This window comes from Chrysemys picta, chromosome 10, assembly GCF_011386835.1.
Source record: "Chrysemys picta bellii isolate R12L10 chromosome 10, ASM1138683v2, whole genome shotgun sequence".
NCBI classification, from domain to species: domain Eukaryota; kingdom Metazoa; phylum Chordata; order Testudines; family Emydidae; genus Chrysemys; species Chrysemys picta.
In genome coordinates, this window is record NC_088800.1 from 38729391 (window position 1) to 38790338 (window position 60948).

Here is a 60948-nt window from a genome sequence, read left to right on the forward strand (position 1 = left end):
GAGGCTGCAGGGTGAGGAGGAGCAGGGCAGGCAAGGGCATAGGGGCTGCGGGGCGAGTGGGGAGCAGGGAAGCACTTAGCAACCCCCAACCAAGATCAGAGCGGGAGGGAGGAGGGGGAATGCAGGGTGCTCAGAGGAGGGGGCAGAGTTGGGGCAGGGACTTTGGGGAAGGGGGTGGGATTGGGGCGGGGCCGGGGGTGGGGAAGGGCGGAGTTGGGCCGGGACCGGGGCGGGGCCGGGGCCCCGTGGAGTATCCTCTTTTTTAAATCTTTGAATATGGTAACCCTATACTCCCCTCCCCACATGCCTCCAGGGAGGGACATGCTATCCCCATGTGGGGGGTGGGGAATGGAGGCCCAGGATCAGGGAAATGACTTGCCCAAGGTCCCACAGGAAGCCTGGAGCCAAGAGGGGAATTGAGCACAGCCTCCTGAGTCCCGTCCCCATGCCCTGCCCCCAGGGCCATTCTTACAGTCCTGGCACCCGAGTCCCCATCCTGTCCCTTGCCCCCGGAGCCATTCTTACAGCACGGACACCTGCATCCCCACACCATGCCCTGCCCCCGGGGTCATTCTTACAGTCCTGGAACCTGAGTTCCCATCCAGTACCCTGGCACCCAAGTCCCCACCCTGTGCCCTGCCCCCAGGGCCATTCTTACAACCCTGGCACCCAAGTCCCCACCCTGTGCCCTGCCCCCGGGGCCATTCTTACAACCCTGGCACCCAAGTCCCCATCCCATGCCCTGCGCCCTGGGCCATTCTTACAGCCCTGGCACCCGAGTCCCCACCCCGTGCCCTGCCCCCGGGGTCATTCTTACAGCCCTGGCACCCACCTCAGTTCTGAGCCTTGAAAGTTTGGCCGCACCTGTTCACTATTGTAATTAGCCAATGGCCACTGGGCACAGAGCAGCACTGGAAGGATGGTTGAAGGGAGGAGCCTGTTCTTCTCTCCCTGCACCCTGTGCTAGAGGAACAAGCCCTGGAGCTGAGCCTGGGGGTCCAGGAACGCCCGGGACAAAGGACACCCAGCTGCACCAAAATCCAGCCCAAACTCTCACCGGGGGAGGCTGGAGTTGGCCTTTTGACCACAGACGACACCAGCTGGACACCACCTGTTCCGAGCAGGTGGGCTCAGCCATGCCACACCCAAGCCCCCCAAGCAGCAGAGCCATGCACAGGACCTTGCCATGCCAGCCCGAGAGCATTAACTCGTGCCTGGCTCCTGGAAATGGCTGAGCATGGAATGTCGGTTACTAGAATCAGGGTGGGAAAGGAGGGACCCTCCCCTGCTAACTCCTCTTCCAAATCCACTTAGCCAGGACCAGGGGCCTGGGGAGGGGACTGAGCCTGGGGCCTGGGGAGTCCCTGCTCCCACCCCCTGAGCCTCCCACCCCAAGTGGTGGGGCTCTGATGGGCAATGGGGCAGGAACAGAGCTGGACAGTTATCCCAGCTGAGCAGGGGCTGTGGTCTCCATGGTATTCGTGAGCACACTATGTGGGGAGAGGCGCTGGAGTGGCTCCTAGCTGGAGGCTCTCAGGGTAATTTCAATGGAGAGCTAGAGGCAGATTTAAGCTGACACCTTCAGATTGCAAATCCATGAAGGCCAGTGGGTTTGGGGGACTCCTACCTTCCCCCAGCAACAAGGGACAGACAGCAGCAGGGCTGAGTCAGGGGGCGAAGGCACAGCACCTAGCCACAGCTCCAGGGCCGAACAGGAACACATGGGGTGCTGCTGACCTCACCTTTATCATAAGGCAGCTAGCTCTGTGGCAGCGCCACACAAGGTTTTCTCCCCCCTCCCCTCCCCTCCCCTCCCCTCCCCAACAGTAGCAACATGGGGCTCCTGGGAAACAAAGCCCCACTCTGAAATGCAGCTCCCTGCTGCGCACCCTGCCTCTCCCAGGGAGGCTCCTGAAGGGGAATAAAGGTGTTATCCCAAGAGCCATGGGTCTGACCTCCTGCCCCCCTTGCACATTAACAGCATTCACAGCAGCATTCCAGGCAATACAGGGGTCACCCCCACTCCAGCCAGCCCCAGGGAGGAGCTTCTCGTGGGAGAGTCTGAGACACAGCTAAAGGGGTCACCTCAGGGTTGGATTACCCAATAGGCAGACTAAGCATGTGCTTAGGGCACCAGCAAAGCAGGGGGCACCAAAAAAAAAATCTCATTTTTTTGAGGGAAAAAATTGATATTTGATATTTCAAAAAAAGCATCGAAGTAGTCGTCATGGGAAAAATCAGAACTTTGTTAGATTTCCTTACACTCCACTATACACTCTTCCCCCGTTTTTCTGTTCTCTTTTTATTACTTATCCCCACCTAAACCAGGGGGGCATCCTATTAACGTAGATCGAAATAATGTGAGGAAATCAGATCCTGTCATGTACTGCAATAAATTTATGTTTTATGATTGATATATTCTTCTGAGTTATACGTACTTGATTCATTTTTTTTCTTATATATATATATATTATATATACACATACAAAAATAGTGTACGTTGTGTAATTTGGTTTTTTTTTTTTAAGTTCAGATAACTGAGATAAGGGGCAGGATGAAACGTAACCAACTGAGTGAAGCACAGAAACGTAAACTGGCGGAAGAAAAAAAACAAAAAACTAGTGAAATTTTCCAAAATTTTCCAAAGCTGATATCATTTTTCAAAGAGAATCCATCAGAAGCAACATCATCCTTATCCAAGACAATATTTGATGAACTCATTGGTCTAATGAGTGACAAAGTTCATTCAGCTATTGTGGATGAAATAAGTACTGCTGGGTACTTCAGTTTATCTGTCGACTCTACACCTGATCTTTCACATATTGATCAATTGAGATACGTGTAATTAAGATATGTGTCTCCCACAGATGGAAAACCAGTTGAATGATTTTTAACATTCCTCAGTTTGAAAAGCCACACTGGTGAAGAAATGGCAAATCAAGTACTGCATTATCTGTGCCAAGTTTGCAAAACACATTTCTCAAAGTGCAGAGGTCAATCTTATGACAATGCTGCCAACGTCAGGGCTTTATCAAGGAATGCAGAAGAATTTTTAGAACAGAACAAATATGCCATATTCATACCATGTGCCGCACACTCTCTCAATCTTGTTGGCTGCAGTGCTGTTGATTGTTGTCCGGTGGCAGTAAGATTTTTCTCAACAGTCCAGTTACTTTATATATTTTTCTCTGCCTCAACTCACCGCTGGGCAGTTCTTAAAACATATTTGGACAATGATCGTGTGTTGAAATCTCTTTCTAATACTCGCTGGGAGGCACATGCAGTGTCAACAAGTGCAATTCTGGAGTCCTATTCAAAGATTGTGGATGCATTAGAAAGTATAGCTGAAGACTAATCACAAAAGGGAGAAACTATATGAGAGTCAGAAAATATTGCAAACAAGAGGCAAGAACTGGAGTTTGTATTCATGTTGACCATGTGGAATGAAATTTTACAACAGTTTTACCACACAAGTCAAGCTCTCCAAGAAAAAGAATTGGATTTGAAAACATGTGCAGACCTCTGTCAATCATTAGCAGACCACTTACACACTTTGAGGAATGATTTCGAAAGATCTGAAGACATATCAAAAGATATCTTGCCTGATACTAACTACAAAGAAACCCAGTCCCACAAGCGCATCAGGAAAAAACAAGCAAATGATAGCAGTGCAACAGAAACAGCATTGAATCCTAGAGACAAATTTTGCGTATCTACTTACTATGCTATAATTGATACACTTGAAGCTCATATGAAGAGGAGAGGTGAAGTGTACAAAGAAGTATCAAGTAGATTTTCTTTTCTAAACGATATGGACTTATCTGATGAACAATATTCACAAGGTTCCCAAAAGCTAGTTGACTCATACTCTGTTGACTTGAACATGAATCTCTGTGGAGAAGTACAGCAGTTCCACTGTTATATGCGTGCAAAGTTTAATGAAACAGGAAAAATGAAATTCAGTCACATTGATCTTCATGACACAATATTGAAAGATGGACTACAATGTGTATTTCCAAATGTAGAGATCGCATTACATATTTTTCTAACATTGATGATTACTAACTGCTCCGCAGAACGCTCTTTTTCTCAGCTGAAAGGAATAAAAAACTCTCAGAGAACAACAATGTGTCAGGACAGACTTGATTCGCTTTCCCTATTGTGTATGGAAGCGGACATGCTTCGTCGAGTCAGCTTCAATGAACTTATCCAGAATTTTGCAATCAGAAAATCTAGAAAGAAACTATTTTAATTTCAGCATACATGTAAGTTTTGTGTCATTTCGAAAAATAAAATTTTATTTTACGGTATAGTATTGTTTTTATTTTGAATTACATATGGGGGGCACCATAATCTTTTCAGTGCTTAGGCCTCAAAAGGTCTTAATCCAGCCCTGGATCACCTCCTTCCTCGCCCATTCACTAGCGGGAACATCCCCCTCAGGAAGACAGCAGCCGCCTCAGACTGCTCAGTGCTCTTCATTTACTCTGCACCGATGGCAGAGTCACTTGGCAGCTCGTGCAGGGACTGGCTGCAGTTTGTGCCTACAAGAAAAGGTCCCAGAGTAAGACAGGCCAAAGCTGGGGTAGCAGCTGCTGCACTTAACCCCACCAGCGCCGCAGGCTCTACGGCTGCTGGGTTAGAACTTGTTGCCTGATTGTAGAGGTTAGTAGATTATAGACTCCCCCATCGATCTGACCAGAAGATAAGGTTCTTGTCCCAGAATCAGACTACACAGATGTAGTGAGTTCAGTGTCTTGTACAGACCCTCAGGGCGTTTGGCAAGGACACTCACACTGGAGAACAAAACAGCCTTAGAGACTTTTATTAAAGTTAATGAAAAGGCTACAAAAGCTCCAGACACAGAGTGAAAAGGGAATAGTACAGCACCGGGGGTACCTGTGGTATCATTCCTTACCACGCTCCAAGATTAGCACACTCACACCCTTCCTGGGGTACCCGGTGAGAAGAGACAAAGGACCAGCCTCGCTTCTGGCATGCCAAGTGAGCCCGACGGTCCAGCTTCCTCAATGATGGAGAATAATAGAGCTGAAGAGTCAAATGCTGAGTAGCTAAGTTAATAGACAGCTACGAAACTTAAAAGCGAAAGGAAGAGGAAGAAATAACAGAATAAGAAAGACTAATTCCACAGGGTGGTTTTCCCTTTGTATAGGGCCTGAGAAATATCATGAATGTTCATGCTAATACCCAACCTTCCATGCCCAAATCTAACTTCCTCGCCCACATAATATTGGGGTGCACTTGTTCTATAGGCTAAAATAGCCATACATCTTAATGCCAATTAGCTCTTTCTCAAACCTGCCACTTTGTGCCTGAACTGGTTTATGGTGAGTACATCCACTTTCCTGCGGCATTCCCTGTGGTCATCGTCTACCATTAAGTTCCGTCTCCTACTCTTAGGTAAACATGTCTAGTTCCCCAAAATCTAAAAGGGTGACCGTTAGGTCATTTATCTATTCCTACGTAATCACACTTATGCTAACTTGCTTAAATTAATCATACAGGATACAGGCCTGTAGGTTCCTTGTGTTACAGCCAAACATAACAGAATAACTCAATACAAGCGAAATATAACAACAAACAAGCAAACCATTAGATAAAGGCAGGATATAGTAAAGCAAGCCGGCAGGCTAGCCCTATGGGCTACAAACTGGAACTAAGTGCTTCCACTGCACCGCCTCTCCCTCCCCTCTTCCCCAATTTACATATCCCACAATAGGGAGGTCACTTTGCTTCATGCATTAGCAGGTGCTGCAGCTGGAGCCAGGGCCGCCCAGAGGATTCAGGGGGCCTGGGGTCTTCGGCGGCGGGGGGCCCCCACCGCTGAATTGCTGCCGAAGACCCAGAGCAGAAGAAGCTCCGGGGGCCCGGGCCCCATGAGAGTTTTCCATGAGAGTGAAGGATCCTGCTCCAGGGGCCCCGAAAAACTCTCGGGGGGCCCCTGCAGGGCCCGGGGCCTGGGGCAAATTGCTGTCCCCCCACCCCCCCAGGCAGCCCTGGCTGGAGCAGTGGGAGTTGTGTTTGTTCAGCATGGCTTTTGGAGGGCCCTGGAGCGATGCTGCCTAGTATGATGGGCAGCAATTGCTTTATAATTCCAGCTGTTGATCATAGACCACAGTTTGGTGCATCAACCTAGCTCTCAAGGCTCTTCACAGCCTAGCTGTGATGATCTGGAGGAGGTATTCAGCGGAGAACTCCCCCATTGATTCTGGTTTTGCTTCTTCTCTCTTCAACCCCCACTGTTATGAATAATTCCCCCCATCCTGTCCCAGGATGAGACTTCAGGATTTTTCCCAGGTGGGTGGAAACTCCCAGGCCTGCATTGCTTCCTGTTGGTCTTCTACGAGATCCTTGGACCCTTGCTAGGCATCAAGGATGAATAGGGGTCCTACCACAACACGAACCTCTGCTACTCTCACTGAGGAGTCACATGTGTTGGGATACAAGAGCGTTACCAAGAGCCCATTAATATTTCATTAGATACACCCTCCCCCACTCACTTTGGGGTGAGAACCCCTTAGATTGGAGGGGGTCAGTTTGACCTGAAGAAGAGAGGCTGGATTGGTCAAAGGTGTACACCCTGCCCCCCTACATAAGTTGGGTGGGGATCACAGAACCTACCATGCCTGGGGGACACATCTCTCTGGAAACACCTCCCTGACCCTCTGTCCAGAGATCTGACTCTCCCGGACTGTCCTTAAGCAACCCACAGTTCCCCAGTCTCACAGCAGCTGCAGATGTCTCTGGTACCATCTGTGATGCCAACAGGCCAGATGCCAGTTCTTGCCCAGGCTGCAGACATTAGCTAAGAACTGACAACCTTGTAGCTGGAGACCAGACCAGGTCAGCTGTAGGTTAGTTTTGCTCAGAATAGGTATTTGACTCTGAAATGCCTGTAAGTGGCTGCATGCATAGTGTCACTTGCAATGTCTGCATTCGGTGCTGTAAGAAAACATGCAAGTTTTGCTTTGGCCTTGGCTACACTTGCGAGTTACAGCGCTGTAAAGCCTACCCCAGTGCTGTAACTCACTCCCTGTCCACACTGGCAGGGCACGTACAGTGCTGTATCTCCCTGGGTACACTACTGCAGTTACTCCACCTCCCCGAGAAGCATAAGAGATACAGTGGAGTGGCTACAACTCTCGGGTGTGAGTGTAAACGCTTGCAGCTCTGTACTAATCACCTTGTCAAGTGGCCAATCCTCTCCATTGTTGTGACCGGCTGCAGGAATGCAGAAGTGCCAGTTTCAAAGCTCGTACTGTTAACAGTACTACAGAGAAAAAGCAAACAGTTTGCTTTGAGTGAGTGAATGAATGAGCAGGGGGCCAGGAGTTCAGAACTTGCAAAATAGAGTGCTGACACGCTCCAAAAAGCACTCTCACTCCACCCCACTGCCCCCCCGTTTTGAAAAGCACGTTGCAGCCACATGAATGCTGGGATAGCTACCCATAATGCACTGCTCCCAACATGGCTGCAAATGTTGCAAGTGTGGCCAGGGCACTGCGCTGTCAGTGTGGACAGACTGCAGCGCTTTTCCCTACTCAGCTGTACGAAGACAGGTTTACTTCACAGCGCTGTACAGCGGCAAGTGTAGCCAAGGCCTAAGTAACTGAAAACCTTTGCTTTGAACTTGTGAACTCAGGCACAGGAATCACCCCCTGTGACGTTATTGACATAAACTGGGACCATATAGATCATTGTTGCAACCAAGGTCCTGTAGTGGCACCCAAATCTTGTATAAAGGGGGTCAAATGGGGTGTCTAGGACAAGGTTATGGTTTACTGGTTATGATTATGCTGTCTATATGTGTGTATCAGTTTTGTAGTCAAAGTTATGAATATTGGCTCTATACTGTCTGTATGGCAAACTTATGCTATGCTTCTGGGTGACATCCCAGACAAGCTGAGATTAGCTCTGCCTAGCCTGCTTGATGGCCCATTAAGGACCATCAGCTATACAATGGACCCATTGAGAGAAGGCAGATACGCCTTGTACCTCAGCAAAGTATGCAGGGACTGGCCCATGTGACTCCAGACTCCATGTTGCTGTAATTTTCCGCAGTAAGAACAAAGAGGTGTTCTTACACCTGGAAAAGACTATATAAGGCTGATGCCTGATCTCCATCTTGTCTTCAATCCTGCTTCTTACCTCTGGAGGAACTTTGCTACAAGCTGAAGCTTTGAACAAAGGACTGAGGACCCATCCCAGCGGGGGATGTATTCCAGAGACTTGATTTGAACCTGCAGTTTATTCCATCGCTGCTGCAAGCCTGAACCAAGAACTTTGCCATTACTGTATGTAATTGATTCCATTTAACCAATTCTAACTCTCATCTCTATCTTTTTCCTTTTATGAATAAACCTTTAGATTTTAGATTCTAAAGGATTGGCAACAGCGTGATTTGTGGGTAAGATCTGATTTATATATTGACCTGGGTCTGGGGCTTGGTCCTTTGGGATCAGGAGAACCTTTTTCTTTTACTGGGGTATTGGTTTTCATAACCATTTGTCCCCATAACGAGTGGTACTGGTGGTAATACTGGGAAACTGGAGTATCTAAGGAGATTGCTTGTGAGACTTGCAGTTAGCCAGTGGGGTGAGACTGAAGTCCTCTTAGTCTGGCTGGTTTGGTTTGTCTTAGAGGTGGAAAAAACCCCAGCCTTGGGCTGTAACTGCCCTATTTGAGCAATTTGTCCTGAGTTGGCACTCTCAGTTGGGTTCCGCCAGAACCGCATTGTCACACCCCCTCCCCCCCCAGGGCTATCAAAATCAGATGGGCCATCAATCATAATACAAAGAACAGGTCAATGGCCCTATCGCACCTGGGAAATGCTACATGCAAGGAAGCTCATCCTGTGGGCTTGGAAGCTGAATGAAAGAAATAAAATAAAGCCACAGGAAATTTTTCCAACTTTTGGCTGTTTGAACTCAGAAGGGCTAGAAACTCTAAATTGAAGCCAGAGATCTCCTGGTTCTGCCCTGAAAAGCACTTCGACTTGACAGAGGTTTGGAGGGATAGCTCAGTGGTTTACGCATTGGCCTACTAAACGGAGGATTGTGAGTTCAATCCGTGAGGGGGCCCACTTAGGGATCTGGGGCAAGATCAGTACTTGGTCCTGCTAGTGAAGGCAGAGGGCTGGACTTGATAACCTTTCAGGGTCCCTTCCAGTTCTATGAGATAGGTATATCTCCAAATATTTATAACTCTGTCACTCTTAGGATTTAGATGGTAACTCATTTGTGTGTATCTGTTTGTTTGCTGTAGCCTGTATGATAAATGAAGGGGTGGGGGGGGGAGCGCCGCTTCTCGCTGGCTGCCCCTGCTCCTCCTGAGTCCTCCGGCCCGTGCTCTCAGGGCCACATTCTGAAAGGGGCTTTACAGCTGCAGGCCGGGGCCCCCTTAGCCCAGGGCCCTGCAGCCCCTAAAGCCCCTGCGTTCTGGGTGGCCCTGTCTGTGGGGAGGGGGAGGGGGAGGGGGCAGCTCCCAGAATCGCGGCCATGGGGGCAGTGCTATGCTGCGCAGAGCCCCCTGCACCAAACAGGAGCTTCCCCAGGTAAGTGTTCTGCACCTCCTACCTGCCCCAGCCCTGAGCACCCTCCCGCACCTTAACTCCCTCCCAGACCCCGTACCCCACCCTGAACACCCTCCCGCACCCTAACTCCCTCCCAGCCCCTGCACCCCCAGCCCCAGGGGTACGCCAGGGGCACCTCCCCACCGCAGTACAGTACTGTACAGTATATAATGCCTTTTGTCTGCCCCCCAAAAAATTTCCTTGGAACCTAACCCCCCACATTTACATTAAATCTTATGGGAAACTTGGATTCGTTTAACATCGTTTCATTTAAAGTTGCATTTTTCAGGAACATAACTACAACGTTAAGTGAGGAGTTACTGTATTTACTTTCTTTTTGTTTTTAATAACATTTACCTTTTTTAAGAACAGGATTTGATTTTTGTGTCCTAAGAGGTTTGTGCACATGTTGTTTAATTAGCTGGTGGCAACAGCTGATTTCCTTTGTTTTTCTTTCTCAGCTCTTCCCTGGAAGAGGGGAATGCCAGGGCTTGAGGGTACGCACAGGAAGGAATTCCCAAGTGTGCCTTCCTGGATTCTCAAAGGGGTTTTGCACTTGGGTGGTGGCAGCATCTACCCATCCAAGGTCAGAGTAAAGCTGTAACCTTGGGAGTTTAATACAAGCCTGGAGTGGCCAGTATTATTTTTTAGAATCCTTGAGGGCCCCCACCTTCTGCACTCAAAATGCCAGAGTGGGGAATCAGCCTTGACAGCCTGTAAATAACATTCCTTTAATTAGTTTGTTACAGGATTGGTTACAGGTGCTGTCCTTGGTGTAAGATCTAGGGTACCAATTGATCTGGGGGTAACTGATAGGTTTCTCAGGACTGGAAGCAACTTGAATAGGGTATGATTTTTGGTGTAAGCGACTATTTATCACCAAGTCCAGTTTGTCTGGGTGGCAAGAGAGACTGGAGAGTCTGTGACTCCAGGACAAGGCTGTTATAGTGATCAAGGAGCTCACATTTGTTACTGGCTTGGTGAAATCTAATTCTAGAACACACCATCAGTTTGGGGTGTCTGCCCTGTTTTTGACAGTCTGCCCTGAGATAGGCACTCATAGTCATGAGGCACTCCAGACAGTGAAACCTTCCCCCGGAGACCAAATGGACCAGAAGAAGGGGTAGAGTCACTTAAAGTAAGACTTTTCCTCTCCGGGCTGCTCTTCCCACCAACCTCACCTCCATGGAGTCCTACTCCAGCTACTCACATGTCACCTGTTTGTTGACGGAACAAGCCTTGTTCAAGGGATCTGGGACTTGCTCAGCTGCAGTGACTTTCCGATAGCAGGTGATATAGATCTGGAGGGGAAGTGGGAAGAGAGGGACTAGGACCACCCCAGGGGACACTCACCAACCCCTGCTTAGCCTGGGGAATCAACTTGGAGCAGAAAGCTGAAAGCTCACCAAGTTCCTGGCATCTCCGGCAAACCTGGTGAACTGCAGCGTGTCTTGCCTGGGCCTGGGGGATATGAAGGCTGAAATGGTGTCATCTGATCTCCCATCCAGCAGGCACCTAGAGAAGAACCAAGGAACAGTAAGAATCTCTGATCAGTCTTGTTTTAGACTAGAAAGGGCTCCCAGCTCTTACCCATTGTAGTCAATAACAGTATAGCAGGGAGAGGAGTCCCTGTCTGGGGTCAGGCCTTGCTGGAGCCCTAGGTGTAACAGTGTGAACCAGAGTAGGCCTGGCCTTGGCAAAACACCACACTAGATATTAGCTAACACCAAGTAAGCAGCGTGGGGGTTGCCAAGGTTAGTGCTGCAGAGATTTGCTGATGCTGCAGAATTACTGATGCCAGCATTGCTGTTCTTGGCGCTCCTATGCCAGCTGCATTAGCAGAGAATGCCGCTTCCCGATTCAGCAGACCTCGATGTTATTCATAAGCAAAGACCCCAGGCTCGGTTGGGTGGCAAAGGCGCTTGGCCAGGTGTATTGTCAGCAAAGCACGGTACTAGTGCCCAGTCTAACAGGTCACAGGGACACAGACATCCATGTCCGTGACAAGATAAAGACTCAGGTCAGGACACCAGGGTCCTGTCCCCACAGCCGATACACAGATGCCCTACCTAGCACTTCTCCTTTCACACACTGATACAAACAAGTTTCATATTACACTCCAGATGTTATTAGTTACCACCCTTATCCTCGTTCCTGCTAGTTTGAACAAAACATCCTTATCTGTTATCCTGTCATCCCCTCGTTATCTTACGAGGGGTCGGTGTGTTCTTGTACCATCTCTTAGGAATGCATTTATGTAATTACTTGAGAGATCTGGGTGTTTCTGTACCATCCTCTCCAGTCAGGAATGTGCTTACATGGTATTCAGCAATACCTAGTGTGGTGGTATTTGCCAAGGCCACTCCTACTCTGGTGGTTCACTGCCTTTAGTTCATACTGTTAGTTATATCTAGGGCTCCAGCACTCAGCTTGTACAGTATACCAGGCAGTCAGAGGTCAGCTGGAAGAAGGAGACATTGAAGGGTTAAGAGCAAGTAGTTCTTCTGAAGAGCTATTGAGATTTAGTTCAGCCAAGAGGAAGCGTTCAGCTCAAATACTTCTGACATGTGCCCCATTCCTAGGACATGCCACAGAAGTACCCCAGGGCATGCTGGGCCACAGTGGGATCTCAGCTTGCTCAGTTTAGTTACTAGTTTCCTCTGTCTACAGAGGGAGAGATTGTGCCGGGATCAGCTGTTTGCAGGGCTGATGGAGTCACCTTGGAAGAGTCTCACCATCTTCCAGCGGGAGCAGCACAACTTAAGCCCAGCTGCCATTGCTACCTGAAGAGGGAGAAATGCTGCACAGGAGGGCTATTCAGGAGATGCAGTGCAGTTGCAGTGTGAGCTGGAGGAGACCCCCTGACTCTGCGGTTCACATCTGCATGTGGGCAGAAGGCCCAGTTAGTGTAGAGAGGCTCCTGGGAAAGGAGTCACTCCCAACAGGGATACGAAGCTGAGAGATCCTTTGTACCAGCAGTGGTTTTATCACTGCAAGGGAGATTGGGATCAGGACCTAGGGCATTAGAATTTGGAGGTCATGGTTGGCCCATAGAAAGATCAGACTGGCTAAGGGGTGGTAGGGTCTGCCAAAGGTACCTGCCACTACACATATGGCAGAGAGTTAAATAGGACCCAACAAGCTCTTATACGAGTTCCTCTGATCTAGGGCGTATCTCATGCAAGTTGATAACTCAACCCACGTACAAGGCATATTTTAGGAGGCCAGTGCCAGACACGTGTGCCCTGCATTTAGCTCAGATGGGAGAACTCATTAGAACTGATCACCTGCATGGCCTTGGGAAGTTCAAGCCAACTGTTCACTGGGGCTCAGAGCTACAAAGGTATTCAGGCTCCTAATGTCAATGGAAGTTAGAAGCCTAGCTACCTTGGTGGCTCTGGGCTGGGTTCTAGTTTCTATTGTAATCCCCAGACTGGATTTAAACCCATGTCTCCAAAGGTGAAGCCTTATTACCACACCAAGAATTCCTCCACCCCCTTAACTTTGAGTCTGTGCTAGTAGAAGAGATACTCACAGCTCTTTCAGAGTACATGGAGGCATGAAGCAAGACCCATTTGGGGACTGAATAGTCAGTGTGTTCTTGGCAGCATTAAGGGATGTGTACAGGCAGACAACCAGGCCAAGGCTCAGGTCAGCAGCTTTGATCAGTCGCCCCGTCCCAAACAGATCCCTGTGCACAGTGATCACCAGCTGAGCCTCCTCACACTGCACCGTGACAGGCTGTAGTGGGGACACAGCCCTGAGCTGGGAAGCATCAACCCAAGCCCAGGGGAAGGGCTGGGCAAGAAAGGGCACATGGGCTCGTCGGCAAGGGAGCAGGTCTCCAGATGGCTGAGTCACTCCTAGAGAAATCCCAGGGATTGTAACAGGTCGCCCCACTGACCACCCAGCACAGAACAGCAAAGCCCCATCCTGCCTGCCTGCAGCAAACCCAGCCTAGAGGGAAACTGCTGCTTCGGATCCTTTGTACCCTGACCTAAAGCCGGTTCCCTGCTGCCTCAGGTAATGAACACCCTCCCCTGCACTACAAGTAGCCAGGGCCCAATCACACCCACTGCCCCATCCCTGGAGCAGGGAAATGGGAGGACCAATGGGAATCAGCCTAAGCTTCAGTTCTCATCTTCCCCCAACAGCTATGAATGCAAAGTGTACTTCACAACCTTCATTATTGATCAAGGCCTCATACCCTTCCTGTAGAAGAAAGCAACTATCATTCCCTCCCACTGTAATGGTAAAATAATGTAGCCCATTGGATTACTTCGCTAGCTATTATATCCTACTAATCTGGCCAGCCATATCAAATAATGTTTCTCTTGCTAAATTAATCCATTTCATATATGATTCTTATATTTTATCAGTATTAATTCCTATGAAATGAGGCTGTGTTGAGACATATGATATATGTTTCCTAATAATTATACATAGAATAAGTTTTGCTGAAATGCAAAAAAAACCTACTGGCCTGTATCCAGTAAGAACACCTAAGAGTAAGTCAGCATAAAGGCTGGCAACCTTTAGCACAGATAGAAGTGGTCCCTGAACTTTGAGGAACTGAAAGGAGGAACTACACCCAACACTGACTGGTTTATCCAGTGTCTGCAAGAGGTTGGTAACTGCTGGGTACACCACAAACCTGGAAGTCACACAGAGAGCCTAGGTTGACAGTTTTTGGAGTGAGACAATCCTTATTAATACATAGAGAGTAAGTGTCATAATCCACTAACCTATAGGACAGGGGTTGGCAACCTGCGGCATACGTGCTAAAGACAGCACGTGAGCCAATTTTTGATGGCACACTGCTGCCTATCAGGGTCCTGGCCCCACTCAGCCCCCCTGCCCACCGATTTCTCCTGCGGGCGCAGAAGCTTGGTCATGGCAGCAGCCAAGCTCCCCCCTCCCCCGCTTCTTCCCCCAGTGTGGTGTTTTCCCTTCCCCTCCCTGCTGCTGATCACCCTTGGGAGGGGGAGCCAAGCCCCAGTGTGCTCGCTGCTGCGGGGAGGAGGCCTATCCCCCCTGCCCTGAGCACCCCATGAGCCAAGCACCCCAGCCCTGACCCCCCACCCCCACCCCATGCCCTGACTTCTGCACCCCCTGACATCCCCACTCTGAGCACCAAACAGGACCTCCTGCACCCTCAGTCTGGGGTCCCGGCTGCCAGCTGGCGGCCTGCAGGCCCTGCTCAACCCGCTGCCAAACTAGGTGAACGGAACCCCAGGTAGGGTGACCAGACAGCAAATGTGAAAAACCAGGACGGGGGTGGGGGGTAATAGGAGCCTATAGAAGAAAAAGACCCAAAAATCGGGACTGTCCCTATAAAATCGGGACATCTGGTCACCCTAACCCCAGGCCAGCAGCGGGCTGGCAGTATAAGATCAGCATTTTAATTTAAAATTAAATTAAGATTCTTAAATGTTTTAATAACCTTGTTTACTTTATATACAACAATAGTTTAGTTATATAATATAGACTTATAGAGAGAGACCATATAAAAAACATTAAAATGTATTACCAGCATGCGAAACCTTAAGTTAGAGTGAATAAGTGAAAACTCAATACACCACTTCTGAAAGGTTGCTGACCCCCTGCTATAGGATAAGAGTGCCCATAAATTTCTTAGGGTATGGAAATAAGATTTGGGTACAGTAAGTTGGGCCTGAATTACAGAGCATCAGGATCCTATAAAATACTACGTATGGATATCTTAAAGAGCTTTTTTCTTTGTTCTCCTATAGAATGATAGGTAGATTTAAAAAAAAAAAAAAATCCTATCTTCCATCATGCTATCAGCTCAGCTTGGGCAGTATAGTACAACTACCTCAACACTCCTAACTACTGAAGAAGCCAGAACCATTGTGTTATTGGGCATGCCACAAGTAAGGCTGGTCCTTCACCTCCTATTACTAGATCCTCAAGGAAGGGTGTGAATGTTAGGTTAAGGTACTTAATAGGAGTGTTAAACCCATACGTTTTGGAATTTTTACTATTTTACAGTCATAAGTTTCATAGCATTTATTATTCTTTTGTTAATCTCAAAGTTTAGCATCAATTTGGTATCGTCCTAGATGTAAGGTTCCCCCCCCCCCCCCAAGCATCTTGAGATTCCTCTCCTGTTATAGAGCTTGCTGAATTAGACAAGAACCTATAAATCTTCTGGTCAGATACAATCAGTGGCAAGCCATAATTAACAACCCATAAAATTCAAGTCAACCATAGCTAATAGACTATACAAGCACAGTCCTGAGACTAGAACCCAGCCCTCTAATATAAACAGACCCAAATCTCAGCCACCCAGCCTTTTAAAATCAATATATCAAATATATGTGCTTGGCTAGCCTCTTCAGTACTCTAGCCACTAGCCCCCCCACCCCCCTGCCTTTTGTCCCAACTCCAGGGACAAAAGTCAGAGTCCCACTGTTGTTTTACAAAACAGCTGTGTTAGCTCCTGGGGTATTGGCTGTAGGGGAATTCTGAGAGTCCAGTATTCAAACCCTGTTGCTGTCCTAAGTGTGTGTGTGGGGGGAGGGGGGGGGGAGAGAAGAGAAGAGTGGAGTGTTAATAGCATCACACACTGAACTTCTGTTTTACCAGTTTAGTGAAGGCTGCAAATAAGTTTTTCTTTACAATGAATAGTGCATCTGCTCTAAGAACTATGGGGGGGGGGGGAGGGGAGGAGAAGAGGGGGAAGAGTCAGGCTCATCTGACTATCAGCAGGGGCAGGATTGGAGTTTCAGTTGTGTCTCACTGCCTTTCAGAAAGATTAAGCCAAACATGGGCTGTACAACAGGGTTAAAATCCTCTAGACTGATTCCTAAAAAGCACTAGGACACAAAGATAAATTTGCCTAGTAAACAACTGTACCTGACATCACTGCTTGGCAATGCTGGAGGAATTACAGGACAGATTATGGTTCTGTGCTGAGGATGCTAAACTAGAACCCAGGGAAAGGGATCTATGCCATCTTGGCCAGATTTCCTGTGGGATGCAGGACCCAAAAGTCACTTAAAGGATGTGTGGTGCTGGCCCCTCAGTTTTGCCTTACCTCCAGGACCCTCTGTTGCCCCCCTGTGTGAAACAGGGCCAGGGAGGCTTCTCTGCCTCACACAGAGGTCCTAGAGATAAGTTCAGTTGTGTTCTTGGAAATGAATCACCCTGCAGAGAGGGGAGTCAGCAGCTGGGAGCTCTCAGGTGAGGAAGAAACAGGTGGAGGACCTATGTGTATGTTAGGTATATCAGGAAGCAATGGGAGGGGAAACTGTGCAGGGGAGGCTGGATCTCTGCCACAGGGACTGAGGAGGCAGTGGATGGGGCTGATTTTGCCCTTGAGGTTTGTCTCTAGAACCCCCTGAAAGGAGGAGTTCAGGCCCTGGCTTGGGCCTCTGAACACCAGCTCTCTTTCTATCACAGACTTCCCCTGTGAGCTGCCACTGGGTCAGGTCAACCAATAGCCCAGATGGGGCACTGGGCATAACTTTGGCCATTGTAGTCAACTAAAGCAGCCACTACTGAGCTAAGCTGTTGAGACACACTTGTGGCCCTAGATATAGCTTAGAGGGCTTTGTAAAGCTACCCTGCTAAAGTCAGAGCCTTGGAAGCCATTTCATGCAGAGGAATGGTGGCTGGAAGAGGGAGAACACCCCATTTATAGGGCCCTGTTGAACTCTGACTTGCACCTTGGAGGGGGGGGGGGGGGGGGGAAGGAAGAGGGGGTTATGGCCCCAGGACACACATCTCCCAACTTTTCCAGGTATAATCTAAATCTCATCCCATCTCATGTTCTACATGGGGACATATCTACACCCCTCCCCATTTTTCTGAAGTGATGGGGCTGCAGTGGAGTGGGGGCTCATTTAATATTGGTTTTGTCAATGGACAATTCTGTTTAGGTGAGATGAAAGTTCCCCTCCCCACTCAGAGGTAGCTAGCATCACCTTGGAGCCAGGGCTGGCTCTAGGATTTTTGCCACCCAAAGCAAAAACAATTTTGGTCGCCCCCCCCTTAATTACCCCACCCCTGGCCCCGCCTCAACTCCATCCCTTCCCCAAATCCCCATCCCTGTCTCCTCCCCCTCCCTCCCAGGTTTGAGAGCCTGGGAGGGAGGGGGAGACCCCACGAATCAGCTGTTTCGCGCGCTGTAGCAGCAGCAGAGGAGGTGAGCTAGGGCGGCCGGGGCACATTTTTAGGGGCGGCATTCTGGCGCCGGCCATGCCGCCCCAAGCACCAGCTTGTTTTGCTGGTGCCTAGAGCCAGCCCTGCTTGGAGCCTCCTCTTCCTCCCTATCCTTCCCCTAATGTGCCCATTGAGGGGAAGGACTGCCCCTGTTACAGAGTCAGTACAGACCAGCCTCAGCTTCCAATGGGTTTTATTTTACATTAACAGAAGGTACAGCTCACACAACAGCTCCCACAATGAAACTGCAGCAGTTTGATATGGAGGAGGCCCCCTAAAAGTAGGTACAAACCTCTGCAGCCACGATGGTCAGGCTCAGCCACGCCTTCTCTCCTGCCCATGAGAGAGATACAGGTAGTTAGAATCAGGACTAGGAATTTGTCCACCTCCATTGCCCTGTCAAGTCCACCAAGATGACTTGGCCAATTCAGAGTGCAGCAGTTTGGAAGCATTCTGCATACTCCATTGAGCGAATGCTGCTGCTATTCATACCAAACTGGAGTTTTAGCCTGCATGACAAGACAGGCACCTCTGTTGTAAATCCCCAATCAACCTCTGCTTCTCAGACCACCACTGGGTGCTGCAACCCAGCAGCTGAGCCAGTGCTGCACTTTCAGCTGGCTGTCTTGGTCTGTCAGTAACATAGTTATAAGCAACTTGAAGACATTAGGGACCTCCTATAAGCTAGAAAATAGATACCCTCTGATGCCATCTCCTGTGGGAGGCTGCCTTCCCCCCTTCCACTGGATCTGCTACGATATCCTTGGATCCTTTATAGGCATCCATGATGAATAGGGGTCCTACTACAACATCAATTTCTGCTTCCCTCCTGGAAGGAATACCTGTATGGGGGAGAGGCATAAGCAAGAACCAATTACGTTTTCAATTTGGCTGGTCTTTGGGTGTTCATCCCAAAGTGAACTGTTAGAGCAAGCCAGACACCTTTCCAGGTGGAGTGGCTGAAATAGAACTTACAGTGTCTGGAAACCACATGTCTTTGGAAGTGCTCTGCTGGCCATCTATTCAAAGGCTTTGCTCTCCTGGACTGTCTTCCAAGCAACCCACAGTTCCCAGTCTCACAGCACCTGCAGATGTCTCTGGTGCCTTCCACTGGAGACCAGCTGCAACAGAACAGGAACAATAAGCTACGGGGAAGAGTTCTCTATTCTAAGCTATCTTTCTAATCACTCCCCGGTGGGGTTCTAGTCTACTCACATGTTGCCTGCTTTGTTGAAGGAACAAGCCTTGTTCAAGGAATCTGGGGCTTGCTCAGCTGCAGTGACTTTCAGATGGCAGGTGATGTAGATCTGGAGGGGAAATGGGAAGGGGGGTTAGGACCATCCCAGGTGACACCAACACCTGCTTAGCCTAGGGGGAATTGATTTGGAGCACAAATCTGGGAACTCACCAAGTTCCTGGCATCTCCTGCAAACCTGAACACATCCACCATGAACTGCAGTGTGTCCTGCCTGGGCCTGGGGGATATGAAGGCTGAGGTGGTGTCATCTAGCCTCCCATCCACCAGGCATCTAGACACAAGAACCAAGGGTCAATGAGAGTCCCTGATCGGTCTTGTTTGAGACTAGAAAGGGCTCCCAGCTCTTACCCATTGAAGTCAATGACAGCATAGCGGGGAGAGGAGTCCCTGTCTGGGGTCAGGGTGGCCACACAGCTGTCCACAAAGATCCTCAGAGCCACATGGTTCCCAGTGCTGACATCAGCTTGAATATGCATGACCTCCCCCAGCTGGAATCCATTGGAGGGTCTCTCAGCACTCCAGTCATCTGCAAGGCAAGCCCACAGTGAGCAGGACAGGCTGGGCTCGGCTGCCTTGAAGGCTTCTCCCACCTACCATTCATCAGGCGCAGGGAGAAACCCAGCCTCTCCTCAGCAGACAGGGTAGAGCTGAAGGGAACCCATGTTGGCTTGATGGCTTTGCTGCTCACATTGTCCTTCCTGTGAGAGGAGCAAACCTCAGTCACTGAGCCAGATCCCACAACAGGGTCTGAATGGGAGGGAGGGGACCTGAGCATCTCAGACACTCACCTGGGGTAGTGACACTCAATGGGAATCACAGCCGGATTGGTTCTCAGGATCACGGGGTTGCTGGCAGGGGTGGGGTTATAGTTCAGGCTTGTGCTGTAAATCAGGGAGTCTGGGGTCATCTGGGAAGAACCAGACATGGAAAGGTTAACACTAGTATACATGGCATTTGAAAAGCCACTGAGAGGAGCTTGAGAACAAGCCTCAGCCAGAAAGAAACAAGACCTACGTTTTCCAACAAGTGCCTAGTCAACTGGGAACTTCAGAGCTCAGTCTGCTAGAGCAGCCATCAGAATACTAGAGCCACAGTAGTACCATTTTGTACAACTACTCACAAGTTTCCTCTGTGCACATTGTGAAAGAATCAGACAATAACTCCCCCCCTCCAAGTATAATCTCTTAACTGCATTCAGGTAAGTTTTGACTACTGTTTCAGGAAGCCAGGTGTCTATCCCTCTCTCTCCCTTACAGCCTATGTAGAGCTCAGCCAAACACCAATCAATGTATTCAGTTGAGTGGCCCAGTCTGTAGAGTCTCCAGACAGACTTTGAACAGGGGTGGCTCAGTCAGACTTTACTTCTGGACACCAGACCACCCTCTTCAGGCGCCACTCGTGAGCCTGCTCCAGGAGCTGAGCAGGGCAGAATTCTTTGACTGGGCATGAAATTGGAGACTAGGAAGAGGCACCCAGGAAAAACCAGGAGCTTGTCAATGACAGGAACAAAAATTGCACCCACTGTTCCCTTCCCCCCTGCATTTTTAACCCCATCAGATAAGACAGGGGTAGTGATGCTAGGGATCAGTAGGGGCTCCTGGCTTGCCTGAATCCTTACCTGCAAGGTGCTGCCACATTCATGGAGCCCAGCTAAAAAGATCACCGTGTTCTCCACAGCATTAAGGGACGTGTACTGGCAGGCAGCTGGGCCAAGGCTCAGGTCAGCAGCTTTGATCAGTCGCCCCGTCCCAAACAGATCCCTGTGCACAGTGATCACCAGCTGAGCCGCCTCACACTGCAGCATGACAGGCTGCAGTGGGGACACAGCCCTGGACTGGGAAGCATCAGCCCGAGCCCAGGGGTAGGGCTGGGCAAGAGAAGGCACATGGGCATTTCTGTGAGGGGGCTCAGCCCTGGGGGTGGGTCTCCAGATGGCAGAGTCTCTCCTAGAGAAATCCCAGGGATTGTAACCAGTCACCCCACTGACCACCCAGCACAGGAGAGCAAAGCCCAGGCTGCTTCTATATCCCATCCTGCCTGCCTGCAGCAAACCCAGCATGGAGAGAAACTCCTGCTCTGGGCCCTTTATACCCTGCAGCTAAAGGCAGCCCACAGCTGCCCCAGGTAATTAACATGCTCCTCTAATCTCCAGACAGCTGGGGCCCAATCACACATGCTGCTCACACCCTGGAGCAAGGAAACAGGAGGACCAATGGGAATCTGCCCCACCTGTTGGTCAGTTCATCAGCTGCAGTTTGGGAAATTCCTGCTCTGTTTCATTCAATGGAAGGCTAAGGGTGGGCTCCACCACAAAGGGACCCAGGCCCCTCAATCCCAGATTTAGGCCTGTAAATCCTGGGTTTGACTCCACTGTGATCCACAAACTACACAGTGAACTTCGTAGGTGCCTAAATTCACTCAGCAGCACCTAAGTTTTTACAGTATAAAGTTCCTTAGGTGCCTGTGTTTCAGCCTCTGGGCACGTGCACAGCTGCCTCCCTCTAGGAGTCCAGACACCTATCTCCCACCTAAGCCCAGAGTGATCCATGAGCCAGGGGAAGTTAGTCGTTTGGCTGCCTAAGTTGCATGTTGGCCCCAATCCACTGGGTGTGCTGCCTGCTGGCTTCGGCCCCACTCACAATTCCACTAGAGCAGAACATGGTGTCCACCTCAGAGCTTTTAGCCCAGTGGTTAGAGCATTTACCTGGAATGTGGGAGACCCAGGTTTGATTCCCCCTCTCTTCTGTGGGGGAGAGAAAGGATATGAACAGGGGTATCCCATCTCTCAGAAGAATGCTTGAACCACTGAGCTAGGGGGCATTCTGATGCTGGGCTTCCTCCTGCTCTCCCATTCAAGCTGTACTGTTGTGGATAAATAATGAAAGAGGGACCAGACACCAGGGCTGGCTCTAACTTTTTTGCTGCCCCAAGCAGCAAAAAAAAGCGCCCCCACGCCAAGCGCTGCGCCGCTGGAGCCCGTCCCCCCTCGCCGAGCGCCGTGCCGCTGGAGCCCTGCCCTGAGCGCCCCGCGCCGCGCCACCGGAGCGCCCGCCCCACGGAATGCCGCGCCGCGCTGCCCCCCGCCACCCCAAGATTGGCCGCCCCTTACCAGGTGCCGCCCCAAGTATGTGCTTGGTTGCCTGGTGCCTGGAGCCAGCCCTGGCTCCCACCTCCCACTGGACTACAGCAGCATTCCCAGTCACTTGCTCTCTCAGTCTGGCCCAACGACTGTTCCACTGTGGATAAGTGGAAATTTGTGTCCTCTCTAATATCCACATAACTAGCCAGATGAGTTCCAAAACTGTAGTTCTTATTCCAGGGTTGGGGTGGAGTTTGCGGGGTTGAGTTGTTTTCCCCAATGTGTTCCCCACATCAGCCCCCATTTCTCCCCTCCCCCAGAATGGTTTGTTTTTCAAAGCCAAGAGAAGGCCTGGGTGACCTGTGCTCGCCTTGTTTCCCAAGAAGGGGGATCCCCGCAACCTTAGGAATTGGCATCCCATCTCGCTCCTCAGCACAGACTAGAAAGTCGTAGCGAAGGCCATCTCACTGTGGCTGGGGTTCCATGCTGGTGGATCTGGTCCATCCTGACCAGACATACACCGTCCTGAGCTGGACCATCCTCGATAACCTGTACTTGGTCCAGGACCTCTTGGAGCTGGAGCGTAGGGATGGTCTGTCATTCGACCTCCTGTTTCTAGACCAGGAGAAGGTGTTCGACCGGATGGACCACAGGTATCTCCTGGGCACTCTGCGAGCCTTCGGTTTCGGGCCCCAGTTTGTGGGGTTTCTTCAGGTGCTGTACGCTTCCTCGGAGTGTCTGGTCAAGCTCAACTGGACCCTGACTGAGCCGGTCAGCTTCAGGCGAGGGGTGCGCCAGGGGTGTCCACTGTCGGGTCAGCTGTATGCCCTGGTGATCGAGCTCTTCCTTTGTCTGCTCCACCGGAAGTTGAAGGGGTTGGTGCAGCGAGAGCCAGAGTTGCGGCTGATCCTATTGGCATACGCCGACAACGTGCTCCTCGCAGTCCAGGACCCGGGCAACCTGGTGCAGGTGGAGGTTTGCCAGGCCATCTACTTGGCAGCCTCCTCTGCCCGGGTCAACTGAGTCAAGAGCTCTGGTCTAGTGGTTGGGGACAGGTGGCAGGCAAGCTCCGCCCCACCTGCGCTTCAGGCCATCCGGTAGGGCACGGATTCGCTGCTCTATCTCAGCGTTTACCTTTCTGCCACGCATCCGTCTCCGCTGGAGAACTGGCAAGGTTTAGAGGGCAGAGTATTGGAGCGGCTGCAGAGGTGGATGGAACTACTCCAAGGGAAGGCACTGGTATTGAACCAACTAGTACTGTCCATGCTCTGGCACTGGCTCAACACCCTGGTCCCGGCCCTGAGTTTCCTGGCCAACCTCCGGAAGCTGGTTCTGGAGTTCTTTTGGCCAGGACTGCACTGGGTCTTTGCATAGGTTCTCCACCTTCCCCTGAAGGAGGGAGGACAGGGCCTAAAGTCCTCAGGTCCACATCTTCCGCCTCTAGGCCCTGCAGAGGCTCCTTTATGGTGCAGGTAGTCTGGGGTGGAGCATACTGGTGCACGCCTTCCTGCGCCGCTTCCAAGGGCTCCAATATGACCAGCAGCTCCTTTATCTCCATCTGAGAGGTCTTCCATGAGACCTCTCTGGGCTGCCGGTCTTCTACTAGGACCTCCTCTAGGCCTGGAAATTGGTCTCGGTGACCAGGTCCACGGCGGCCACCGAGCGGGCAGATCTTCTCACAGTGCCCCTGCTACACGACCCCCAGCTCCATGTGCAGGTGGCAGAGTCCCCCTCGGTGCGACAGAGGCTGGTCCTGGCAGAAGTCACCAGAGTCGGAGACCTCCTGTACTACGACTGGGGAGACTATCTGGATCCCCTGATGCTCGCCCAGCGCGTGGGGCTCTCTAGCCCTCATACTCCCCGGTGCGTACTTCAGGAGGTGAGGGCTGCTCTACGGCCCACTGCTCGGGCTTACCTTGACAGGGTCCTGCAGGAGGGCGCTCCCCACCCACCCTACACCCCAGGTCCTCTGGACCTTTTCACTAGGCCTCTGCCCCGTCGACCTACCGGCCATCCCACCCCTTCACCAAGAGCTGGCTGCACAACTTGCAGCCTGTTCACTTCCAGACCACGTCAAGGAAATATCTGTACATGCTCGTGCTCCACACTCTTCACATCCTCACCCTTGTGTCCCTCTCTGACATGAAGTGGCAAGACCTCCTACCACCTTTGAAGGGTGAGGAACCCCGGTGGGCCAGCCTATACTCCACCCTGGTCCCGAGGCCTGCTGGGGATGTCAGTTGGCGGCTCCTTCATGGAGCTGTGAGCATGGGCATGTTCTTGGCGCGGTTTGCCCCTGTCCTGGACACCTGCCCCTTTTGCGGCATGAGGGAGACCCTGGCACAAGTGTATCTGGAGTGCTCCAGGTTGCAGCCCCTATTCCGGCTCCTCTTAGATATCCTATTGCATTTTTGGCTGCACTTTTCCCCTCACTTCTTTATTTATGCACTCCCTATCTGCGGCCCCACAAAGTCTTGGGACCTCCTTGTCAGCCTCCTCCTAGCGCTGGCCAAAATGGCCATCTACAAGACCAGAGAGAGGAGGTTGGCTGACGGGGTTTCCTGCGACTGTGGGGCCTATTTCCAATCCTCTGTCCACTCATGTATCCGGGCAGAGTTCCTCTGAGCGGCGTCCGCTGGCTCCTTGACACTTTCGAGGAGCAGTGGGCGCTGTCTGGGGTTCTCTGCTCGGTGTCCCCATCAGGTTCCCTTCATTTCGCCCTGTGACCTCACACCCATCCCTGTTATGTCTTTAGTTGTCCCCTGTAATTACTTGAGATCCCGGACTTGGATCCTCCCCTTAGGCTGCCTCAGGCTTGGTCTACACTAAACCCCCAAATCGAACTAAGGTACGCAACTTCAGCTACGTGAATAACGTAGCTGAAGTCGACGTACCTTAGTTCGAACTTACCGCCGTCCAGACCCGGCAGGCAGGCTCCCCCGTCGACTCCGCGTACTCCTCGCGGCGAGCAGGATTACCGGAGTCGACGGGGAGCACTTCTGAGTTCGATTTATCGCGTCCAGACTAGACGCGATAAATCGAACCCAGAAGTTCGATTGCCTGCCGCCGAACCAGCGCGGTAAGTATAGACAAGCCCTCAGGTATGAGGGATCCTTACCTGTGCCAGCTGGGTGTTAACTCCCCAATGCAACCAGCCCATCAGCCCCTCAAGCATTCTTCTCTGGGCTAGCCCAGCCCTGTCTTTTGCCTTGCAGGTTGACAATCAATGCACCCCAGGCTTCAAGTCCCTTCAAAGTGGCCCCCTGTGGGGTCCAGTCCTGATCACTGAATACCCACAGAAATCCCAGATCCTCTGTTTCCAACTTAACTAACAAGTTATCCTCCAGTCTCAAAAAGTGTCTTTCACCCAAGTTCTCTCCAACATTTTCAGCCAAGTGTGGCGAGACCCCTTTTTCATGATGCCAACTCGCTGTCAGTTTACTTCCTAGGCACCTGATGTTGGGGTGTCTTTTTGCCCCTCAAATATACCAGAATGTCCCTTTGATGTAAGTTCTCTAATGAAACCCCGGGTCACACTGGTCATCATAACCATTGTGAGGTGTAGGTATGGGACATATGCAAGGAGCACTGAAAATTAGGCTCTGTGGGCCATGTAGATAAAGCAGGCCTCTCAAAGGTAGTGGGTCTTGAGACTGTCCTGCAGACAGGAGTGGTGGGTGATGCTTATCTCCATGGTGGACCATTCTGTGTTGTATGTCATACAACATCTAAGTCAAATGCTAATGAGGAGCTGGCAGAGACTTCAGAAAGAAACTAACAGGAAGACGTCAACATTGGAGGGGGAATCCTAGCTATAGGTAAACATCAAACATAGCCTTATACAAGGGCAAGGCAGCTCTCATGCTCCAGCATCTTAGAGCTAAGCTAACTGAGAGGTTACAGTAACTCCTCACTTAATGTTGTAGTTATGTTCCTAAAAAGTGCTACTTTAAGTGAAACAATGTTAAGTGAATCCAATTTCCCCATGAGAATTAATGTAAATAGGGAGGGTTAGGTTCCAGGGGGAAAATTTTCACCAGACAAAAGACATTATATATATATACACACACAAACTCACACAGTATAAGCTTTAAACAAACCATTTAATACTTTACACAGCAATGATGATTGTGAAGCTTAGTTGAGGTGGTGGAGTCAGAGGGAGGGATATTTCCCAGGGAATGCTTTGCTGCTAAATGATGAACTAGTACTCGGCTGAGCCCTCAAGGGTTAACACCTTGTTGCTAATGTAGCCTCACACTCTACAAAGCAGCACCAATGGAGGGAGGGGAGACAGCATGGCAGAGAGAGACAGAGACACACACCATGTGTGTGTGAGAGAGAGAGACACGCACATTGCCCCTTTAAGTATGCTGACCCCACTCTAAGTACATTGCCTTTTTAAGTAGATTAGCAAATTGAGACACCAACTGCTGCCAGCAAGCTCCCTCTGTCCTGAGCCCTGTCGTGCCCCCGCTGCTCTGTGGAGAAGGGGAGGGGTCAGCCTGACATTAGCCCCCCTCTCCCTCCCCCCCTCTGCACAGGAAGCAGGAGGCTCCCAGGAGCAGCTCCAAGGCAGAGGGCAGGAGCAGCACACGGCATTGGGGGGGCACGACAGCTGAACTGCTCGGCCATTGAGAACCTGCTGGGCAGCTGCTGCACAGGGAACTTAGGGGAGCGGGGAGCTGATGGGGGGTTGCCGGTCCACCCTGGTTCCAAGCCCCCACCAGCTAGCACCAATGGGCTGCTCTTTCTGCAAGCAGTAGAAAAAGCAGGCAGCTGCCAAACAACATTATAAGGGAGCATTGCACAACTTTAAACGAGCACGTTCTCTAATTGATCAGCAAGGTAACAAGGTTAATGAGGATGATTTTAAGTGAGGTATTACTGTAAATCATGTTCCTCCTAGGAAAGCTAGGAATAAAACCCAGGTATCTCCAGCTGACCCCAGTCACAGCCATGCTGCTCTCTGAAATGAATGCATGGAGTTAATACGGTTGGTTACCCTCCCTGTGCTAAGCAAGAGACCACAGTCGTCTCCTACAGCTGGGTAGAGAACCCAGGAATCCTGATTCTCTGCCAAGCAGCTGTGAAGCCCACTTACAGACAGGTCGGGTCAAGGGGCAGAGGACTGTGTCCAAACCAGGTGACTCCCAGGGGTGTAATTTTGGCTCCACATGCTGGGATTGCTCTTTTCCCAGTTTAGTGAAGGTTGCAGCTAAATTTCTATTTAAAAACCAAATTTTGCATCCTCTCTTCAAAGTACCCCAGAAAGCCAGAAAATTGGCAGGTCAGGCGGCTGACAGCTCTACCAGCTGCAGTACCTCCAGGCAGTGAATCCACACCCCTCATGCAGCACAAAACTCTTTGTTAGGGAACTGGCCACTAATTTTGGCTTAGCGGCACTGAACCTCAGAGCCTCCTCCATGAAACAAGGACAGTAATGATTCCTGCTGTTTGTCTAGATACAGCCAACAACATTTGGGAGGGAGAGAAACAAGCGGAGTGTGAAGAAAGAAGGGGGATTCGATGGATGTCAGGGCCTTGGAGCTTCCCAAGTGAGGGACCCAGAGTTTGCTGGGGTAATTGTGGCAGGGCTGGAATTATGTCAGAGGCAGGGGAAATTTGCCCACAACAGAGGGGCTGGAGCTCAGCTAGGCAGGGGGGAGAAGAACAGAGGGACCATGGAAAGCTGGAAAGCAATGGTCTGATGGTTGAGATACCACCTTGGCATGCAAGAGATGAAGGTTAAGTTCCACATTGTGCCAATACCTTCCTGGGCAATCTCACTTAATGATCCTGTGTCTCTTTCCACCCTTGTATGAGAGGGGGTCAGCACTCCCCTGCCTCCCAGGGTGCTGAGACACTTGATACTATATATGAGGTGCTCTGACCTTGGACAGCCCCTGTCAGCACCGAGTCCCTTCTACTTGCAGATCCACAGCAAGCCTACAAGGGCCGCACAAAAAGCTGTGTGTGTTGGAGGAAAGAGGGGCTGCTCCTGCCCCACTACTTTGCCCACCAGCTTCAGCCTCACATGGGAGAGGCTGAATAAGCACTGCTGCAGAGAGCTTTTTCTGGGAACACACACTAAGCTGCTCTGTATGCCATTCCTGGTCCTGCTGACAGGGCTTCTTGTGTGTGCAGCCTAGATCTGATCTACACACAGCTACAGGAGAGATGTTTGTTCAAAAAACATGCTATAATGCAGAAGGGTGGGATGTGTTCTATACAGTGGTAGAGAGAGCAAAGCCCTTTAGACTTGGGTTTGAGTAGAGGCTGCCGTGGGTGTATGGTCAGTGTGGAACAGGGTTCACTGATCTGCAGGTCATGCCCCAGAGCATGAGCAGAAATGAAGATTTTTAGACCATCTTTGCCTAGGCCCTGTGGTACCAGTAGAAGGGTGGCCTACACAACCATATCTAACTTAAGCCCAAAGAATTCACAGCAGAGGTGATTTCAGTCTATGGTAAAAAGAACTTGGCTTCTCACTTTAAACAGAAGTATCAGAGGGAAGTTATCCTAGAGCATCACCCAACTCTAGTAATGGAATCAGGAGGAACTCTCATTGAGTCTGTTTCACTCACAGGACACAGTGGCTGGGGGAAAAATGTGTGTTCTCTCTAGTGCTAGAGCCCTGTAATGGTTACAGCTGCCAAGTCAGAAGGAGGGAAATGCCCCTGCCATTTGCTTATGAGAGATACCAGCCATTAGACTCTTGGAACCTGAAGGCAGGAAGCTCTGCTCTCTTCACCCTCACATGATCTCTCCTTGTGGAGCCCATTGGTGTGTCCATGATGTGGTAGGTGCATCAACCACATAATTTCCTTCCCCATAGAAGGGAAGGCATCTCCCTTGCCCATTAAGAATAAGTCATGGACCAGACTCAGTTTACTGAATTTATTTACATTAGACAGAAGGTAGAAGGCAGGTGACTGCTCAGGCACTAGAACGGCTGCATCTTCTATATACAAGTAACCCCAGAGTAATGAAGGCCAGTGCAATGGCAGCTGCCACAGAGATCAGCCCAACTGTAGAAGAGAATCCTACAAGAGGAAGAACACATCGTTAAGACTGCAAGTAGTTGCTTTTCCAACTACCTCTCCAAAAAAATCCACCACAGACTTGCTGGGTACATTAGTGAAGGCCACAGTTAATAAAATTGAGGGGATATTTGAGCTATATTGAAGGGTTGTGTTTTTTGAAGTGGTTGCAGGTCTCAGGCACAACTGGTTTCCCAGCAGATAAGCCCAGGCGCCAATGTTTGACTGGCTCTGGTTGGACTATCTAAACAAGGAGCCCTCCTTGAGCCTTGTTGACTCATTCCTAACATCCCCTCCTTGGACTAAGGGATTCTTACAGCTGAATTTGCAAGACCCATTTCTTCCATCCTTTAGATCAACTTTTCCAAGTCAACCTAATGTAGATTAGTAAGTGACAATAGAGGCACCATGTGACTTGTTCACAAGAACTAGTTACCCTCTGAGGCAGCGTTCTCTGCTTCCATTTGATCGGTTGAGACATCCCTGGATCCTCGATAAGCATCAAAGATGAATAGAGGTCCTACCACAACATCAGCCTCAGCTTCCCTCATGAAGGGGTCATCTGTATTGGTGAGAGAAGCACTGCTAGAGCACCAATACATGTCAGGTTAGTCTCATCCATCCCATTTTGGGTGGAAGATCCCCTAGGAAGAGTCCATTGGAGTAAGCCAGACATCTTCCCAAGTGAAGTGGGACAGAACCTACCATGCCTGGAGGCCACATCTCTCTGGAAGCGCCTCCCTGGCCATCTGTCCAGAGGTCTGACTCTCCCAGACTGTCCAGCCAGCCCACAGTTCCCAGTCTCACAGCACCTGCAGATGTCTCTGGTGCCTTCCACTGGAGACCAGCTGCAACAGAACAGGAACAATCTACAGTGAAGTGTTCTGTTCTAGGCTGCCCATCACTCCCCTGGTGGGGTTCTAGTCTACTCACATGTTGCCTGCTTTGTTGAAGGAACAAGCCTTGTTCAAGGGATCTGGGGCTTGCTCAGCTGCAGTGACTTTCAGATGGCAGGTGATGTAGATCTGGAGGGGAAGTGGGAAGAGGGGTTAGTACCATCCCGGGGACACTAACACCTACTTAGCTGGGTGGGAGGGGAAAGAGGAGGGGGAAAACCGACTTGGAGCAGAAATATGGAGCTCACCAAGTTCCTAGCATCTCCTGCAAACCTGAACACATCCACCATGAACTGCAGCGTGTCCTGCCTGGGCCTGGGGGATATGAAGGCTGAGGTGGTGTCATCTGATCTCCCATCCACCAGGCATCTAGACACAAGAACCAAGGTTCAGTGAGAGTCCCTGATCGGTCTTGTTTTAGACTAGAAAGGGCTCCCAGCTCTTACCCATTGAAGTCAATGACAGCATAGCGGGGAGAGGAGTCCCTGTCTGGGGTCAGAGTGGCCACACAGCTGTCCACAAAGAGCCTCAGAGCCACATGGTTCCCAGTGCTGACATCAGCTTGGATATGCATGACCTCCCCCAGCTGGAATCCATTGGAGGGTCTCTCAGCACTCCAGTCATCTGCAAGGCAAGCTCACAGTGAGCAGGACAGACAGGCAAGCAGGGCGGGGCTCCCCTGAAGGCTCCTCCCACCCACCTACCATTCATCAGGCGCAGGGAGAAACCCAGCCTCTCCTCAGCAGACAGGGTGGAGTGGAAGGGAACCCACGTTGGCTTGATGGCTTTACTGCTCACGTTGTCCTTCCTGTGAGAGGAGCAAACCTCAGTCACTGAGCCAGATCCCACAACAGGGTCTGAATGGGAGGGAGGAGACCTGAGCATCTCAGACACTCACCTCGGGTAGTGACACTCAATGGGAATCACAGCCGGATTGGTTCTTAGGATCACTGGGTTGCTGGCAGGGGTGGGGTTATAGTTCAGGCTTGTGCTGTAAACTAGAGAGTCTGGGGTCATCTGAGAAGAACCAGACATGGAAGGGTTAACACTAGACTACATGGCATTTGAAAGTTACTTAAGATGAGCCCAAGAACAAGCCTCAGCCAGATGGAAACAAGAGCTCAAGTTTTCCAACAAGTGCCCAGTCAACTGGCAACTGCCTTTGGAAGGGCTGGACACTAGAAGCGGGGGGATTGCAGCGCTCAATCTGCTAGAGCAGCCTTAGGAATACTAGAGCCACTGTAGTGCCATTTTACACAGCTCTACTCACTAGGTTCCTCTGTGCAGGTTATGAAGGAATATCAGACTGTAAAACCCCCAAGTTTCTATCAGCTTCTTTCAGGTGAATTTTGACCAGGGATTAAGGAAGCCAATTGTCTGTCCCTTTCCCTCCTACAGCTTATGTGGAGCTCAGGCTAACGCCAACCAGTGTATTCAGTTGAGTGGTCCTGTCCGTAGAGTCTCCAGACAAGCTTTCAACAGGGTGTGTGTGTGTCCAGAAATAAAGTGTCTGAGCCACCAGACCACCCGCTTCAGCCTTCACTCATGAGCCTGCTTTAGGAGCCAAGCTGGGCAGAATTCTATGACTGGTGCAGGAGATTGAAGGCTAGGAAGAAGAACCCAGGAAAAACAGGGAGCTTGTCAATGTCAGGAACAAAATGCCACCCACTGTTTTCTCCCCCACCCCATTTTTAACCCTATCAGACAAGACAGGGGTAGTGATGCTAGGGATCAGTAGGGGCTCCTGGTGTGCATGAATCCTTACCTGCAAGGTGCTGCCACATTCATGGAGCCCAGCTGTAAAAGTCATTGTGTTCTCTGCAGCATTAAGGGACGTGTACTGGCAGGCAGCCGGGCCAAGGCTCAGGTCAGAAGCTTCGATCAGTCGCCCCGTCCCAAACAGATCCCTGTGCACAGCGATCACCAGCTGAGCCGCCTCACACTGCACCATGACAGGCTGCAGTGGGGACACAGCCCTGAGCTGGGAAGAATCAACCCGAGCCCAGGGGTAGGGGTGGGCAAGAGAGGGCACATGGGCTCTTCTGCGAGGGGGCTCAGCCCTGGGGGTGGGTCTCCAGATGGCTGAGTCTCTCCTAGAGAAATCCCAGGGATTGTAACCAGTCACCCCACTGACCACCCAGCAAAGGAGAGCAAAGCCCAGGCTGCTTCTTTGTCTCATCCTGCCTGCCTGCAGCAAACCCAGCATAGAGGGAAACTGCTGCTCTGGGGCCTTTATACCCTGACCTAGAGCCAGGTGACAGCTGCCCCAAGTAATTAACACCCTCCCCAATCTGCAGTCAGCTGGGGCCCAATCACACCCACTGCCCACACTCTGGTCCAGGGAAATAAGAGGACCAATGGGAATCAGCCCCACCTGTTGGTCAGTTCACCAGCTGCAGTTTAGGAAATTTCTGCCCTGTTTCATTCAATGGAAGGCTAAGGGTGGGCTCCACCACAAAGGGACCCAGGCCTCTCAATCCCAGATTTAGACCTGTAAATCCTGGGTTTGGTTCCATCATGATTAGCAAACCACACTCAGGGGGGTGGGATAGCTCAGTGGTTTGAGTATTGGCCTGTTAAACCCAGGGTTGTAAGTTCAATCCTTTAGGGGGCCACTTAGGGATCTGGGGCAAAATCAGTTCTGCTAGTGAAGGCAGGGGGCTGGACTCAATGACCTTTCAGGGTCCCTTCCAGTTCTATGAAATAGGTATATCTAACTCCATAGGTGCCTAAATTCACTCAGTAGAACCCAAGTTTTTACAGTATAAAGTTCCTTAGGTGCCCATGTTTCAGCCTCTGGGCACATGCACAGCTGCCTCCCTCTAGGAGTCTAGGCACCTATCTCCCACCTAAGCCCAGAGCAATCCATGAGGTTTGTTTTTCAAAGCCAAGAGAGGGCCTGTCCTGGGGGGAGAATCCATGTGAAACTGAGATTCCTGGGACAGGGACTTACACACTTCTCAGGGCAGCCAGGGCTGTGCATCACCCTAGTTGCCACCTGTCTCCATATGAGAGAGCCTTGCCTGTGTTAGCTCCCCAATGCAACCAGCCCCTCAGCCCCTACAGCATTCTTCTCTGGGCTAGCCCAGCCCTGTCTTTTGCCTTGCAGTTGACAAGCAATGCACCCCAGGCTTCAAGTCCCTTCAAAGTGTCCTGCTGTGGGGTTCAGCCCCGATCACTGGATACCCACTGATACCCAAAGGAACAGCGCACCCTTGTTTGCCAGTTTGGCTTTAGCTCACTGCTCTTGTATCACACACAGCACTTCAGCTCAATTCTAAAGCAAAAGGAGATTAATTCTACAGTCTAGAAAAGTGTTGTCATCCCAGTTCCCTCCAGCATTTTCAGCCAAGCGTGGCTGTGACCCCTTTTTCATGATGCCAACTCTCTGTCAGTTTACTTCCTAGGCACTTGATGTCAAGGTGTCTTTTTGCCCTTCAAATATACCAGAATGCACCTTTGATGTTTGCCTCTAGCTAGGGTTCCCTCTCCAATGTTGACTTCTTCCTGTTAGTTTCTTTCTGAAGTCTCTGCCAGCTTCTCATTAGCATTTGACTTAGATGTTGTATGGCATATAATACACAATGGTCATCATGGAGATTAGCATCGCCCACCACACCTGTCTGCAGGACTTTGTCTCAAGACCCACTACCTTTGAGAGGCCTGCTTTATCTACATGGCCCACAGAGCCTAATTTTCAGTGCTCCTTGCATATTTCCCATACCTACATCTCACAATGGTTATGATGACCAGTGTGACCCGGGGTTTCATTAGAGAACTTACATGACATTCTCTTGGTGAACCCAGGGGGTCCCTGTGCCCCTGTGTCTCCCAGTGCCCTCTGCCAGTTGGCATCATGAGGTTCTTGGGTCATGAGTACCCCTGCGGCAATCTAGTTGCCTGCATCAAGGGCAAGCTCCAAAAGCTAGTCCATATGAAGTTATTCAGGTTTATTTCTGGTTTGATGGAGCAACCAATGGGACTGCTGCGTGCCCTGCATAGAATGACAGTGTGCCCAGAGATAGACAGACACCTGTTCTCAACACCATACCTGTGGGGAGCCCATGGGATGGCATGCAACTGTTCCATTCCACTGCTGGCTCTTAATATGTATTTGTACCTACAGCACTAATAACTGATCAAGGCTTCACAGCCCTATACTAGTGCAAGGCAGCTCTCATGCTCCAGCATCTTAGAGCTAAGCTACCTGAGAGGTTACATCATGTTCCTCCTGGGAAAGCTAGGAATAAAACCCAGGTCACTCCAGATGACCTCAGTCACAGCCATGCTGCCGTCTGAAATGAATGCATGGAGGTAATGTGGTTGGTTACCCTTCCTGGGTTTGTAACTGGTCACTAATTTTGACTTAGCCGCACTGAACCTCAGAGTCTCCTCCATGAAATGAGGACAGTAATGATTCCTGCTGTTTGTGTAGATACAGCCAACATCATTTGGGAGGGAGAGAAACAAGTTGAGTGCAGAAAAAGAAGGTGGATTTGAGGGATGTCAGGGCCTTGGAGCTTCCCAACTGGAGGACCCAGATTTTGGTGGAAGGGCTGGAATTGTGCCAGAGGCAGGGGAAATGTACCTACGGCATGGGGGCTGGATCTCCGCTAGTCAGAGAGGGGACAAGAACAGAGGGGCCATGGGAATATGGGCTGAAAAGCATTGAGAGAAGTGGTCTGATGGTTGAGACGCCACCTTGGCATGCAAGAGACCAAGGTTAAGTTCCACACTGTGCCAAAGCCATCCTGGGCAATCTCATGTAATCATCCTGCGTGTTAGTCTTTTCCCTGCTTGTGTGAAAGGCAGTCAGCACTCCCCTACCACCCAGGGGTGCTGTTAGGGGCATTTTTATACTGTGTGCAAAGTGCTGACATTAATCAGCCCCCATCACTACCTTTATAGCTCAAAGTCCCTTCCAAGTCTAGGTGCACAGCAAGCCTACAAAGGCCATTGCTCTGAGAGTGCTACATTTGGTTGAGGAAAAAGGGGCTGCTCCTTCCCCACTATCTTGCCCACCAGCTTCAATGCCCCACTACAGCATCATATGGCAGAGAGGCTGAATAACCACTGCTGCAGAGAACTAGTTCTGGGAACATACACCATGCTACTCCCCTATACCCTCCCTGGGCTTGCTGATAGCACATCTTGTGTGTGCAGCCCTGGGCGAGATCTGCTCCCCAGGCACTTATAGGAGAAAGGTTATTTGAACAAATGATGTCCTGTCACATAGCAGGGTGGGCTGTGTTCTCTACAGTGGTAGAGAGATCAAGATAGTAGAGCCCTTTAGACTTCAGTTTGAGCAGAGTTGCCCCAGGTGCATGATCAGTTTGGAGCAGGCCTCACTGATCTGCAGGTCATGGCCCAGAGCACAAGCAGAAACTGGAAGATTTTCTTAGACTGGGGTGGGCAAACAAAGGCCTGCAGGCCACATCTGGACCTTTTAATCCAGGCCTTGAGCGCTTGCCGGGGGCTTGCTCTGCCCACCCAGTGATCCCCACTCACAACTCCTCGATGAGCACCATCTGCCTGCCGTCACACTGCACAGGTGCAAGTGGTATTGCTTACCCAGACTTCACTGGGCTGTTTCCAGAATCAGAACCCTGCCCCTACATGACAGGGCACCCTGTCCCCACAGCACCAGCCTCCACCTAAACTGGCCAATGATCAAGACCAGCAGCATCACAGGATACCACCCTCTGGACTCTCACAACCGCCCAAGGGCCTCACCCATCCCAGCTAGGGGGCCTTGTACAGCCACTTTGGTGTCACTGCCAGCAGGGCCCCTAGGAGTCCCTGAGGAGGTGATTTCAGTCCATGGTGAGAAGAACTTGGTGAGCCTGCTCACCTTACACACAAGGATCAGGGGGAAGTTACCCTAGAGCAGCAGTTCCCAAACTGTGGGTTAGGACCCCAAGTAGGTCATGACCTCATTTTAATGGGGTTGCTAGAGCTGTGGTAGACTGGCTGGGGCTGAAGCCACAGTCTGAGCCCTACTGCTCAGGGCCAAAGGCAAAGGGCTTCAGTCCCCCCCCCCCCCATCCCATCCCCAGGGCTGAAGCCTTAGGGTTTGACCCCTTGGGCTAGGACAGTAATTGTCATCAGAAGGGGGTTGTGGTACAATGAAGTTTGAGAACTACTGTCCTAGAGCATCACCTAAAGCCAGTCATGGAGTCTGTTTCACTCAGAGTACACAGTGGCTGGGCAAAATGTGTGTTCTCTCTACTGCTAGAGCCCTGTAATGATTCCATCTGGACAATTCAGAAGGAGGGAAGTCCCCTGCTATTTGCTTATGAGAGATACCAGCCATTAGACTCTTGGAACCTGAAGGCAGGAAGCTCTGCTCTCTTCACCCTCACATGATCTCTCCTTGTGGAGCCCATTGGGGTGTCCATGATGTGGTTGGTGCATCAACCACACCATTTCCTTCCCCACAGAAGGGAAGGCATCTCCCTTGCCCATTAAGAATAAGTCATGGACCAGACTCAATTTACTGAATTTATTTACATTAGACAGAAGGTACAAGGCAGGTGACTGCTCAGGCACTAGAACGGCTGCATCTTCTGTATACAAGTATCCCCAGAGTAATGAAGGCCAGTGCAATGGCAGCTGCCATGGAGATCAGCCCAGCTATAGAAGAGAATCCTACAAGAGGAAGAACACATTATTAAAACTGCAAGTAATTGCTTTTCCAACTACCTTTCCAAAAATCCACCATGGACTTGCTGGATATGTTAGTGACAGGCACAGTTAATAAAGTTGGGGATTTTATTTGAGCTATATTGAAGGGTTGTTGTTTTTTTTGAAGTGGTTTTTAGCCATACCAACCGGGTAATGTTTACTAGAAGTGGCTAGAGTAGGAGATCAGCACCTGTTTATAAATCCCACTAGATAATAGGTTGCAGGTCTCCTGCCACAACTGGTGTCCCAGCAGATAAGCCCAGGCTGCAATGGGTGACAGTCCTATGTTTGGCTGGCTCTGGTTGGACCATTTCAATGAGGAGCCCTCCTTGAGTCTTGTTGACTCATTACACTCACTCTCGGATTCTTACAGCTGACTTTGCAAGACCCATTTCTTCCATCCTTTAGATCAGCTTTTCCAAGCCAACCTAATGTAGATTAATAAGTGACAAGAGGCACCATGTGACTTGTTCTTCACTAGAACTAGTTACCCTCTGAGGTGGCCTTCTCTGCTTCCATTTGATCAGTTGAGACATCCCTGGATCCTCGATAAGCATCAAAGATGACTAGGGGTCCTACCACAACATCAGCTTCCCTCACCAAGGGGTCACCTGTATTGGTGAGAGAAGCACTACTAGAGAACCAATACATGTCAGGTTAGTCTCATCCATCCCATTTTGGATGGAAGATCCCCTAGGAACAGTCTGTTGAAGTAAGCCAGACATCTTCCCAAGTGAAGTGGGACAGAACCTACCATGCCTGGAGGCCACATCTCTCTGGAAGCGCCTCCCTGGCCATCTGTCCAGAGGTCTGACTCTCCCAGACTGTCCAGCCAGCCCACAGTTCCCAGTCTCACAGCACCTGCAGATGTCTCTGGTGCCTTCCACTGGAGACCAGCTGCAACAGAACAGGAACAATCTACAGTGAAGTGTTCTGTTCTAGGCTGCCCATCACTCCCCCGGTGGGGTTCTAGTCTACTCACATGTTGCCTGCTTTGTTGAAGGAACAAGCCTTGAACAAGGCATCTGGGGCTTGCTCAGCTGCAGTGACTTTCAGATGGCAGGTGATGTAGATCTGGAGGGGAAGTGGGAAGAGGGGTTAGGACCATCCCAGGGGACACCAACACCTACTTAGCTGGGGGGGGGGGAGAAGAGGGGGAAAACCGACTTGGAGCAGAAATATGGAGCTCACCAAGTTCCTAGCATCTCCTGCAAACCTGAACACATCCACCATGAACTGCAGTGTGTCCTGCCTGGGCCTGGGGGATATGAAGGCTGAGGTGGTGTCATCTGATCTCCCATCCACCAGGCATCTAGACAGAAGAACCAAGAGTCAGTGAGAGTCCCTGATCAGTCTTGTTTTAGACTAGAAAGGGCTCCCAGCTCTTACCCATTGAAGTCAATGACAGCATAGCGGGGAGAGGAGTCCCTGTCTGGGGTCAGGGTGGCCACACAGCTGTCCACAAAGAGCCTCAAAGCCACATGGTTCCCAGTGCTGACATCAGCTTGGATATGCATGACCTCCCCCAGCTGGAATCCATTGGAGGGTCTCTCAGCACTCCAGTCATCTGCAAGGCAAGCTCACAGTGAGCAGGACAGACAGGCAAGCAGGGTGGGGCTCCCCTGAGGTCTCCTCCCACCCACCTACCATTCATCAGGCGCAGGGAGAAACCCAGCCTCTCCTCAGCAGACAGGGTAGAGCTGAAGGGAACCCACGTTGGCTTGATGGCTTTGCTGCTCACATTGTCCTTCCTGTGAGAGGAGCAAACCTCAGTCACTGAGCCACATCCCACAACAGGGTCTGAATGGGAGGGAGGGGACCTGAGCATCTCAGACACTCACCTGGGGTAGTGACACTCAATGGGAATCACAGCTGGATTCGTTCTCAGGATCACTGGGTTGCTGGCAGGGGTGGGGTTATAGTTCAGGCTTGTGCTGTAAACCAGGGAGTCTGGGGTCATCTGGAAGGAGGGGGACATTGGACAGATTAAGGGGAAGTAGTTAATATTGAGCTTAACAGCTCTCAGCTGAAGACAGTTCTCTAGTCCACAGGAAGTGGGCATGTCTTTCAATAAGTGGTTCCTGCGCTCATTCTGCTGGAGCAGCCATCAGAATACTGGAGCTACCATAGTGACCTCTTCTGCATGACTCTGCTGACTGTGGCACTTGCCTTAGAATAGGCACAGAGGAAACCAGAGTAACCCCCAAGTACAACATACTCACACCACTACTCAAATTGAGCTACCAGAGTACAGAAACACATTCAGCTGCCCCCTTCCTGTCTACTGTCTTTGCAGAGCTCAGAGATTTCAGGGTGCCAGACTCCATTTTACTGGCAGTAAAATTCCCTGGCTTGGACTAGGCACAAGTGTCCAGTGGTGAAATCTGACAAAACCACCACAGCTCCCTCCCCCCGCATGCTCTTAAGCCTGCTTTTGGAACACATGAAATAATTCAACTATAAGGAGACTGACGACTAAGAAACAGACCCCCCCAAAAAATAGCCAGTTGGTCAGTAACTGAGCCAAGGCCCTGCACAGTACTGTTACCCTTCTTAAGCCACACAAATAGGAAGCTCCTGGCTTATATGAAGCGGCCTTACCTGCAAGGTGCTGCCACATTCATGGAGCCCAGCTGCAAAGGTCACTGTGTTCTCTGCAGCATTAAGGGACGTGTACTGGCAGGCAGCTGGGCCAAGGCTCAGGTCAGCAGCTTTGATCAGTTGCCCTGTCCCAAACAGATCCCTGTGCACAGTGATCACCAGCTGAGCCTCCTCACACTGCACCGTGACAGGCTGCCGCAAGGACACAGCCCTGAGCTGGGAAGAATCAACTCGAGCCCAGGGGTAGGGCTGGGCAAGAGAGGGCACATGGGCTCTTCTGCGAGGGGGCTCAGTCCTGGGGGATGGTCTCCAGATGGCTGAGTCTCTCCTAGAGAAATCCCAGGGATTGTAACCAGTCACCCCACTGACCACCCAGCACAGGAGAGCAAAGCCCAGGCTGCCTCTATATCCCATCCTGCCTGCCTGCAGCAAACCCAGCATGGAGAGAAACTGCTGCTCTGGGCCCTTTATACCCTGCAGCTAAAGCCAGCTCACAGCTGCCCCAGGTAATTATCACCCTCCCCTAGCCTGCAGGCAGCTGGAGCTCAATCACATCCACCACCCATCACTGGAGCAAGGAAATGGGAGGACCAATGGGAATCAGCCCCACCTGTTGGTCAGTTCATCAGTTGTATTCTAGGCGATTCTTGTGATGTTTCATTCAATTAAAGGCTGAAACATTTTGATGTGGATGTGAAATATCGGCTGTGCAGAGTCTGCAGTGCTGATGCTCAATGCCAAAGGGGATTTTTACCATGGAGCAGTGATAGCTGCATCATGGTTAAGTTTGTAACACAATCTCTGTTTAAATTCTTGGTCTCTGAATTTTGCCTCTTATCTGAACTTGGTTGGGTTATCTGCTCGGCGACCCGTCAGGTTCCCTTCGTTTGACCTTTTCACCTCACTCCTATCCCTGTTATCTCATTAGTTGTCCCCTGGAATCATTTGGCTTCCAGGTCCTGTGGATCCCCCCCTCAGGCTGGGAGGAGGTCCTTTAGGAGTGGGCAGGCTTCCTGGATCCCAATAGGATCTGAACTTGGCCTAGATAGTCAGATCAGCTCCCAAACTGGCATTCTAGTTCAGTGGCTGAGATGCATTTTGGGATGCAAACTTGAGTTCATTTGACCAAAGGGTTTTCCAGCTACAGCTCTCCCAAGTGGCCTGGTTTTAAATGTTGAGTATCCTGTTTGAACAGCCTTTTCATGATATTTTTGCACTGCTAGGAAATGATTGGGGTGGGATCCATGTGAAATGGAGATTGTTGGGCTACCCCTGCTGAGGGCTAATGTCCAGTCCGAAGAACAAGTTCCAAAACTTAGCCTATCCAAAATCATTCTGTTTTGTTTCTGGTCCTGCGGAAGGGCCCAGGGGTTTTCTGTGAGCCCCGCAGGCCGTGCCCGTATACACAGATAAACCCAGGACTCCTCTTTCAACCAGGGGACAGTGCACAGGGCTGGGAACCATGACCCAACTCCTCAAAGGTAGTTAGGCTCAATGGAACTTAGGAGCCTAAATACCTTGGAAGAACTGGGCCCAGGAGACTGTAAATTCAAGAGTTGTTGCTTCCAGTGATGGCTGTTCATATTTATGTGTATTTATACTTGACTGTAGCTTCCTCTGCATGCACTAGGGGAGACAGGTCTCATTCTCCCCTATTTTACAGGTAAGGTCACCAAGAGGCTGCACAATGGTCCTCTTGGGAAAGGTCACATTAAAATCTAGGTCATTAATATGGCAGACATGAGTGTCATCCACTGAGCCAGGCTGTTTGTTGAAGCAAACATCTGAAGCATGTGTTTGGTTGTTCTGACAGTAGCCACAGCTCTAACCACTAGAAAACACTTCCATTCCCAACACAGGCACAGAACCAGGCAGCCTGAATCTACTGCTGTCTAACAAACCATTGAACAGTCCACTTACACAGTGGATTAGCTGATTGGGCAGAGGGCCATGGGCTGGTTCTAAAGGGCTTGCATTAAAGTGGATGCCGATCACGGTTGGGCATTTTATGGTTCCACATGATGGAATTTCGCTGTGGCCAGTTTCATGAAGGCCACAGCTAAATTTCTCTTTAAAACCAAATTTTGCTTCTTTTTTTTTCTCCAAAATCACTTACATGGGACTTTAGGTAAGTGGCCACTAATTTTGGTCCTTTGTCACCATGCCTTAGTTCCTCTGTGTGAGATGGGGATGATTACACCCCCCCTCCTTAACTTCAGTTTTGGGTAGATAAATGCAGTCATGTTTAGGAGGCAGAGTGGAGGGATGTCAGGGGCTGGGAGCTGTCTAGAGTGGAACATAGGGCTGTGTTGAAAGCATAAGGAATGGTGAGAAGGTTAAAGTTGTCCTGGAGGCAACTGAGCAGTGGGCTGTAGCCCACAAAAGCTTATGCTCAAATAAATTTGTTAGTCTCTAAGGTGCCACAAATACTCCTGGTCTTTTTGCGGATACAGACTAACACGGCTGCTACTCTGAAACCTGAGCAGTCAGTATCTCGGCAGCACCGGGTGTGGGAAGGCTGGGAGAACAGAGGGGCTGTCAGGAATATGGTCAGGGGATAGAGCCAGCTCTGCTCTTTTGAGGGCAGTGTGTGCACAGAACCCTGCTCATGACCTTCAGCAGGGTAGTTGGGTGTTCTTGTGGTTGAAGCACTGGCTTTGGACTCACCAGCTGATGGTTAAATTCCTGGTTCTACCACCATATTCTTGGGTGACCACAACAACGTCACAGCCTCTCTATGCCTCAGTTTCCACAGCTGTAAGCTAGGGATAAAATTTCTTCCCCCCATCTTGTGTCAGCAGAGGCACTGACTCTGTGGGTGCTCTGGGGCTAGAACACCCACAGGAAAAAAATGGTGGGGGCTAAGCACTTAGTGCCTCCTGCCCACCAGCACACCCCATGGATCAGTGCCTCTGCCTCCCACCCGACACCTCCCATGAACAGCTGTTCTGCAGCATGCAGGAGGGAGGTGTGAGAATGCAGCATGCTCAGGGAAAGGGGTGGAACTGGGCAGGAAGAGGCAGGGCGGGTGTGAAGCAGGGGTGGGTATGGGGCCTTGGGGGAAGGGGTAGAATGGCATCAAGTATCCCCTAGCACCTTGGAAAGTTGGTGCCTGTGTATGTCAGGATATCTTCCCTCATGTTAGTGAGATACCCTGGTAGCATGGCAATAGGGAACAGCATAAAAACCACCTCCAGTTTTAAGTTCACTGGAGCTTCAGTGCTGTAAAGCACCAGTGTAGACCGTGCACCAGCACTGGTAGCTTCACCCCTTGTGCAGGTGATTTGGAGCACTGGGAGAGCTCTGCCATTAAAGCACTGCCAGTGTAGACTAGACACTTGGCAGCCTCTTGAGACTCAGGCTATGTCTTCACTTCCCGCCTGAATCGGCGGGTAGAACTCAATCTCTCGGAGATCGAATTATCCCATCTCATTGGGACGTGACAATCAATCCCCAAATCGACACTTGTACTCCACCAGCGGAGGTAGGAATAAGTGCCGTCGATGGGGGAGCCGTGGAGGTCGATTTGCCACCGTCCTCAGAGCGGGGTAAGTTGCCTAGGATACGTCGAACTCAGCTACGCTATTCGCGTAGCTGAATTTGCGTATCTTAAATCAACCTCCCCCCCCCCGTAGTGAGGACGTAGCCTAAGGGCAATAGCCTTGTGTAGTGAAAGCCTCATCAGCTCCAGGCCAAAGGCAGTGGTGTTAATCTTGATGTAAGGACCCCACATGACAGCAGCCCTTGCTCAGCTTTACCAATGATTCATCACTCACCCCAGTAAGAGACCGTGCGTCTGCCCAGTGTGAATTTGGTTAGTTCCCCTCCCAGCCCTTGGATCTAGTTATGCCTTTGCCTGGCAGATTACATGATTTGTGTCCGCTATCTCCTCCCCCTCTTGGGCCAAATCAGTCTTCTCAATTGCCCTAGTTTATGGAAGGTTTCAGAGTAGCAGCCGTGTTAGTCTGTATCCGCAAAAAGAAGAACAGGAGGACTTGTGGCACCTTAGAGACTAACAAATTTATTAGAGCATAAGCTTTCGTGGACTATAGCCCACTTCTTCGGATGCATATAGAATGGAACATATATTGAGGAGATATATATACACACATACAGAGAGCATAAACAGGTGGGAGTTGTCTTACCACCTCTGAGAGGCCAATTAATTAAGAGAAAAAAACTTGTGAAGTGATAATCAAGCTAGCCCAGCACAGACAGACAGTTAGATAACAAGTGTGAGAATACTTACAAGGGGAGATAGATTTCAATGTTTGTAATGGCCCAACCATTCCCAGTCCTTATTTAAACCGGAGTTGATTGTGTCTAGTTTGCATATCAATTCTAGCTCAGCAGTTTCTCGTTGGAGTCTGTTTTTGAAGTTTTTCTGTTGTAATATAGCCACCCGCAGGTCTGTCACTGAATGACCAGACAGGTTAAAGTGTTCTCCCACTGGTTTTTGAGTATTTTGATTCCTGATGTCAGATTTGTGTCCATTAATTCTTTTGCGTAGAGACTGTCCGGTTTGGCCAATGTACATGGCAGAGGGGCATTGCTGGCACATGATGGCATATATCACATTGGTAGATGTGCAGGTGAACGAGCCCCTGATGGTATGGCTGATGTGATTAGGTCCTATGATGATGTCACTGGAATAGATATGTGGACAGAGTTGACATCGGGGTTTGTTACAAGGATAGGTTCCTGGGTTAGTGGTTTTGTTCAGTGATGTGTGGTTGCTGGTGAGTATTTGCTTTAGGTTGGGGGGTTGTCTGTAAGCGAGGACAGGTCTGTCTCCCAAGATCTGTGAGAGTAAAGGATCATCTTTCAGGATAGGTTGTAGATCTCTGATGATGCGCTGGAGAGGTTTTAGTTGGGGGCTGAAGGTGACAGCTAGTGGTGTTCTGTTATTTTCTTTGTTGGGCCTGTCTTGTAGGAGGTGACTTCTGGGTACTAGTTTATGGAAGAACTCCACCCTTTGCACACACCACCACATTTGCTGCTTCACTAACTTAAGATTGTAGTGTAGACAGCCTAAGTGGACCTATGTTAGGTCAACTTACAGCCACTGCATTAAATTACCACTGTGGCCGCTGTTCATGTTATCCTCCTCCTGTTGGTGGTACATGTCCTCACCAGGATCACTTTTACCAACTGGAGAGGGGCCCACCTGGGGGACAGAGCCAGGGCTTCTCACCTCTGTGCTCCCAGCCAGGGGAAGGTGGCTGCCTGGGGCTTCTTGAAGAGAGATCCACACTTGGAGTCGAGCTGGCTGCCACGCTCCTAACAGGGACTCTGGGGGGCTGTAGGGCTCCCAGTGGGGAGCCCAGGTAGCAGCCGAAGCCAGGATGGCAGCCTGGCTTGGTGTGGAGACCTGGCAGCAGCCAGGCTGGGGAAACTGGCTTTCTTGTTAATTGCATGACTTCAGTGGAGCCATGAAATTGACAAGAATGACAGTCAGCTGATGCAAGGAACGGTATCTACATTGTCACTCCATCACCCTAACTACACTGACAGAAGCACTATACCACTCATTGAGGTGGTTTATTATGTTGCCATTGCAGGGGAGTTACATTGGCAGGAAGAACAAGTCTGCAAAAGCTGATTTTTTGTCAACAAAACTGTTCGATGTAGACAAGGCCATAGTGTTCCCCACAGCAGCACAGCTCTATGAAGAGGTTTAGGAGGCACACAGGCTTATTTCCTATTCCACATCTCCCCAATAGGAACACACCTCATAGCTGCTGGTATCCTTCACCCCAACATTACTGGGGCCATCAGTGTTCCTGCTCTCTATGCACCCACTTAGGGCCAGCTCTGTCCCCTGCATTGGCAGTTTTCACTGTAACATGACTTTCCAACCTACAGAGGTCATCAGAGCACAGCTGCAGAGTCCCTTCCCCACAATGTAAGGGATGTCAAGCAGCAGAGTTTTCTGATCAATCCAGATAGAGTGCAGGAGGTTGTTTAAGTGATGTTTGCTAGGACACTGTATAAACAAGGCAAGCCCTACTGAACCACCCCAGGGCCAGGATTATGACTAATGCCTGGCCACTGTAGTTACACCAGGGATGAGTTTGGTCCATTGGTAGCTGTTCTCATTAGCAATAGCCTCCATGCTACACTAGACTTTACAAGGTGTCAATTCTAGCTGGTGGAGGTTTATCTGCACTAGTCTGATCTTGCCAACTTCAAAATAAAATTGTTTAGTGGGGTACTGTGAGGTGCTAGTTACCCACAGTGATACCTTGTTACATAGTGAGGCAGTGAGCCCCTCCCATCCCATAGCTACACTATTTTTAGCATGGGTATCTCCCCTCAAGATGGAATTTACATCTTGATATCTAGGATAGGCATGATGTTAGATCGGTTCTCAGCACTCTGGCTGTTGCCACTGGTGACTCAGCCTTCTGCAAACAGGCCAGTGCTGAGGGAGTCATGACTGGGAGACTGGTTTTGGCTACAGGTGGCAGGTGTTAGATTCCAAGAAGTTCAGAACAGCACCGCCAACAGCTCAACTCCTGAAGGATTAAAATCCATGTGCATTTTATATAACAATCTGGTATATTGATTGTGCCAGCTTTTTTCTAGACCCAAAGTCCAGAGTATGGTCAAGAGACCAGAGGCCTAGCTAATAGTGATCAGCTAAGAGAAAGCTGGGGTAAACAAGATAACATTGCCTTTGCTAAGATCTGCTTGGTCAGTAGAAATGCCAGATGTTGAAGCAATAACTGAATAATCATGTTTCATCCAATGTTTCAGATTGAACAAAGGATCCCTGTTCCTATTGTGTCAGTCTCTTCTGTAGGGAATGTTCTTACCACAGATCCAACCTTGAGTTTATGAAAAGTTGGCACACATCAGTATAAAGATTGGGAAGGGAGGTGGAAGGATTCCCTGAGACCAATGCCCTGCCTTAAGACATCAGTATTGTCATGTACTTTCACTGTTTTTGCTTTAACCCCTAGGAATGTACTGTTGGACAATCAAAGGAGTTGCTCCATTCCTATGGACCCCAAATCAGAATTTGATACATATTTTATACTAACATTTAATACTTTGCTAAAATGTTAACGTGCTAACTTGAGACCATGGGCAGAGACCTTATGTAACCTTTTAACCATTGGCTAATGTGCTATTTGTCTTGCTGCAAAACCTATCCTGGGGTATGGAACTGCCTACCCCATCACTTTCCCCCCCATCCATGGAAATAAAAACATTCTATTGTAATCAACTGATTGCCAGTGTCTGAGCCTAATAAGCAAGGTGACACACCATCAGCACTGTGTGCAATAAACTCCTATGCTTGACCTCTACACGGTGTGTCTTTATGTCCTTCAACTCCATTGCCAGGAGAGGCTAACGCTGCACTCAACACCCCCTATTCACAAGCACTGCAGTCTCAGTTCATGAGAGGACCAGCTGGTTGAGTTACCCCCACAGAATAGACAGCATCACTCACCCATTAAGAAATCAGTACTGACCAGACTCAAGTCCATTTATGGGTTTATTTTATATGACAAGGTACAAGTCACATGACAGCACCAGCCATTGCACGGCTGTGGTTTTTGTAGATGAAGCAGATGGTCAGAGTCATGGAGGCCAAACCAATAGCAGCAGCCACCAAGCTCAGCCCAAACACCAGCCCAGGAGTCTCTTCCATGCCTGTAGGAAAGATCTGTGGTTAGAATGGGAACTAGATGTTTTTCCAGCTTTAGTGAAGTCAATATTGGTGGGTGTTTGATTTTTCCTTCTTAAGTGTTGTGCTTAGCACTTCTTTATTGACCTTCATCTTGAGTTCTCCAGTCAATTTTGAATTCTTATCCTGTCCTCCAGAGTGCAAGCTGAGAGGAGTTTCAAGGTGTCAGCCACAAATTTAATACACTCACCCCTCATCTAAAGGGAGAATGAGGATATTGACTAGAACCAGACCCAGGGACTAACCCCCTAAATACACCCTCAGCCTCACAGCAGACCATAGACAATTACTGAGTACCATCTTTCAACCAGTTGTGAACCCAGTTATAGCAGTTTCATCTACATGCACTTCCTTAGTTTACTTACAAGACTCATTGGACCTGTCAAAGGATTACTAAAAAGTGTATCCACTCCCAACATGTCTGCTTCCCCCACCTCTGGCACCACTAGGCCAGTAATTTCCTTTTTTGACTGTTATTGGTTTGACATGATTTGTTCTTGATACGTTTGTACTGCCTATTCCCTATAACCTTATTGTCTTCTAGGTGCTTACAAACTGATTGTTTGATACCTTTCCAAGTAACAAAGTGAGACTGACTGGTCTGATTTCCCAGGCCTTCTGTTCCCCTTTTTAAAAGCTAGGTACTACATTTGCACCTCTCTAGTCCTCTGGGACCTCACTCATCCTGTGTTCTCAGGAGATGATCACAGAGTTCAGAGATTGCTTCAGCTAGTTCCTTAGGATGATATACTCCCAACTGGAATACATCTAAATTCTCTCTTCTGTTCTTTAACTACTTTGTCTTGTGTTCCTTCCACCTTAATAGTGGTGTTGAGTATCTGGTCACTGTTACCAATTTTAAATGGTGACTGAAGCAGAAATAGGCACTAGACACCTCAGCCTTCTTGATGTCATTCATTATTAGATCTCCACCCCACTAAGGAAAGGGTAGGTCCTTTCCTTAGTCTTACTCCTAGTGTATTTGCAGAATTGCTCATTGCCTTTTATGTCCCTTGGTAGGTGTAACTCATTTTGTGACAGTGATTTTGTCCCTACATGCTTGTGCTATTCTTTTGTACTCAGCATTTTTAATTCAGGTAATTGAAGAGCTCTTGATGGAGCCATCTTGGCCTTACTCTATCTTTCCTTTAAATTGGGATAGTTTGCAGTTGTGCTTGTAATATTTCTCCTTGATAAATTGCTAGCTCACCTGAATTACTTTTCCCCTTAAGTTTTCTTCCCTTGGGACCTTTCCCTACCCATCTGTTAAAGTCTGCTTTTTTGAAGTCCATTGTCTTGATGTTACTGCTCTTGTCTTATGCTTGCAAAAGATCATTGCATGATCACTTCCACCCCAATTGCCTTCCATCTTCTGATTGGTTACGAATGCCTCCCTGTTGGTCAGGATGAAGTCTCCGATGGCTCTCCCCCAGTTACTTCTCAAAACAGAAGAGTTGTCCCCACTACATTCTAAGAACTTGTTGGGAGAATTAGGTTTTGCTGTCTGGGTAGTCCAATACATCTTAGAATAGTCTCCCCCACCCCCCATTATCACCAGGTCTTATGTTTTGATATTTCTATAGGTCCTAGAAATGCCTCATCCACCTCTTTCTGATTTAGGTGTCTACAATAGACCCCCCCAGCCCCATGATATGATCTTGAGGCAGATCAGTTTAAAGTCTCTGCCTAATCACCTTCTGGATCTTAGGAGACATGTACGTCAAGAATGGACAATGTCTCCTTTTTTTAATCCTGTCCTTCCTGAAAGAGCTGTATCCATCTATAGCTATGTTCCAGTCATGATATTTATCCCATCAAGTCTGACAATTAAATCATGGTTTAGTTTATGTACTTATGCCACCAGTTCTGTTTATTCCCCATACTCCTTGGATTTGTGTATTGACATCCAAGACATGGATCAGATTTCCACCTTGTAAAATTACAATAGGGTCATAGGATTAACATGTTCCCTTCTAATTCTAGCCCTCTGTTAAGGTCACTGTATTGATTATGTGGGGTCATAACTTCCTGGAGTTTAGCAGGAAATATCTGTCTCCTACAAGCCACCCAGATTATAAATTGGTCCTGACCAATTTAGTGCTTCAACCCTGGGGGTGGAGTCAGGAGTGGAGGGTGGAGAACTCCCCTGGATTCTAGTTAGCTCCTTTCCTGTCCTCCCCACTGGTTTGGCAGGCCCATAGGTTTGTCCTGGCAAAGCTGTTTACTTGGTGTTCCCTTGAAGAGGTGGGTTGCAGGGCTGAGCCTTGTGGTTGGAGGGAGTTTTCACCTTTTACAACAGGCCCAATACCCTGAAGGTGCATAGACTATTGGTGTACAAGTTAGGTACCTGGAGATGCTGCCTTCCCTACTTCCATTTGTTCTTCCACAAGATTCCTGGATCCCCGATAGGCATAAGTGATGAATAGGGGTCCTACCACAACATCAGCCTCAGCTTCCCTCACTAAGGAGTCACCTGTATTGAGGGAAGAGAAATTACATCTGTGTGGCTTTTCATTCTCACAATGTGGATAAAGACAACCCATGGACCTTCAGCTCAGCTAGCAGACCCCCCTTTTTATTGGGAAAAACCTAAACACCCCACAAAGCCACCTATTAACTCCAATTATATAGATCCTACCATGCCTGGAGGCCACATCTCTCTGGAAGCGCCTCCCTGGCCATCTGTCCAGAGGTCTGACTCTCCCAGACTGTCCAGCCAGCCCACAGTTCCCAGTCTCACAGCACCTGCAGATGTCTCTGGTGCCTTCCACTGGAGACCAGCTGCAACAGAACAGGAATAATCATCTACAGTGAAGTATTTTGTTCTAGGCTGCCCATCACTCCCCTGGTGGGGTTCTAGTCTACTCACATGTTGCCTGCTTTGTTGAAGGAACAAGCCTTGTTCAAGGGATCTGGGGCTTGCTCAGCTGCAGTGACTTTCAGATGGCAGGTGATGTAGATCTGGAGGGGAAGTGGGAAGAGGGGTTAGGACCATCCCAGGGGACACTAACACCTGCTTAGCCTGGGGGGGGGCGGGGGGATAAAAAAAAAAAAAAAAACACCAACTTGGAACAGAAATCTGGGAGCTCACCAAGTTCCTAGCATCTCCTGCAAACCTGAACACATTCACCATGAACTGCAGCGTGTCCTGCCTGGGCCTGGGGGATATGAAGGCTGAGGTGGTGTCATCTGATCTCCCATCCACCAGGCATCTAGACACAAGAACCAAGGGTCAGTGAGAGTCCCTGATCAGTCTTGTTTTAGACTAGAAAGGGCTCCCAGCTCTTACCCATTGAAGTCAATGACAGCATAGCGGGGAGAGGAGTCCCTGTCTGGGGTCAGGGTGGCCACACAGCTGTCCACAAAGAGCCTCAGAGCCACATGGTTCCCAGTGCTGACATCAGCTTGGATATGCATGACCTCCCCCAGCTGGAATCCATTGGAGGGTCTCTCAGCACTCCAGTCATCTGCAAGGCAAGCTCACAGTGAGCAGGACAGACAGGCAAGGTGGGGCTCCCCTGAAGTCTCCTCCCACCCACCTACCATTCATCAGGCGCAGGGAGAAACCTAGCCTCTCCTCAGCAGACAGGGTAGAGCTGAAGGGAACCCACGTTGGCTTGATTGCTTTACTGCTTACATTGTCCTTCCTGTGAGAGGAGCAAACCTCAGTCACTGAGTCAGATCCAACAACAAGAACTGAATGGGAGGGAGGGATCCAAGTTTTTCAGACACTCACCTGGGATAGTGACACTCAATGGGAATCACAACTGGATTGGTTCTCAGGATCACTGGGTTGCTGGCAGGGGTGGGGTTATAGTTCAGGCTTGTGCTGTAAACTAGGGAGTCTGAGGTCATCTGGGAAGAATCAGACATGGAAGGGTTAGCAGCATACAAACATTCAAAACCACTAGGTTCAGCAAGACCTAGAGAGACATTTCCTATTAATGGAAAGGTCTTTCAATACATGTACAACCATGGTTGTAAGGTAATAGAAACATTGTTTTTAGAGCTCATTCCATAGAATGCCGGCCAGGTCAATACTGATGGGTACCATAGGCCCTGGTTCTACACATCTCTGGTCATTGCAGCATCTGCTTCTAGCACTGTCTTTCCTACAGGTAATCATCTTTTCTCCTACAGTGAAGATGAATTCACTTCGGAAGTTAGCAAGAATCTAGCTCCTACTGGGCACTCCCTTATGCAGTCAGCAATCTTTCCCTGGGCAAGGATTAATCCAGCTGTCCTGGCCTATTGTTATAGGGACTCTCCCATAGAGTCACATATTGGGAAAATGTTGGGGGGAGGGGTGGGGAAGGTCCAACAGTTGGTTGCAACCATCTCTTAGCATTGTGTGGGAAAATAGAACTGGGGGGCCTTCCTTTTAATAACCTGAGTAACACCGAAGGTCCAAATTCAGACCCTGTGACAGAGGCTCAGTACAGAACTAAGCTGTACAATTCCCTGCCAAACTTGGTCAAGGGTCATGACCAGAGGAGGGAGGAAGTAACAGTGGTAAAGGCCTCAGCAACCTAATAACCACAAGTTTATAAAATATAATAACCACTTGTATGAAGAAATTGCTTTTGCAAATGCCAATTTCTCCTGTAATTCCAGCTATCTGCAAAATTAGCCAATCATGTATCCTCTTTGAACGTCCTAGGTTAACCCCCTTGTACCCATAACACCCCAGAAAATATGTACCCTGATGAAAAATACCCCTAAACTGGTACCAAGTACCACCCCTGGGGAAAAAACCACCAAGCGCCCCTATACCCAAATAGGGCACCCAATTCTTGGAAAATAAGGAAGGTGCCAGGAAAGGGGGGACTGACCCCAACCCCAATTTCTTAACTCATGACGTATTGTTTGTCCTTTGCTTGCAGTTTAATGAAATAAAAGCCGCCTGCGACCGGTCCTAGGTGCGTCAGTCTTCGGACTGCACCCCAGTGCACTGGTATGCATGTCAATAAACTGGCCTCAGGCTTGAGTCTGTAAACTAAAATCAATGCATGGGTGTCTTTGACCACGACAATTGCAAACAGGGAAAGCTGATCAACATGGTGGTACCTCAAGAGATGACCCAGAGACTTAGGTTTCCTAGCCAATACTACACTGGCCTACAGCCTCCCACAGCACTGGGCATCAGAGATGTGGCAGAAAGTTAGGTGAGATCCAGGTGCTCCTGTCCACACCGCCATGTACTTCTCTAAAGGTACAGCTAAAACTACAAATAAAAGCAGTGTTCTTAACTCGGGTGAGCTAACTGGGGTTCAAATAGCAGAGAAGACCTGGCACATCTGATTTTAATCCAGGTTGCAGCTCAGACTCAACCCCAGGCTCCTCTACAAACTTTAGCTGAGCTGCTAATGCAAGTTAAAAAGCCAAGTTGCGGTGTCTTCAGTGCTGTTTGACCCCTCGAGATGCCAATGCCAAGTAAGAACTTCTTTGAATTTAGACACACCCTCGATCAATCCCTCTAGAAGGTCACTATTGTGAGTGAAGTGTTAGACAAGGAAACCTCAAGCTAATAGAGTGACATGTGCCAGGTTCCTGCTCTCCAACTCAGACCTGGCCAGGCATGGAGGAGTCATTCACTTACCCCTGTTCCTTATGGGGCACCAGGGATCACAACCGATCAGTGCATTTGCTTGGGTTTTCTGGTGTCTCACAGGACCAGGCCTACTCCAGCCTAAGCAAAATTTATAGCCTGTGTCCAGAGGGGAAGTCACATTGTGCTACCAAGCATCCCTCCCCACCCTATTTTTGGGCACTGCTTTAAAAGCACAGCTCAGGATTGTTGTGGGACAGGTGACATTAGGGATTATGATGCAGCATCCACAAAAGAGGACCAGAGTTAATCCCACCCTTTGGTGCCTTTACCCCAAGATTGCCTTTACTCCCCATTTATCCCACCTAACAAAGCACAGATGGGACAGGGTATGAGGCTCACCTTACTCACAGGTGCTCTAGCTTGTATGAAGCTGCCTTACCTGCAAAGTGCTGCCACATTCATGGAGCCCAGCTTCAAAGGTCACTGTGTTCTCTGCAGCATTAAGGGATGTGTACCGGCAAGCAGCCAGGCCAAGGCTCAGGTCAGCAGCTTTGATCAGTCGCCCCGTCCCAAACAGATCCCTGTGCACAGTGATCACCATCTGAGCCTCCTCACACTGCACTGTGACAGGCTGCAGTGGGGACACAGCCCGGAGCTGGGAAGCATCAACCCGAGCCCAGGGGTAGGGCTGGGCAAGAGAAGGTACATGGGGTTGTCTTTGAGGGGTCTCAACCCTGAGATTGGGTCTCCAGATGGCTGAGTCTCTCCTAGAGAAATCCCAGGGATTATAACAGGTCACCCCACTGACTGCCCAGCACAGAACAGCAAAGCCCAGGCCACCTCTGTACCCCATCCTGCCTGCCTGCAGCAAACCCAGCATGAAATGAAACACTAGCTCTGGGGCCTTTTATACCCTGCACCTAAAGCCAGCTCACAGTTGCCCCAGGTAATTAACACCCTCCCCTAGACTGCAGACAGCTGGAGCCCAATCACACCCACTGCCCACACCCTGGAGCAGGGAAGTGGGAGGAACTATGCAAATCAGTGCCACCTGTTGGTCAGTTCATCAGTTGTATTTTGGGAGATTCCTACCATATTTTATTCAATTAAAGTTTAAAAGATTGTGATATGATGGAAGTGCCAGCCGTACAGTCTGCTTTGGAAATGAGGGATTCCAGGGGGCTTTCCATCCTGGGGCAGTGATAGCTGCACCTGTGTTAAACTTGCAACATGGGTTCTGTTTAAAGCTGAAGCTTGCATCCTCTCTGAAATCCACATACACAGGCAGATCAGCTTCTGGGTCAATGGCTGGGGTGGAGATTGTGATGCAAAGTTGAGTTCATTTGACCAAAGGCATCATCTCCAGATACAGCTCTGCCAAAGGACCTGTTTTGAAATGTGAACATTCTTATCATGAAAGTCATAGATTCCAAGGCCAGAAGAAACTACACATAAAATCTTGTCTGATGTCCTGATCAGCACAGGCCAGAGAACTTCCCCCAAATAATTCCTAGAGCAGATCTCTCAGAAAAACATCCAATCTGGATTTAAAAATTGCCAGTGATGGAGAATCCCATTGCCCCCCCATAGTAAGTTGATCCAATTGTTAATTACTCTCACTGTGAAAGATTTACACCTTATTTCCAGTCTGAATTTGTCTAGCTTCAACCTCCAGCCATTGGATGGAGTTAGACCTTTGTCTGCTAGGTTGAAGAGCCCATTATTAAATATTTGTTGCCCAGGTAGATATTTATACACTGTAATCAAGTCACCCCTTCACCTTCTCTTTGTTAAGACAATAAATGGAGCTCTTTGAGACTATCCCCATAAGGCGTGTTTTCTAATCTGTTACTCCTTCTCGTGGCTCTTCTCTGAACCCTCTCCAATTTATCAATATCCTCCTTGAACTGGATACAGGATTCCAGCAGCAGTCGTACCAATGCCAAATATAGAGGTAAAATGAAATCTGTGCTCCAATTCGAGATTTCCCTGTTTATACATCTCAGGATCACATTTGGCTGCAGTGTCACACTGGGAGCTCACCCCCAAATCTTTTCCAGAGTCACTGATGCCCAGAATAGAGTCCCCCATTCTGTAAGTATGGCCTACACTCTTTGTTTCTAGATATATATATTTACATTTAGACATATTAAAATGCATATTGTTTGCTTGCACCCAGTTTACCAAGCGATCCATATTGCTCTGTATCAGTGGCCTGTCTTCATTATTTACCACTTCCCCAGTTTCTGTATTATCTTCAAAAGTTATCAGTGATGATTTTATGTTTTCCTCCAGCTCATTGATGAAAATGTTAAATAGCATAGGGCCATGAACCAATCCCTGTGGGATCCCACTGGAAACACCGCTGCTCAATGACGATTCCCCGTTTACAGTTATATTTGAGACCTATCAATTTGCCAGTTTTTAATCCATTGAATGTGTGACGTGCTCATTTTAGATCGTTCTAGTTTTTTAATCAAAATGTCATGTGGTACCAAGTCAAATGCCTTACAGAAGTCCAAGTCTACTATGTCAATACTGTTACCTTTCTCAACCAAACTTGCAATCTCATCAAAAAAGATATCAAGTTAGTTTGACAGGATCTATTTTCCATAAGGCCATGGTGATTGGCATTAATTACATTACAAAACACATTACTCTCCTTTAATTCTTTTTTAATTGAGTCCCACATCAGCTGCTCCATTAGCTTGCCCAGAATTACCGACAGTCCTATAATTAGCCAGGTCATCCCATTTACCGTTTATAAAAATTGGCACATCAGTTTTATTCTAGTCTTCTGAACCTCCTAGTGCCCCAACACTTACTGAAAATCAAAATTTACGATACTCCCCAGCCTGCACTCTTATATGCACAGAGATAGGGAGGGAGGAAGGGTCCACCTGAAGCCGAGATCATTGGGATACCCCTGCTAAGGGCGAGTGTCCAATCCCAAAGTGCAAGTTCCTAAACTTGTCCCATCCATTCAACTTTATTGCTGGCCCTGGAGAGCAGTCCAGGGCTTGCTGGAAGCTCTGCGTGCCAGGCCAGTCGATAGCTGAAGATAGACAGAAGGCCCTGTAGTTTGGGGAAGTTGCTGGGACCCACAAGGACATAAATTCAAGAGTCCTCTTCTACTGCTGGCTGTTAATATTGATGTGTATCACTCAGCTCTGATAATTGACTAGAGCTTCCTATCCTACATTGGGGGGGACACCTCTCTCATTCTCCCCCATTTTACAGATCAGGTAACTTTGAGGCTGCACAAGGCTCCTTCTGGGAGAGCTCAGAATAAAATCCAGGCCATTAATATGACAGACCTCAGGGTCATCCATTGATCCATACTGGCATTTGAAATGCTCACCCCAAATGTTTATGGTGGATTCTCTTGTCTGCAGCCTCGACTCTAACCTCTAGAGCAGTGGTTCCCAAACTTTAACAGCCCGCGAACCCCTTTCACTAAACTGTGAAATCTCGTGAACCCCCTCCTAAAAATGAATATTCTCAGGGATTTAAGTTTAAATTTCCTCAGTGTGATGGATGCCCCAACTGCCCGGCCCCGCTCTTCTGGGGCTCAGCCTGCCAGTCCCGTGCCGAGCGCTGGGGTTCATGCTGCCAGCTCCCCCGCTGATGGGGGCAGGGCTCGGGCTGCCGGCCCCAACTGCCCGGCCCCGCTGTCCTCCAGGCTTGGGTTGTCACCCTGCGCGGAGCGCTGGGGTTCGTGCTGCCGGCTCCCCCGCTGACGGGGGCAGGGCTCAGGCTGCTGGCCCCAACTGCCCGGCCCGACTCTCCCTGGGGCTCGGGCTGCCGGCTCCCCCGCTGACGGGGGCAGGGCTTGGGCTGCCAGCCCCAACTGCCCAGCCCCGCTGTCCCTGGGGCTTGGGTTGTCAGCCCTGCGCGGAGTGCTGGGATTCGTGCTGCCGGCTCCTCCGCTGACCGCTGGGACTCGGGCTGCCGGCCCCAACTGCCCGGCCCCGCTCTCCCTGGGGCTCGGGCTGCCAGCCCTGCATGGGGAGCGCTGGGGTTTGGGCTGCCGGCTCCCCCGCTGACGGGGGCAGGGCTCGGGCTGCCGGCCCCAAATGCCTGGCCCTGCTGTCCCTGGGGCTTGGGCGGTCTGCCCCGCGCTGGGGTTCGGGCTGCCGGCTTTCCTGCTAACGGGGGCAGGGCTCGGGCTGCCAGCGCTGCATGGGGAGCGCTTGGGTTTGGGCTGCCGGCTCCCCCGCTGACGGTGGCAGGGCTCGGGCTTCCGGCCCCAACTGCCCAGGCCCGCACTCCCTGGGGCTTGGGTTGTCAGCCCCATGCGGAGCACTGGGGTTCGGGCTGCCAGCTTCCCTGCTGACCGCTGGGACTTGGGCTGCCAGCCCCAACTGCCCAGCCCCATTCTCCCTGGGGCTCGGGGTGTCTGCCCTGCAACTGGGTCCGACCTGCTGTCTCCAATGCCCAGGGTTCTCTGTCCGTCATTAGTGAAATTTTTCTAGCGAACTCCTTGTAGCGTTCTGCGAACCCCCAGGGGTTCGCAAACCCCAGTTTGGGAACCACTGCTCTACAGCACACTTGCAGCCCAGAGACAGGCGCAGAAGCCAGGACGCCTGCATCTGCTGCTGTCTAACAGCCCTACTTACAGAGCAAGTTACCTCCAGGGTGAGGGACCATGGGGTGGTTTTGAAGGGTCAGTGAGCAAATCCTTCTGCTGAGCTACATTGCGAGCTCTGTGGTTCCAAATGAAGGAATTTCTCTTTGGGGTCTTGGTGAAGATTGCAGCTAAATTTCTCTTTGAAACCAAATGTTGCACTTTCTTCAAAATCAATCACACTAGAATTTTGCTAGGTGGCTGTAGTAAGAGGAGGCCTTAGACATAATGGGAGTGTGTTTCTATCTGTGTCACCAAAGTAAAAGGGCCAAAGTACAACATCAGACTAAAAAAACATGGTTATGCTTGAATACAAGGTGGTATCATATGTATACATACATACTATACATATATGCCCATACACACTACAAATATATATGCCATATCCATATAATTCATATATATTAATTATTTGGGAGTGCCTCTAAAACTCAATCATAATACTACATTCCTTAGTCATGGTCCCGGGCCTAACATTCTCAGGCCCACCATAAGGGACTAAAAAATAATTGAATAATAAAATCTGCCTATCAGTCGTACGTGGGAATGTGCAAACTAAAAAGACAAATGGGGCATAAGTGTATAAATGGTAAAATAAAATGACCACATAACAGTGTTTAGCCCACTGGGTTATCTTTAGTCCATGCATTATGCTTTTCCGGGACGATGGGTAAACATCCTCCCCTTAAAAAGACAAAAAGTGGGGGAATGTAGTAAGAGGAGGCCTTAGACATAAATCCTTGTATCAGAGGCCTGGTATGAGGCCTAAGGCCTGAACTAAAGTAATGGTCAAGACTTTGCTAACATAAAGCAAAATTAAGCTGTGAGCCAGAGGCAGGCCCTGCTCACAGAAGCTGGCAAGGAAAGGGCTGATGCTGCAAAAAGAGACATACCTAAAAGGTACTGGACACCAGATATCAGAACATTCGCATACTTGTACATTCCACACACAAGGAACAAGCTGACCCATCCCAATGACAGGGCCAAAAGGGTAATATGATGGATAGAGTTGTTTTGTTCAAACCAACATGTACAAGGTGAGAGGCGGCACCTTACTACGTAAAGGGGTTGTACCTTGCTGCGTAGAAGGGTTGCACCTCAGTACGTCAGGAGTAATGTGTAACTTGTTTGTACCTGTGTATAAAAATGCATCCCTGAGTGAATATCTTTGTCCAGCCTAGGGGGCAGTGGAAAGTCCCACCACTGACTAAGCTAAGTCCATTGTCAGGGAGCACATAAGTACTGGCTAGCCGCACCTTAGCAGCACCTTGGACTTCGTTTGCCAGGGAGCTGAAGACTGTGTTTCTCTTCGACAATAAACCTGGCCGACGTGCCTTCGTACCTTACTAGAGTCTGTGGGCATTGGGCGTTCTCTCGGGATCTGCTGTGTCAGCTATCTGCGCAGAGCTGGGGCAGCACACAGAGGGAACACATGCGCGCAGCCGATTAGTATCAACATTAAACAGAGCAGAGCACCACACCGGTAGCATCTAACAACAATGGCCATTCATTTTGGCCCTTTAGCTATGTGCTTCAGTTTCCCTGTGTGGAATGGGGATGATTGTATTCCCCTCAGCCACTGCAGCTTTGGGTAGATAAATTCAGGGGTGTTTGCGAAGAAGAGTGGAGAGATGTCAGGGGCTCGGAGTTTTCTAGGTCAGGATAGTCATGTGGGGAACGTTGGTCTGTGTTAGAGGGTTGGAGTTCTGCCAGGGGTAGCGGTTAGCGTGGGGACCCCATCTGCTGCATAGGGTGGAGGAGGGCTGGGAGAACAGAGGGACCAAGGAGCTGTTGGGAATGTGGCCAGGGGACCCCAGGGATGAAAGAGGGTCAGAGATTTGTACAGATCAGGCACTGGCTTCAGATTCACCAGAGCAGGGTCCAGCCCTGGTTCTGCCACTCTCTTCTTCTGTGACCTTGCCCAAGTCATTCGGCCTCAGTTTCCACATTTGTGAAATAGAGATAATAGTTCCTCACTCCCGCAACACTGGCAGGGTATCTTCACTCATATTAGCAGTGTTCAGATAGTATAGTGATGGGGCTACGTAAGCACCTCGCTGGAGCCATCAGTGGCTGCTCTCAGGCGCCACCTCCAGTATTAGACTCATGGAGAGTCTGGACAGCCCTTCTAACCCTTGAGAGGCTAGGTAAGGGGCACCAGTCTTAAACAGAAACAATGAGGAAACCTTATGGCACCTTAGAGCAAGGGCGGGCAAACTTTTTGGCCTGAGGGTCGCACTGGCCCCCATCTCCTATCTGCCCCCCCGGGACTCCTGCCCCATCCAAATCCCCCTGTTCTTTGACGGCCCCTCTGGGACCCCTGCCCCATCCACACACCCCAGCTCCCTGTCCCCTGACCATCCCCCGGACCTCCGCTGCCCCATCCAACCCTTCCTCTCATTCCTGACGGCCCCCCTGGGGCCCCGCCCCATCCAACCAACCCTTCTCCCTGTCCCGACTTCCCCCTGCCATTCCATCCAACACCCCTTCCTTCCTGACTGCCCCCCAGGATCCATGCCCCCATTCAACCCCCTGTTTCCCTCCGACCCCTATCCACACACCCCGAACTCCCCTGCCCTCTATCCAACCCTCCCGCTCCCTGCCTCACCGCGCTGCCTGGAGAACTGGTGGCTGGTGGTGCTACAGCCGTGCTACCCAGCTGGAGCCAGGCCACGCCGCCGCCACCACCACCACGCAACACAGAGACCGGGTCAGGCCAGGCTCTGCAGCTGCGCTGCCCCAGGAGTTCACAGCCCCGGCGCCAAGAGCATTGAGCTGGCAGCGGAGCGAGCAAGCTGAGGCTGCAGGGGAGGGGGAACAGTAGGGGAGGGGCCGGGGGGTAGCTTCCCAGGGCAGGAGCTCGGGGCTGGCCAGGACGGTCCCGCAGGCCGAATGTGGCCCACGGGCCGTAGTTTGCCCACCTCTGCCTTACAGACTAACACATTTATTTGGGCATAAGCTTTTGTGGGCTATAACTCACTTCATCAGATGCAAGTGGGTTCTAGCCCACGAAAGCTTAGTCCAAATAAATTTGTTAGTCTCTAAGGTGCCACAAGGACTCCTTGTTGTTTTTGCTGCTATAGACTACCACAGCTACCCCTCTGAAACCAGTCTTAAATAGTGAACACCTTGGCAGCTACCCTCAGGGCCAGGCCTAAGCAGTCAAAGGGTAGAGGTATTAGTTTGAATTTAAGGACTCCAGGTGCTAGCAAATCCTCCAGTGCTCCTGCTAAGCTGTACCAAGGGCTGATCATCCCCCCTCTGTAAATATTGGCACCTTCTGTTCAGTTTCAAGTTGGTTACTTCAGCTCCCACATCTCTTTTGTCTTCATCTGTTAGGAAGGCCCCTGTGTCTGCAGTCTCCTCCCCATGTAGGAACTGCTGATCTTCCTTACTCGCCCCAGGTTATGGAACAACTCTGGGCCCTGGAGAGAACACACAGTTGAGAGTAGAGCAGCACACCTCATTTTTCTTTCTTTTTGAAAAGACCAGGCAAAGAGCAGAATGGCCCAGGCCCACTGTTTCTAGTTTCAGAGCTGTATGGCACAGCTAGCGATGTTTCCCCCTCTCCCCCCGCACTAGCTCTGCCAGCACCTGCTGAGGTGGCCGAAGAACATATTAATGGAAGCGGGTTGTCGTGTAACAGAACAGTTTTCTAAAGAAGTGAAGATTGGCCACTGTAGAGAGCAAGTTTTAGTCAGCCCAGAGAGCAGAGTTCTCTGGATATGTGTGCA

At 49.9% G+C, this 60948-nt stretch overlaps 4 protein-coding genes and 1 pseudogene across 4 annotated transcripts; all 5 read right to left on the reverse strand.

Annotated features, from left to right (window-relative positions):
• Positions 1–6081: 6081 nt before the first annotated feature.
• Positions 6082–12369, reverse strand: LOC135973863 (zona pellucida sperm-binding protein 3-like; annotated as a pseudogene).
• A 5585-nt stretch (positions 12370–17954) lies between these two features.
• Positions 17955–21116, reverse strand: LOC101944795 (zona pellucida sperm-binding protein 3-like). Its single transcript, XM_065559598.1, has 9 exons — positions 20656–21116; positions 19826–19944; positions 19632–19735; positions 19386–19563; positions 19188–19308; positions 18995–19086; positions 18755–18900; positions 18479–18621; positions 17955–18112 (listed from the first exon to the last, which is right to left on the reverse strand). The coding sequence occupies exons 1-9, from the start codon at positions 21094–21096 to the stop codon at positions 18095–18097; spliced, it is 1362 nt and encodes a 453-aa protein (XP_065415670.1). The 5' UTR covers positions 21097–21116; the 3' UTR covers positions 17955–18094.
• Positions 21117–28886: 7770 nt separating this feature from the next.
• LOC101944524 (zona pellucida sperm-binding protein 3-like) lies at positions 28887–32278 on the reverse strand. Its single transcript, XM_024112149.3, has 9 exons — positions 31821–32278; positions 30954–31072; positions 30760–30863; positions 30502–30679; positions 30304–30424; positions 30093–30184; positions 29865–30007; positions 29596–29721; positions 28887–29162 (listed from the first exon to the last, which is right to left on the reverse strand). The coding sequence occupies exons 1-9, from the start codon at positions 32259–32261 to the stop codon at positions 29056–29058; spliced, it is 1431 nt and encodes a 476-aa protein (XP_023967917.2). The 5' UTR covers positions 32262–32278; the 3' UTR covers positions 28887–29055.
• Positions 32279–36545: 4267 nt separating this feature from the next.
• Positions 36546–39797, reverse strand: LOC101944263 (zona pellucida sperm-binding protein 3-like). The gene is made up of 9 exons (XM_005311610.3): positions 39341–39797; positions 38581–38699; positions 38387–38490; positions 38129–38306; positions 37931–38051; positions 37722–37813; positions 37494–37636; positions 37231–37350; positions 36546–36703 (listed from the first exon to the last, which is right to left on the reverse strand). Exons 1-9 carry the CDS (start codon positions 39779–39781, stop codon positions 36597–36599), a joined length of 1425 nt encoding a protein of 474 aa, XP_005311667.3. The 5' UTR covers positions 39782–39797; the 3' UTR covers positions 36546–36596.
• Positions 39798–46831: 7034 nt separating this feature from the next.
• LOC101943997 (zona pellucida sperm-binding protein 3-like) lies at positions 46832–53486 on the reverse strand. Its single transcript, XM_042862058.2, has 9 exons — positions 53027–53486; positions 50773–50891; positions 50580–50683; positions 50326–50503; positions 50128–50248; positions 49906–49997; positions 49675–49817; positions 49384–49509; positions 46832–47002 (listed from the first exon to the last, which is right to left on the reverse strand). The coding sequence occupies exons 1-9, from the start codon at positions 53465–53467 to the stop codon at positions 46869–46871; spliced, it is 1458 nt and encodes a 485-aa protein (XP_042717992.2). The 5' UTR covers positions 53468–53486; the 3' UTR covers positions 46832–46868.
• Between the last annotated feature and the right edge of the window lie 7462 nt (positions 53487–60948).

What these genes read in the sequence shown, in the direction of transcription:
- LOC101943997 (XM_042862058.2), bottom strand. Translation starts at nt 53,467, where the DNA reads ATGCTGGGTTTGCTGCAGGCAGGCAGGATGGGGTACAGAGGTGGCCTG. An exon ending in ATTGAGTGTCACTATCCCAG is followed by an intron (nt 50,684 to 50,772) that starts GTGAGTGTCTGA and finishes CTCCTCTCACAG; the next exon opens with GAAGGACAATGTAAGCAGTA. An exon ending in CTCCCTGCGCCTGATGAATG is followed by an intron (nt 50,504 to 50,579) that starts GTAGGTGGGTGG and finishes CTTGCCTTGCAG; the next exon opens with ATGACTGGAGTGCTGAGAGA.
- LOC101944263 (XM_005311610.3), bottom strand. Translation starts at nt 39,781, where the DNA reads ATGCTGGGTTTGCTGCAGGCAGGCAGGATGGGATATAGAGGCAGCCTG. An exon ending in ATTGAGTGTCACTACCCCAG is followed by an intron (nt 38,491 to 38,580) that starts GTGAGTGTCTGA and finishes CTCCTCTCACAG; the next exon opens with GAAGGACAATGTGAGCAGCA. An exon ending in CTCCCTGCGCCTGATGAATG is followed by an intron (nt 38,307 to 38,386) that starts GTAGGTGGGTGG and finishes CTTGCCTTGCAG; the next exon opens with ATGACTGGAGTGCTGAGAGA.
- LOC101944795 (XM_065559598.1), bottom strand. Translation starts at nt 21,096, where the DNA reads ATGCTGGGTTTGCTGCAGGCAGGCAGGATGGGATATAGAAGCAGCCTG. An exon ending in AATGTGGCAGCACCTTGCAG is followed by an intron (nt 19,945 to 20,655) that starts GTAAGGATTCAG and finishes GGTTCTTCCCAG; the next exon opens with ATGACCCCAGACTCCCTGAT. An exon ending in ATTGAGTGTCACTACCCCAG is followed by an intron (nt 19,736 to 19,825) that starts GTGAGTGTCTGA and finishes CTCCTCTCACAG; the next exon opens with GAAGGACAATGTGAGCAGCA.
- LOC101944524 (XM_024112149.3), bottom strand. Translation starts at nt 32,261, where the DNA reads ATGCTGGGTTTGCTGCAGGCAGGCAGGATGAGACAAAGAAGCAGCCTG. An exon ending in AATGTGGCAGCACCTTGCAG is followed by an intron (nt 31,073 to 31,820) that starts GTAAGGATTCAT and finishes GGTTCTTCTCAG; the next exon opens with ATGACCCCAGACTCTCTAGT. An exon ending in GCTGTCATTGACTTCAATGG is followed by an intron (nt 30,425 to 30,501) that starts GTAAGAGCTGGG and finishes TCTTGTGTCTAG; the next exon opens with ATGCCTGGTGGATGGGAGAT.